At 60.3% G+C, this 67,406-nt stretch overlaps 3 protein-coding genes across 3 annotated transcripts; 1 reads left to right on the forward strand and 2 right to left on the reverse strand.

Annotated features, from left to right (window-relative positions):
- Positions 1–9,588: 9,588 nt before the first annotated feature.
- Trpm5 (transient receptor potential cation channel subfamily M member 5) lies at positions 9,589–25,597 on the forward strand. Its single transcript, XM_070009733.1, has 25 exons — positions 9,589–9,657; positions 11,049–11,160; positions 11,988–12,168; positions 13,439–13,605; positions 14,175–14,361; positions 15,303–15,367; positions 15,492–15,683; positions 15,967–16,069; positions 16,905–17,023; positions 17,374–17,712; positions 17,801–17,941; positions 18,021–18,144; positions 18,436–18,581; positions 19,130–19,242; positions 19,350–19,415; positions 19,539–19,791; positions 20,617–20,735; positions 20,819–20,951; positions 21,049–21,223; positions 23,149–23,302; positions 23,446–23,627; positions 23,806–23,938; positions 24,685–24,757; positions 25,042–25,108; positions 25,348–25,597. The coding sequence occupies exons 2-25, from the start codon at positions 11,059–11,061 to the stop codon at positions 25,440–25,442; spliced, it is 3,429 nt and encodes a 1,142-aa protein (XP_069865834.1). The 5' UTR covers positions 9,589–9,657; positions 11,049–11,058; the 3' UTR covers positions 25,443–25,597.
- Positions 25,598–26,334: 737 nt separating this feature from the next.
- Positions 26,335–27,823, reverse strand: Tssc4 (tumor suppressing subtransferable candidate 4). Its single transcript, XM_070009705.1, has 2 exons — positions 27,754–27,823; positions 26,335–27,596 (listed from the first exon to the last, which is right to left on the reverse strand). Exon 2 carries the CDS (start codon positions 27,496–27,498, stop codon positions 26,575–26,577), a length of 924 nt encoding a protein of 307 aa, XP_069865806.1. The 5' UTR covers positions 27,499–27,596; positions 27,754–27,823; the 3' UTR covers positions 26,335–26,574.
- A 964-nt stretch (positions 27,824–28,787) lies between these two features.
- On the reverse strand, positions 28,788–44,421 carry Cd81 (CD81 molecule). The gene is made up of 8 exons (XM_070009715.1): positions 44,231–44,421; positions 33,963–34,077; positions 31,349–31,446; positions 30,634–30,708; positions 30,351–30,455; positions 29,883–29,984; positions 29,450–29,536; positions 28,788–29,369 (listed from the first exon to the last, which is right to left on the reverse strand). Exons 1-8 carry the CDS (start codon positions 44,294–44,296, stop codon positions 29,307–29,309), a joined length of 711 nt encoding a protein of 236 aa, XP_069865816.1. The 5' UTR covers positions 44,297–44,421; the 3' UTR covers positions 28,788–29,306.
- Between the last annotated feature and the right edge of the window lie 22,985 nt (positions 44,422–67,406).

The following is a 67,406-nucleotide window of genomic DNA, read 5'->3' on the forward strand; positions in this document are numbered from 1 at the left end:
GCCACGCAGGTTCTGTGAGGAAGGGGGATCCCCAAGAAACAGTAGGAAAAGAAACCAGAGAAACACTGTGGGGAGAGTAAACAGTAAGTAACAAATGCAAGAGCAAAGGGCCCTGTCACCCATACACAAAGCCCCGTGAACCCAGGTGAAGAACAGGACAGAGGAACCCCCGGTGAACGTAGACAGAAGACATGAACAGTGCATGGGGAAAGAGGTCTGTGGCCTTCGGCAGTTAAGGGGGTGGGGAGAAGAGCCCAGGCTCCTCACAAGAAAAATGCAAATGAAAAGTACACGCTGATACCATTGCTCTCCTATCTGATTGGCAGCAGCCCAGCCGTCTGACGGCACAATCGGTGGGAGAGGCAGGGTGGCAGGTGCTTTTCTCGTCATCATGGGAAGGGAATTCTGGCAATATTAGTAAAAGCGCATGTGCCCTTTGACCTGGAAATCCCACTGCCAGGAACTAACCCCAAGATGCCAGAGGAAAGTAGAAAAATGACATGTAGGTTTGTGAATTGCAGTGGTTACATATTAGCAAGAACTGAGTGCCAGCCCCTCATGCCTGCGATCTTAGCTAGTCAGGAGGCTGAGATCTGAAGGTCACAGTTCAAAGTTAGCCTGGGCAGGAAATCCATGAGACTCTTACCTCCAATTAACCGAAAAGCAAACAAACAAACAGAAACAAATGGAGCTATGGCTCAAGTGATAGAGCACCAGCCTTAAGAAAAGAGAGAGGGAGAGAGAGAGAGAGAGAGCACACGCAAGACAGAGCAAGAGAGAATATAAAGGAAAGAGCCTAGGCTCTGAACTAAAGCCCCAGTACTGGCACCTAAAATAAATACATTAGCAAGTCACAGAACGGCCACCATGGACTTCAAGCGGCTGAATTATGCCACGGTTCAGCCATGAACCCTGGAGTCCCACAATAAATAGAGTTTAATCAGCTCTAGAAGGCCTAAGACACCCAACCCAATGTCAATGTCATGCGTACTGCTGCTGTACTCTGTGGCTTAAGGAGGGTTGACGTGAAGAAAGCCCTGTGCTCCGTACAAACGCAATTTGGTTTTCAAAAAGCCTTTCCATCTGGGGTTAGCTGAGTTTGCAGAGGCAGAACTACAACTGCAGGAGGCTGGCTGTGCCGTTCGTTTGAAATCATATCTGTCTGTATCAATCTCATGTCATGTGAACTTCCTTAGGAACCAAAAGGTTCGCTGGAAGAGATAAAAGACACAAAGGCCAACACAGAAGAATCACAAACCGACCCTTTGATTTGCCTTGGAACTGCTCATGTAAACGCCTCCATGTATTTGTCCTAAGACGATTTCATAACTGTCCACTGAAAGCCTTTCGAAGGGACGATTCAGTAGCAGCACAATGTCAGGAAGAATTGTGGTCACAACACGGCAGATGCCTTCAAAACCCACCTGGTGGGGCAGGCCCTCCCCGCCCTTGGTTGGCTCCTGGACTCTTTATTCTGGACTTTTGGAGGTGGGCAGAATCGAGGGTGACCCGCCTCCACCCCTGTGTGAACTCAGGGTGAGGGAGCCTGGCAGGGGTGCACGTGGTGCAAAGGACCGTGGGTAGTGTTCAGGCTGTAGGGAAGCGCTTGGAAATGCTAGGCAGGGGGGAGGAGGAGGGAGGCAGGGAGGAGGGGGAGGGAGCCAGGTGGAGCTGACACAAAACGGCTTTGAAACCGGGGATTGTTCGAGCTGGTGGTGAATGCGCTCATTATACTGAGCTCTTCACGTTTGTGTACATTTCCATCTTTAAAAAAAACTATACCAATCGCTGCCCGAGCAGTGGGCGGCTCTTGGAGGGGCTGGGCTGCCCGGGACAGCTGGGAGAACTCCGGGCGACCGTCCTGAGCCGTGCCGGCCTTGGCTCTGGGGGACACTGGAAAGGGGGCGCCGTGAGCTCCCTGCCATTCTGAGGGTTCAGAGAAAGGAATGGGGGCCCGGGAAGGGGTGAGCAGAGAGGAAGGAGAGAGGGCAGGTGGGCAGAAGAGGCTGCGGCTGGGCTGGACAGGGCTGGCCACGGGGGAGGGGGAGGTAGAAGGGGGGAGGAATGGGACAGGGAATCCCAGGAGACCTGCTGGTGGGTGGGCAGCAGGGTCTGACCCAGCCCTCAGCCATTGGCTCGTTCCCCCCAATCCCCGCTGAACCCCGCTGCCATGGGGGAGGCCGCTGGGGAGAGGAGAGACCGGTGCAGTCCAGCGCCCCATGAGACCTGTGCAGAGACCCCGGAGGCACGGGCTGTCAAGGGCTGCCTGGCCTCTGTCTCTGGATCCTCCCGGCCAGCAACTCTCCCAGACAGACCGCTGCCGCAGGCTCTCACTCCACAGGCAGCTCCTACGGAGCCCTTCACTCGGCCCCCCCCCAGCGGCAGGCCGAGGGGGGACCCAGGGCAGAACCCCCCGCACACCCCACAGCAGGAGGCAGAAGGGTCCAGAGCCAAACTCAGATGAGGCCTCTTCCTTCCTAAGGGGGCTCCGAGGGTCCCCAAGGGCGGCTACCCCAACAGAACAGAGGCAAAGCAGGGCCCGCCAGCCCTCAGCCCTGACACCCCTCCAGCCCCACTGTGAGCCACACTGAGCTCCACTATGTCCTGCTCAGCACGACACCCCATAAGTACATCCTTTCGTGCCCAGGAAGCCGGCCGCCAGCTGACCTCGGTGATCAGGATGCTCCTCCCCTGCCACAGGGCGGAGAGACAGAGCTAGACAGGAGGAGAGGACAGAACAGAGGACAGGACAGAAGACAGGACAGAGGACAGAACAGAGGACAGGACAGAGGACAGGACAGAGGACAGAACAGAAGACAGAGCAGGACAGAGGACAGAAGAGGACAGAACAGAGGACAGAACAGAGGACAGAGAACAGAAGAAGACAGAAGAGGACAGAACAGAGGACAGAACAGAGGACAGGAGAGAACAAGACAGAGGACAGGGCAGGGCGGGACAGGAAGGGACATGGCAGGGCGGGAGGGGGCAGGGCAGGAGACTGGACACTGGCTCCCACAAGCCCCCATGCACAGCTCTGTGCCCTACCTCTCCTCTTCCAAACTGGGAAACAGCCCAGAAGGATGAGAGCTGAGTGTGTGTGTGTGTGTGTGTGTGTGTGAGAGAGAGAGAGAGAGAGAGAGAGAGAGAGAGAGAGAGAGAGAGAGTGTGTGAGTATGTGTGGGGGGGGGGGGTCCCATGCATGTTTTGTGACCACAAAGAGCCTAGGGATTTCCCTCTCCCTGTTCCTAAAAAAACCCTGCAGTGAAGTTGGCAGTGTGGCTCAAGTGGCAGAGCACTCGCCCAGCAAGCACAGGGCTTTGAGGTCCAAGCCCAGTACAGGAAACCAAAGGAAGGGACCAGCGGAGAGCCTGGCAGCAGCAGGGCAGGCTGGGCCGGTGGTTCGGAGCAGCAGGCCGAGCGGGGGGCAGGGAGTGCCCGGGAGGTCACGGCTGCACCCCAGCGAGCCTCCCTCCCACGGGCTGCGCAGCCAGGCCCTCCCGGCAGATTCCCACGCCCACGCGCCCGCAGCAGCCGGCGGGAGCGGGCCTTCTGATATCACCGTATGGACTCATACCCCACGCCCCACCGTGACCAAGAACCTTCCAGACATTTCTCTGGGGTCAGTGTCAGTTCTAATTGCGGGGAAGGTTGGCCCCACGCGCGGGGGCTATGGACCTGGGCTGTGTGCCTTGTGGCCTCCGTCAGCTTCGGAAAGCTCTCCGTGGGCCCCTCCAGTGGCCGCTAAATCTGCCTTTCCAGTTCCCAGTGGGTGTGTTGGGGATCCGCCCCCCCGGCACCGGGCCTCCCCCGGCCCCCTCCCTGGGCAGTGGCCTCCCAGAGGGGAGGATGGGGGACCTGCCCCCCAATGTCACGGCTCCAGTACAGTTTCTGGCAGTGATCCCCAAGGCCGGGACCCGGGAGTAGACTTGAAGAGGTGGCTGAGCAAGTCTTCCCCAGGGCTGGCACAAGGGGCAGGGGACGGAGGAGGAGGGCATGACTGGACCGCCCGTGGCGTCCTGGGCCGTCTGAGTTGTTGCCTGGGTGGGCTGCCGCGTGGGGGAGGCCCGAGGCACCGAGGGGAGACCTGACCTCAGGAGACAGCGATGCTGCCAGTGGGACACGCTCACCGAGGGGAGCTGCAAGACAGGCACATGCCACGGTGCCCCTCCCACGCCTGCCCAGGGCCCGGGAAGGAGCTGCCACCACCACGGGGTGTGGCCGGGCCGGACCAGGTGCTGACTCACACGCCTGGGTGAAGCCAGGCGCCCCAGAGAAGTCAGTGAATGGTGAGTGAGTGACAGTGAGGGAAACGGATGGACAGGTGGGTGAGTGGATGGGAGGACGGATGGACGATGGTTGAGTTGGGTGGGCAGATTGGTGGGTAGATGGATGGATGGGTGGTGATACACGGATGGATGGATGGATGGATGGATGGATGGATGGATGGATGGATGGATGGTTGTGTGGGAAGATTGATGGGTGAGTGGGTAAGTAGATGGATGAGGGGATGGATGAATCACTGGGTAGATGGATGGATGGATGGATGGATGGATGGATTAGACAGTGATGGACAGAATGGTAGGTGAATGAAAGGTGAGTGGATCATGGGTGAGTTGGTGGGGGTATACGTGGCTGGTAGACAGATGAATGGGTAGATGGGGATACATGGGTGGATGGATGGATAATGGGATGGATACAGAATGGCATGGATGATGGCAGGTGAATAAAGGTAAATAGCACATGAAGGGTTGCCCACCCTTCCTTAGGCTGTCAGAAATCTTACTGTCTGTGGGAGATTTTTCTGGCAGCCGATTAAAATCCCCGGTCTCCGCTTCTCCCCAGCTTCGTGTTTCTCTACAGCCATTTAAACCATTGCCTTATTTCTCATCTATTTCCTTGTTGGCAGCGCAGCACGCTGGCAGAGAAACCCCTGCAGTTGTGGGGGTTTTTTCCTTTTCTTTTTGTTGCTGGGGATCAAACCCAGGGCCCCATGTGCTGCAGGTGAACTCCTTGCCGCTTACCAACACCGCCTTCTCCACCGGTGCTTCTGTTCTCTGCCTGGGCACTGGCTGTCATCTCTCCTGGCCTGGCCTGAGTCCTAGACATAGCCATTCGGCCTCTGTTGCCATCCGTGGGATGGGGGCAGGCTCGTCCCTGCCGTGGGTGGGCTGAGACGGCGTTCCCAGGACAGTGGTGGGTGTAGGGGTGGCCGTGGCGGGGGCTAGCCTGCGGGGGCTAACTGGGCCAGAGCCAGTGGGCGGGGCCTTAGGCCTGAAGCCCCGCCCCCCAGCTGACCCAGGCTGAGAGGAGTCAGGCCAAGCTTCAGGTAGAGCCTGTGCCCTAGAGGTCCAGAGAGTGAGGAGGGAGGGCTAGGAGGGAGGAGGGAGGACCCCACCCCACCCAGGGCAGCTACAGAGCTGTGGCTTTGCTGTGGGAAACGGGGGCTCGGGAGTGGGCAGCAGGGAGTCCTGGGGTGGGAGGAACAGCGTCTCGGCCACACAGCTCATCCACAGCCCCATTCCAGTCAGGGGCAGTCACAGCCCTGGGCTGTGGGTGGGAGAGGCAGGCCAGCCTCCTCCTCCTGGGGGGGAGGGGGGAAGGGTTGTGTGTCAGTCAGGGCCTTTTCCTGAAGACCGGGAGGGAGGGGTGCTGCTCCCAGTACAGCCCACGAGAGGGCGATGAGTCCGTGGGGGCTGGAGCGGCCCTGCCACCTCCTCTCAGGGCCAAGACCTCGACCCTTGTGGGTCTGGATGGCTTCTGAGCACGCGTGTTGTGCCTCGGTGGTGGTGCAGGGTGGGGGGCGGGTGGTAACAGGCGGGAGGCGTGGCCTGGAAGGGGAGCTGCTGTCGGGGGACAGGCCTGGTGCGGCCAGGACCCTGATGGCTGTCCGGGGCGTGGCCTAAGAAGCACCGTCATTCATGGCACCCTGCCGGGGCTGCTCATCCACGCCTCCCACCTCCCCCCCCCCCAGTCCCGTGGCTCGGGCAGGGCCCGAGGGCTCCCTTGCTCACTGAGGCCCCGCTGAGCATGCTGCATGGGCCTGGGTCCTAGGCCCAGGGACGGCAGTGGATACCCGGTTCCACAGGTCAGTGCGGGAAGCAGACGCGGACATGCACATGGGAAACAAAGGTCATTCAGAGAGCAAGGCTGCGTGTGCGCGTGGACAGGTGACCCGATCGTCTAGCCGAGAGCCTGGGGCAGGCATCCTGCACGGATGTGCTCCCGGTCCAGGGGTCTCTGAGGACGAACGAAGCTGGGCTGGCAGGGGGGCTGGGACCGTCACAGGTACTGAGACTGGGCGGTGGGGGTGGGGGGAGCACCCAGCCCTGCTGGGCGTCCAGAAGGCAGAGCTGGCCTTTCCCAGAGGGGGAGTCAGGGCCCGGATGGAGGAAGGGCCGGTGAGGCCGCATTTCACCACCGTGGGCATATCCGGCCTGGTCACATGCATCAGACCCTGGACAGGTCCCCAATTGGCACAGGCGTGAGTCCAGGCTGACCTCCGGGGACCCAATACTGCCTGACCTTGTTCAGGACCGGGGTCTGGCCCTTTTGCCATGGTTCCCCAAGGGAGGACTCCTCATATAACTGGACCCTTGGGGCCTACAGCCCCAAGGGCTTCTGGGTGCTCTGCCTGGATCTCTGTAAATACTAGGGGACCTCAGATGGCCCCTTTTCCTCTCAGGATGTGGGCTCGGCCATGCTAGGGACTAGGGCACCTGCCCAGCCTGGCCCAACCCAAAGGAGGCGACTGAGGAGGTGACCACAGGCCCCTGCCCAGGATGAAGCAGCCTCCTCCAAGGCTGCGCGTGCCTGGCGCCTCTGCCTGTGATCCTAGAGCGCCCTCTGGTGGCTGACAGAAGTTCCTCAACTCGGGGCCTTACCATTTCTGGGCTAGGGTATGTGGGGTGCCCGGAAAGGACCCTTGGAGAAAGGGTGCACAGAAGTACATCGGGCCGGGCGCTGGTGGCTCACACCTGTAATCCTAGCTACTCAGGAGGCTGAGATCTGAGGATCGTGGTTCAAAGCCAGCCCGGGCAGGAGAGACCGTGAGACTCCTATCTCCAATAAACCACCAGAAAACCGGAAGTGGAACTGTAGCTCAAGTGGTAGAGCGCTCGCCTTGAGCTGAAGAGCTGAGGGACAGCGCCCAGGCCCAGAGTTCAAGCCCCACGACTGACAAAAAAAAAAAAAAAAGAAGAAGTACATCGGGTTCCCCTCCTGTGCCATCCACAATACCCAGAATCCAGGCTCTGAAGACCTGTGGGACGTGTGTGTGTGTGTGTGTGTGTGTGTGTGTGTGTGTGTGTGTGTGTGTGTTACTGGGTCTTGAACTCAGAGCCTGGGCGCTGTTACTGAGCTTTTACACTCAAGATTAGTGCTCTACCATTTGAGCCACAACTCCACTTCTGGCTTTTTGGTGGTTAACTGGAGACTCATAGTCTCACAGGCTTTCCTGCCTGGGCTGGTTTCAAAGCTCGATCCTCAGATCTCAGCTCCACTGTGTAGCTAGGATTACACACCACCAGCACCCAGCTGATAGTATTTTACAGAGAATCTGAGGCCAGGCGTTGGAAAGGAGGCCGGGGAGAGGAGGAGGAGGCCAGCCTGGGATTACAGTCTTCCCTGGAACAACCATCCTGCGCCCAGATACCTCAACAGTCTCACAGGGGGGACTGACCAGCCAGGGGGCCAACCACCCAGATGGTGCTCTCTGGAGGATGACCACCTGGACGGTGAGGGGACGCCACAGGGGCGTGTCACCGGGTGGTCCTCCTGGGACTGAGCTGTGGCCCAGTGCTCTTGGCACCTCCCATTCTCACTCGCAGAGGAAACTGAGGCTCAGAAGTGAAACAGGAGCCTCACCTCGAATCTGGATCCAGCCTGGGCTCTGGGCCACCCCTGGGCGTGGACCCCAGTGGAGGTCAGCCACCTGGGAGGGCCTGGCAGCTGCAGGCACTGCCTCCCAGCTGGGCTGGATGGGCCCATCAAGCCAAGGAAGGCCAGTCCGCAGTGGTCCGCATTCGTTCACACCTGCCCAGGTGCCAGGAGAGGTGGAAGAAGGAAGGAGGCAGGGCAGGGAGCTGGCACCGGGCAGAGCCTGTGTCCGCATGCACCCCACTGCCAGAAAGCGGCAGGTCGGGGCACGGGCCCCCGGAAGCGTGCAGGGAGAAGTGGCAGACAGCGCCACCTCGGGGTGCGCTGAGCAGAGCCTGGCCCAGGCCTGCGTGATTCCAGCCACATCCCTGTCCCATGCCTCAGTCTCCTTGTCTGTGTCAAAAAGAGAGCCCCTCCCCCTCCTTCCTGGGGGGCCCGCGGGTGAGGGAAGGGACCTCCAGCGTGTGGCAGCGTCTGCCCAGGAGCCTGGAGAGGTGGGAGGGGCTCGGTGGGCTGGTGGGAAGGCTGGGGGGAGGCCGGGGCCGCTCTGTCCAGGCCCTGCCCACGTCCACACCCTGCCCAGAGATCTTGTTCCCCTGCGAACAAAGGCCCGAGGTCCATTTCATGACGGTCACCCTCGGGGAGCTTCTGCACCTTCTTGTTATACTCTACCCATCCCCAAATCTCAGAGTGCGCTGGCCCGGGGAGGTTGTGGAGTACACTGGGCTGGACCCCAGGGCCTAGGTCTGCCCTCCACTAGGCCTTTCCCACGTCGAGGGGGCCACGTGGGGCCTCTGTGATGGCCTCTGACTGGCGGTGGCCATTGGCCCCCAGCAGGACACCCAGGGGCCATGGCCGCCTGGCTCAGCTCCAGCTGGCACCCCCGGGACCCCTCGCTGCCCTGTCCCTCCAGGACATGCAGGGTGGGACCCAACACCTGCCCATGCAAATCCCCAGCTTGTTTGCATGCCCGCCCTTGTGGTGGCCTCATTTGCTTGGAGCTTGGCACCTGCCCACAATCCCCTCAGCCCTGGGCTGGGGAGGGGGGGGAAGGAGAGGATTAGGGGGAGCAGAGAGCAAGGCACACAGGGCCTGGGCACACAACGCATCCCCATCTCCCACCCAAGGAGACCCGGAGCCTGGGAGCAGGCGTGGCCCGGCTGGCACCTGGATCGCAGGTTTCTGTCCCCAGGATGGGACCCAGTCCTGGTCCTCTCGTGTGACGCCTCTGGGTCTGCGGCTCTGACACAAATACCACAACAGGGCCTCCAGCCAGGGCTTGTTCCATCCCAAACCACCAAACATATTCAAATGCTGCCCTCCACAGGCCCTGCTGGGCAGTGGGAAGGGGGAGGATTTGCATCCCCTTGGGCGGGGCACAGGGGACCAGGCAGCTCAGGGCAGGGGACCAGCCACCGCTCCACCAGGTGGACACCGAGCCAGGTCTGGGCAGGGGCTGAGCGCCTGACGAAGCTGCGGAGGGGTGGCTCACAGGCAGGAGCTTGCGTGGCAGCCTGGCCCAAGTCAGGGCCCTGGAGGCTCCCAAGGCTCCTTCCTGTCTCTTCCAACCTCTGGGCTCCAGGTGTTCCTGGCTTTTGGCCCGTCCCTCCATCCTGGGCCTCCATCTTCACAGGGCCGACTTCCTGCTACTCCTCACATTGTCTACCTTCCGAGCGGGTCTCCACATCGTCCACAGCGACCCTGGCACGGATGGGGAGCTAGCCCCACTCTGCGTGACCTCACTACATCGTACAGACCCTGTTTCCAAGGTCACGTCCAAAGGTACAGGGGTGTGGGGGGAGACAAGTTAAATGCATGGGGTGGGGGGAGGTGTTCAGCCATGGAGCACATTCCTCTTTTTGTTATTGTTGTTGTTGTTGGCTGTGAGTCGAACTCTGGGCCTGGGCGCTGTCTCTGAGCTCTTCAGCTCAAGGCAAGTGCTCTACCACTTGAGCCACAGCGCCACTTCCAGTTTTCAGGTAGTTCATTGGAGATAAGGGTCTTGTGGACTTTCCTGCCCAGACTGGCTTTGAACCACGATCCTCAGATCTCAGCCTCCTGAGTAGCTAGGATGACAGGCGTGAGGTAGTGAATTCTTTAAGAGGCCTCAGGAACCCAGGAGGGAGGCTGCGGCCTCAGCCTCTGCCCTCAGGCCTGCCCCAGGAGGCACCAGATGTCCCTCCTGTGGACAGTAGCTTCCTGTCCACCCCGCCATCCCTGCCCCCACATGCAAGGTTTCACAAGGGCCTCCCATGATCTGGGTGTGGGGATACATGCCTGGAGGAAGGAAGATATCTAGTTCAAAGCCAGCCTGAGCAACGTTAGTAAGACCCTGTTTCAAGAACAAAACACAAAGCTAGGTGCTTGTGGCTCACTCCTGTAATCCTAGTTTCTCAGGAGACTGAGATCCGGGGATCAGGGTTTGAAGCCAGCCAAGGCAGGAAATTCCACAGAGACTCTTATCTCCAACAAACTACTCAGCTAGAAGTAGCACTATGGCTCAGGTGGTAGAGGGCTAGGCTTGAGCAAAAGCAGCTCAGGGACAGCGCCCAGGCCCTGAGTTCAAGACCCAGGACTAGCACAAAAAATTTTAAAATAACAAAACACAAAGGGGCCTAGGAGTGTGAGTACCTGCCTGCAATCCAATCTCTAGTACCACCTACGAGGGCTCTAGCAGGCCCGATCGCCCCGCCCTCGCCTGGGCGGGGCCTGGTGTGTCTGATTGCCCCGCCCTTGCCTGGGAGGGGTCTGACATGCCCCGCCCCCAGCTGGGCGTGGTCAGGCGCACCGCGCCCCCGCCTGGGCGGGGCCTGGTGTGCCTGATTGTCCCCTCTTGCCTGGGAGGGGCCTGATCACCCCGCCCTCGCCTGGGCGGGGCCTGGTGTGCCTGATTGCCCCGCCCTCGCCTGGGCGGGGCCTGGTGTGCCTGATTGCCCCGCCCTCGCCTGGGTGGGGCCTAGTGTGCCTGATTGCCCCGCCCTTACCTGGGAGGGGCCTGACATGCCCCGCCCCAGCTGGGCGGGGCAGGGTGGGCCCCACCCCACCTGGGCGGGGCCTGACAGGGCTAGCTGAAGCGGGCGCGCGAGGAGCCAGCTGCAGGGAAGGCCAGAGAGGGCCTGGTGCTGCCCCGCACTTCTGCCGTGTGGGCTACCGCGCCCGTCTGCGTCCCACAGGGAGCGCACCATGCAGACGCCCCAGGGCTCCCGTCCTGCTGTGGGGCGGTGGGGGCCGGGCCTGAGCCGCGGCGAGGTGGACTTCGGCGGGTCCGGAAAGAAGCGGGGCAAGGTAGGACAGCCCGCCCCAGGCCCCCCTCCTGGACCTCCAGGGTGAGGGGCGGCCTGGAAGGTGCGGGGTCAGCCTCTGCCCAGCCCCCAAACTGCAGGCAGCACCCACTGTGCGCAGGCCAGGGCCCAGGGCCCCCTCCGTGTCCTCCCACGGCGCCCAGGGCCCCCTCCGTGTCCTCCCACGGCGCCCGGTCACCCCGTGTCCTCCCACGGCGCCCAGGGCCCCCTCCGTGTCCTCCCACGGCGCCCAGGGCCCCCTCCGTGTCCTCCCACGGCGCCCGGTCACCCCGTGTCCTCCCATGGCGCCCAGGGCCCCCTCCGTGTCCTCCCACGGCACCCAGGGCCCCCTCCGTGTCCTCCCACGGCGCCCGGTCACCCCGTGTCCTCCCACGGCGCCCAGGGCCCCCTCCGTGTTCTCCCACGGCGCCCGGTCACCCCGTGTCCTCCCACGGCGCCCAGGGCCCCCTCCGTGTCCTCCCATGGCGCCCAGGGCCCCCTCCGTGTCCTCCCACGGCGCCCGGTCACCCCGTGTCCTCCCACGGCGCCCAGGGCCCCCTCCGTGTTCTCCCACGGCGCCCAGGGCCCCCTCCGTGTCCTCCCACGGCGCCCAGGGCCCCCTCCGTGTCCTCCCACGGCGCCCAGGGCCCCCTCCGTGTCCTCCCACGGCGCCCAGGGCCCCCTCCGTGTCCTCCCACGGCGCCCGGTCACCCCGTGTCCTCCCACGGCGCCCAGGGCCCCCTCCATGTCCTCCCACGGCGCCCCACCCCACCCCGTGTCCCGGGCCCCAGGCGGTGTCCCTGCCCTGAGCCCGCTGGCCCCTGCCTGCAGTTTGTAAAGGTGCCGAGCAGCGTGGCCTCCTCTGTGCTCTTCGACCTGCTGCTCACCGAGTGGCACCTGCCAGCCCCCAACCTGGTGGTGTCCCTGGTGGGCGAGGAGCGGCCGTTCGCCCTGAAGTCCTGGCTGCGGGACATCCTGAGGAAGGGGCTGGTGAAGGCGGCTCAGAGCACAGGTGGGGCTCCTCCTCCCCACGCCCCGGGTGCCAGGGCTTCGGGCACCAGCTGGTGGGGGTGGGGTTCAGGTGAGGTGGATGGCTGCCCTCTGCATGTGAAGCCCACGGGCCCCAGGGAGAGGCAGCGCTACCACGCCCAGCACCAGGGCACGGGGTGTTCGGGACTGAGGGTCCCGTGGCCCCGCACCTTCTTTGGGAAGCCATCTGGCTAGCTGGTTGTCGGGTTCCAAGACCAAGTTACTGGGCTTCATTTTGAAGTTGGCTCTGCCTGTAGAAAACCCAGAGGGACGATTTAGGGGTTTCTGGATCCTTCACTGCAGAAAGGATGGTAGTAAAGTAGAAGCCAGATATGGTGGCACGGGCCTGTAATCCCAGCTACTCAGGAGATGGAGGCAGAAGGATTGGGAGTTTGACACCCCAGGTGGCCTGAGCTAGAAATTACAGAGACTCCATCTCAAAAACAGAAGTGAAGTTAAAAGGATGCATGGGTGGCCAAAGTGGTAGAGTGCTTGCCTAGCATGCTTGAGGCTCTGGGTTCAGTCCCCAACACTAAAAAACAAGGAGGGAAGGAAGGAAGGAAGGAAGCAAGGAAGGAGGGAGGGAGGGAGGGAGGAAGAAAGGTAGGAAGGAAGGAAGGAAGGAGGGAGGGAGGGAGGGAGGGAGGAAAGGAGGGAGGGAGGGAGGGAGGGAGGGAAGGAGGGGGAGGGTGGGAAGGAAGGAGGGAAGGGAAGGGAAGGAGGAAGGAAGTGAGGGAAGAAAGATCTGGCCAAAAATGGGTGGCTCACGCCTATATTCCTATCTACTCAGTGGGCTGAAATCTGAGAATCACAGTTAGAGGTCCACCAGGACAGGAAAGTCCATAAAACTCTAATCTCCAACTAATCAACCAAAAAGAAGAAGCTGAGCCATGGCTCAAGTGGTAGTGTATTAGCCATAAACAAGAAAGGTCAGGGACAGCACCCAGGTCCTGAGTTCAAGCCCCAGGACCAGCATATGTGCAAAGAAAAGGCGTGTTCTGGAGACAGGCTGTGGATTCTGTCCTTTGGATCCTAGGAGAGAGCAGCCAACAGGCGGAGCTGTGGCCTGCTTTGCTCCAGAGGGACCCGGTGGGCAGCCCACTCCCCGGCAGAAGTCCCTAGGGGCCTCGGGGCTCTCGCCAGTGCCTCAGAGCACTCCCCAGTGTCTGAAACCCCTATTCTCCGGCCCTGGTGGGCCAGCCGGGCCACCTGGGGCCAACAGGCACAGTGAGCCCCTTGCCCAACCCCTGCAGGTGCCTGGATCCTGACCAGTGCCCTCCGCATGGGCCTGGCGCGGCACGTGGGGCAGGCTGTGCGCGACCACTCTCTGGCCAGCACCTCTACCAAGGTCCGAGTGGTGGCCATTGGCATTGCCTCCCTGGACCGCATCCTGCACCGCCAGCTGCTGGATGCCGTCCAGGTGAGTGGCCAGCTTGCAGCGCCGGGGTTGCTGGGGGAGTTCCAGAACCTCAGGGCCTGGGACCTGGAGCAGGTGTAGCTACGGAAGATTGCGGGGAGGGAGGAAACTGAACAGCCCAGTGCCACCAGCAGGGGGCAGCGTTCCCCGGGAGCTCCTGTGGCTGCAGCTCTGGCTGTGGACTCTGGGCTTTGAAAAGAAGAAAGCGATCACTGCAGGAAAGCCCAGAGCTGGGCCACCCGAGCATTACCCGTCTCCCGCCGTGGGCAGGGCTCTTCTGTTCTCTGGTTCTCCTTCCTGTCCTCCAGCTGGGGAATGTGTAAGGCGTGGACGAGAGGACCAGGAAACCCCCAGGGAGGTTAGATCTGGACTCTAGCCCAGAAGAGTCTAGAAGGAGGGGCTTCCCTGGCCCTGCCACCCATAAGGTTTTGTCGGCGAAAGGAGGCCCTGGAGCCCGCCTGCCCCTGCCTGATGGGTGGGGAGACTGAGGCCACGCCGGAGCCTTGCTCAGAGACCCCCCTCTCCCCAAGTCCTGAGACCTCTGCCACGCTTCCCATCTTTTCCCTGTGCAGGAGGACACTCCTGTCCACTACCCCGCGGATGATGGCGTCAGCCACAGCCCCCTCTGCCCCCTGGACAGCAACCTTTCCCACTTCATCCTGGTGGAGCCGGCCGCCCCCGAGACGGGGGATGACGGGCTGGCGGGGCTGCGGCTGCGGCTGGAGAAGCACATCTCCCAGCAGAGGACGGGCTATGGGGGTGAGGCCCACCCCGGCCCTCGGGAGGCCACCCGGGGACTCGAGACTGGGCGTGCAGCATCAGGGAAGGAGGGAGGGAGGGAAGAGGGACGGGAGAGACAGGAAGGGAGGGCAGGGCCTTGGGGCAGGAGGCCCCAGCATGCCAGAGCCCTCAGGTCTGGGCTGTTAGCTAATGTGGCAGAGCCAGCCCAGGCAGCCACCCCGCCGAACGGCAGCAGCCGAGACACCATTTAGTTCTCTCAGGTGCTCTCCTGGAGAATTTCCCATGAAAATTCCAGAGGCCCATTTCCCGCCATGCCACGGGGCTCCAGACTGGCTGGGCATTACCGGCTGACCGGGGCTGGCAGGATGGGCGCGCTGGGAAACACTAGTGTGTGAGTCGTGCTTATAAACAAATACGTGAGGGCTTCAAATATGCACCAAGAACAAAAAACCAACAGGCAAAACACGCAGATGCCAGGTGAGGCCAACTGAACCCGCTTTAACAATGCTAACAGTCGCCCGGTGCCGGTGGCTCACGCCTGTCATCCTAGCTACTCAGGAGGCTGAGATCTGAGGATCACGGTTCAAAGCCTGCCTGGGCAGGAAAGTCTGTGAGACTCTTATCTCCAATTAAAACACCAGGGGTGACATTGTCCAAAAAAAAATGTACTTTCTACCCAACTTGTGTAACAGTATCCACTCTGTACATCACCTTTATAACAAGTTTTCAAGACAATTTAAACACACACACACACAGCCAGAAGTGGAGAGATGGTCCCCAGCCACAGAAGGGAGGCAAGAAAGAAAGGAGGAGGGAGGGAAGGGAAGGAAAGAAGGGAGGACGGAGGGAGGGAGGAGGAAAACTGACCAGCATATATGCAACATCCGGGCAGCCCAGGGGCCTCGCCCCTCTGCTCTTCCTGAGAGTCTGGCGGTGGCTCAGAGGCTGCGTTCCCATAGGCACCGGCAGCATTGAGATCCCAGTCCTTTGCCTCCTGGTCAATGGCGACCCCAGCACCCTGGAGGTAGGGGCAGGGGAGGTGGGTGGGCTCTGGCTGCCCAGGGCCTCCTGGGGGGCAGGAGGGTGCCTGGGGCTCCCCGGGGTGGGCAGGGGGAGCGGGTGGCGCCCACACGTGCCGTCCACCCCAGAGGCTGTCCAGGGCCGTGGAGCACGCTGCCCCATGGCTGATCCTGGCGGGCTCCGGGGGCATCGCTGACGTGCTGGCAGCCCTGGTGAACCGGCCTCACCTGCTGGTGCCCCAGCTGGTGGAGAAGCAGCTTCAGGAGAAGTTTCCCAGTGAGTGCTTCTCCTGGGAAGCCATCCTGCACTGGACCAAGCTGGTATGCACTGTGGCGGGGGGGGGGGGGGGGAAGGAAGTGGGCCTCCTCCCGGGAGGAGGGGGCTGGTCCTTGGGGATAATCCTGGCAGTGGGTGCTATCTCTGCCATCCCTGCCCTCCTACCCTGTGGGCCCCAGGCTCTGTCCCACTGGGGTGCAGGCCCCAGGAGGACAGCCGGCCCTCCATGGCCCGGGAGTTCTGTCAGGCCCCGGGGGGCGGGGCAGCCAGCAGGCCTGGCCTCTCTGGGGACCAGGTGCCCTCAGAGTCTCTTCCCGGTGCCCCCAGCTGCAAAGCATCGCCTCATACCCCCACCTGCTCACCGTGTACGACTTCGAGCAGGAGGGCTCCGAGAGCCTGGACACGGTCATCCTCAAGGCCCTGGTGAAAGGTGAGGTGGCGGACACCGGCCTCCCATCCCGGAGCGGTGGGGGAAGATGGTGTGCATCTTCTTTCTGCAGCAAATTTTACAGTATACACACACGTTTACCTTAGTTTGAAGTGTGTGTGTGTGTGTGTGTGTGTGTGTGTGTAAGGTGTTTGCTTGGGGTTTTTTTTTCTTTGAGGGGCTTGAACTCTGGGCCTCAGCTCTTCAGCTCAAGGCTAGCACTCTACCACTTGAGCCACAGCACCACTTCTGGCTTTTTCTGCTTATGTGGTGCCGAGGAATCGAACCCAGGGCTTCATGCATGCAAGGCAGGCACTCTACCGCTGAGCCACCTTTCCAGCCTGCTTGGGTTGAGTCTGGTCACAGTGGTATGACTGTCACCAATTCCACAATGTTTCTGCCCACAAGAGGGGTGAGCGTGCGCCCCTCAGTGGCGACCGTGGGTGGCTGTGCATCCCAGTGCCTAGCAGTGGCTGTAGGATTCACTCCACGTGTTTTCCATTGGAGATGAGTGCACTGTGGGGCTGGGGACACACCTGGACTGAGGCCCCTGCAGGCAGGGCATCTGGGAGGTGGGTGGCTCTCCCGGGACAAGGAGGCCCCCCTGAGGGGCCCTTCCCAGGGGTGCCCAGGCCCTGGGAATGTGGCACTGTTCAGTGCAGTGTCCCTTGGAGGTCAGGGACAAGGGCGTCTCAGGCGGCCCCCAGAGTGCCCAGGCCTCCCCCGGGCAGTGTTGCCTCCCCGGAAGCTGCCATGGCCCCGCAAGTCCCCTTGCGAATCCGGTCCTGAGCTCAGGGCTCTGCAGGGCCTCACCCCTCCCTCCCTGCTCTACCCACAGCCTGCAAAAGTCACAGCCAAGAGGCCCAGGACTACCTGGACGAGCTCAAGCTGGCCGTGGCCTGGGATCGCGTGGACATTGCCAAGAGTGAGATCTTCAGTGGGGATGTAGAGTGGAAGGTGAGGGCTCCCAGGCCGGGCTCTGCCAACACAGGGCACAGACCATACAGATGCCCCGGGAAGCCAAAGTCCAGTCCTGCTGGCCAGGCCCCCTGTGGCCCAGCCAGGTGGGAGTGGAGGCCGAGATGTGGCCAGGGCATCCTGAAGGACAGGCTGGTTATTCTGGAGTGCTGGCCAGTCCAAAGCCCAGGGTCAGGGCTCGGCGTTGGCCACCCTGTGGTATCTTCCTAGCCCAGGACCCAGCACGCTCTGCCAACCAGCTCGGGGGGACGCTGGGGTGTCCCAAGGAGAGGCTGCCCACCACCCAGTCCCGCTGCCCACCCACTCACCGTCCCCATCTCCGTCTCCAGTCCCGAGACCTGGAGGAGGTGATGATGGACGCCCTGGTCAGCAACAAGCCAGAGTTCGTGCGCCTCTTCGTGGACAGCGGTGCCAACATGGCCGACTTCCTGACCTATGGGCGGCTGCAGCAGCTCTACCGCTCCGTGTCCCCCAAAAGTCTGCTCTTCAGCCTGCTGCAGCACAAGCACGAGGAGGGGCGGCTGACGCTGGCGGGCCTGAGCGCCCAGCAGGCCCGGGAGCCGCCCTCGGGGCCGCCCGCCTTCTCCCTGCACGATGTGTCCCGGCTGCTCAAGGACTTCCTGCAGGACGCCTGCCGGGGCCTCTACCAGGACGGGCGGAGGCCGGCGGTGAGCGGGGCCGGGGGCGGGGGCCACGAGCAGGGCAGGAGCCGGGGCTGGGGCCAGGCTGGGGCTGATGGCCATGTCCACTCCTCAGGAGAGGGGGCCGGCCAGGCGTCCCACAGGCCACAAGTGGCCGCTGGACCTCACACAGAAGAGCGAGGACCCCTGGAGGGACCTGTTCCTGTGGGCGGTTCTGCAGAGCCGCCATGAGATGGCCACCTATTTCTGGGCCATGGTGAGTGTGTGCCCGTAGCCAGGGCCGGGCCTGCGGAGGCCGGGGATGGGGGAGCGTCTCCTGAGGCCCTCTCTTCCAGGGCCAGGAGGGCGTGGCCGCGGCTCTGGCCGCCTGCAAGATCATCAAGGAGATGTCCCACCTGGAGACAGAGGCCGAGGCAGCCCGCGCCATGCGTGAGGCCAAGTACGAGCAGCTGGCCCTGGGTGAGCAGCAGCAGGAGGGCGGTGTGGGGCTCCTCTGGGGAACAGGATGGGGGAGCCCCGCAGCCCCACGCGGGGATGGCGCTGGGAGGAGGGCGCTGCTCCGACAGCCACGCTCAGCCCCAGCACACAGAGGGAGGCAGAGGTTCAGGAGGGACCTGGTGGCCAGGCGGTCTGCGCCCGGGGCTGGATGGGCGCTGAGGGGCGGGGGTGGGTGCATCCCCCGGGGCGGGGCGTGGGCAGAAGCGGGGGCTGTGCGCAGGCATCAGCACCACGCGGGCCCCGGCCCTGCAGACCTCTTCTCAGAGTGTTACAGCAACAGCGAGGAGCGGGCCTTCGCCCTGCTGGTGCGCCGGAACCACAGCTGGAGCCGCACCACCTGCCTGCACCTGGCCACCGAGGCCGACACCAAGGCCTTCTTTGCCCACGACGGCGTACAGGTGAGCGGCCACGGGCCTCGCGGACCCAGCCCTGGCTGTCCCTGGCACACAGAAGGGTGGGCAGCGGGCAGAGCCCAGGCTATCTCTGGCACGGAGAAGCCTGTCAGCTGTAGCTCCCCACCCAGAAGGAGGGCACAGCCCTCCTACGCCCTCTGCTGAGCAAACTTTTCTAACCTGTCTCGGAGCTATCGCCTTCAATGCCCTTTACTGAAAGTTCACAAAGGCTGGGCACCGGTGCTCATGCCTGTAATCAATCCTAGCTACTCAGGAGGCTACCTGGGGATTAAGGTTCAAAGCCAGCCTGGGCAGAAAACCAGCCCGAGCACACACATGTACGTGTGTGGATATACATTACACGTACACACACATGGCTCCCAGAAGCAGTGTACTCCAAGTCCCAGGGCACACCCGTGCATGCATGTATGCACACATGGGCACAACTCCCAGCAGCAGTGAACCCATACCCCTGTCCTCCTCCGGCCGCCCCCCCGCCACCCTCCCCCCGTGCAGCGTGAACAGAGCTGCAGGCATGCATGCCTCTCTTCCAGGCTTTCCTGACCAAGATCTGGTGGGGACACATGGCCACGGGGACACCCATCCTGCGGCTGCTGGGCGCTTTCACCTGCCCCGCCCTCATCTACACCAACCTCATCGCCTTCAGGTGGGCCGGGGGGCGGCGGCGGGGCCCTCGCGGCTGCCTGACTCTCCTAGCCCAAGGTCCGGGGGCTGTTAGCGTTGTCCTCACGCCTGGGTGTCCCTGTGTCTCAGCGAGGATGTCCCACCCACGGAGGGCCTACAGGAGCTGGACAGCCTGGACGCGGAGAAGACCCTGCTGTACGGTGCAGGCGGCCAGGGCGGAGGGCGGTGGGTGGAGGCGGAAGTGGGGTCCGATGGGACCTCACGGCCAGGAGCCTGCCTCAGCTCCTCACGGCTATGGTGTCTTTTGCCCCGGCTCAGGGTGATGGAGGAGGTGCCCCGCCCTCCTGGCGACCAGGGCCCGCAAGCTGCGTTCCTGCTCACGCGCTGGCGGAAGTTCTGGGGCGCCCCGGTGACCGTGTTCCTGGGGAACGTGGTCATGTACTTCGCCTTCCTCTTCCTGTTCGCCTACGTCCTGCTGGTGGACTTCAGGCCCGCGCTGCGGGGGCCGGCGGGGGCCGAGGTCATCCTCTACTTCTGGGTCTTCACGCTGGTGCTGGAGGAGACCCGGCAGGTGAGGCCAGGGCGGCCAGGCCTGGGGCTCTGCGGCTTGGGGTCCTGCCTGGGGTGGCAAAGTGGGCCCCGGCGCCAGTGGCTCACGCCTGTCATCCCAGCTACTCAGGAGGCTGAGATCTGAGGATCACGGTTCAAAGCCAGCCCAGGAGACTCTTATCTCCAGTGAACCCCCAGAACACTGGAAGTGGCACTGTGGCTCAAGGGTAGAGTACTCGCTTTGAGCTGAAATGCTCAGGGAAAGGCCTCGTCAGAACTCCAACTGAGTCTCATGGGGAGGAATCACTATCTGAGCCTAGGCAGGTCCCAGGTCCAGATTGACCTTCACTGTTTCTGTCTGCTTTGTTTTGTATCTTCAGTAATGAGGCTTGAACTCAGGGCCTTGAACATGCTAGGTAAATGTTCTAGCTACCTGAGCCACACTTCTGCTCTTTAAAACACGCTCTTATTCACTTATATCCGTCATGGGGCTTGAACTCAGGGCCTGGGTGCTGTCCCCAAGCTTTCTTGCTCAAGGCTAGTTGTTCTACCACTTGAGCCACAGCTCCACTTCTAGCTGCTTGCTGGATAATTGGAGGTAAGTCTCTCAGGTTTGGGGTTTGTCTGCCCAGGCTGGCTCCACCCTGGGATCCTCAGATTTCAGCACCGAGTAGCTAGGATGACAGGCATGAGCACCTGCACCCAGCACACGCCAGCCTGCAACCTCAGATAGTTTCAGTCAGCCCCGGTGCTGGCCAAGGGGGAGCCTTGTTTGCAATGGTGAATTGATCTTCACAGACGCCACTGGTGGGCCCAGGCAGCGGTGACAGCCTGTCCCCCGGGTCAGGGTTTCTTCACAGACGAGGACACACACTTGGTGAAGAAGTTCACTCTGTACATGGAGGACAACTGGAACAAGTGTGACATGGTGGCCATCTTCCTGTTCATCGTTGGCGTCACCTGCAGGTCTGGTGCGGGAGACCCCACAGCTCCTGGGGCCACCGAGATCCAGGCGTGCCCCCGGCACGTGCCTTTGACCCCCCCTGCAGGATGCTGCCCTCGGTGTTCGAGGCCGGCCGCACGGTCCTTGCCATTGACTTCATGGTCTTCACGCTTCGGCTCATCCACATCTTCGCCATTCACAAGCAGCTGGGTCCCAAGATCATCATTGTGGAGCGCATGGTGAGCCCCGGGCTCCAGGCAGGTGTGACCCTCCGCCCTACCCCGCGCTGGGTGCTGGGCTCTCCCTGCCGAGGCACTGCTGACCCCTCCCCTGCAGATGAAGGACGTCTTCTTCTTCCTCTTCTTCCTGAGCGTGTGGCTCGTGGCCTACGGCGTCACCACCCAGGCGCTGCTGCACCCCCAGGACGGCCGTCCCGAGTGGATCTTCCGCCGCGTGCTCTACCGGCCCTACCTGCAGATCTTCGGGCAGATCCCGCTAGACGAAATTGACGGTGTGTGCCCTGTGCGGCCCGGCCGAGTCCCCATTTACCGCCCCGGGGTGTGTGCGTCCCCGGAGGGCCCTGCCACGCACACCTGCAGTCAGGCCCTTATCGGGAGAGGGGGTCGGAATCTGCTCCCCCCACTGAGCCCCGTCTCGCTCTGGCTGCGGATGGAGGGACCCTGCCTAGGAAGGCCATGGGGCCAGCTGAGCCTTGAGTGGTCTGTGAGGGGCAGTGGGATGGGCAGGAATGTGGAGGGGTGTTTGGTGATAAGACCAACCCTGCAGGTAAAGGCTACCTGTCACCTGCCAGAGGCCACACACACGCCGCACACAGACACAGACACAGACACAGACACAGACACACACACACACACACACACACACACACACGCTGGTACTGAGGTTTGAACTCAGGGCCTGGACACTGTCTCCTAGCTTTTTTATTCAAGTCTGGCACTTGAGCCACAGCTCCATGTCTGGCTTTCTTTTCTGATTAATTGGAGATGAATCAGTCTCATGGGCTTTCCTGCCCAGGTTGGCCTTGAACCTTGATCCTCAGATCTCAGCCCGCTGAGCGGTTAGGATTTCAGGCCTGGGCCACTGGTGTCGGGCTCCACGCCACTCTTGATCACACCTTGGCTTCTGTGGGTGGCCACTCCAGCGTGTGTGTCCGGGGGGGAGGGCTACAGCCCAAGTGACAGGGGTGTCCTTCAGCTGGATCCTGTACCTGGCAGGGGCTGGTAGACTCTGGGAGCTTCCTCATGGGGAACAGGGGTGCAGGGAGGGGCCCCTGCGGCCGGCCAGGGTCCTGTGCAGGTCCCTGGGTGGCTGGGGTTCCTTCCATGTCCAGAGTCCCAGCTCTTCAGGCAAGATGGTGCCATACAAATTCCCAGGGTGCCCTGAGGGGATGGGGTGCTGGGTGTATGCACAGGGGTCACTTTCTTGGTCTGGGGCTGGGGATTGGACCACGCTGGCTTATGGACCATTGGGGCCTGAGCCCGGCCATTACTGAGGCCAGGCCAGTCGGGGAGAGGTGATAAGTATTTGTCAGCAGAGCTGGGCACCGGTGCTCACACCTGTCATCCTTGCTACTCAGGAGGCTGAGATCTGAGGATCGCAGTTCAAAGCCAGCCTGGGCAGGAAAGTCCGTGAGACTCTTATCTCCAATAAACAACCAGAAAACTGGAAGTGGCACTCAAGTGGTAGAGTGCTAACATTGTGCTAAAGAGCAAAGGCCCAGAGTTCAAGCCCCACGACCGACAAAAAAAAACCAAAAAAAACAAAAAACCCAGTTGTTAGCAGATGACTGAGAGTGAGACCAGGCCTCCAGGCGGAGTGGGGACACGCTATGGGGGCTGGGCGCTTACCTGACTTCCATCCGCTCCTCTTTCCAGCTGACCTGAGATCTGGGGCTGGGTGACGCCCAGGGCTGAGCCGTGCAGAGAAGATAGGTGCAGGGCTGGCCCTGAGTGGTGGGCTGGCCCCTCGGGCACGCCGGAGCCTAGCCTGCCGGTGGCCACGCTGCATTGCCAAAGGATGTATCTTCAGGCCACTGTGGCTTCTCATGGGCTTTGGTGCCCACTGTGGGCCCTGGGAGACTGCAGACCCGCCCCAGCTTGGGCTGGGGGGACAGGCTGTACCCACGCCTGCGGGGAATGTAGAGAAATTCATTCCTGTAACGACAGCAGATCTTCCAATCCCTACCTTGCTCCTCCTCACGGCCTTGACCTGACCCCAGACCCCTGGTGAAGTCCAGAGATGGGACATGCCGGCCAGCGCCGGGCTGCCTCTGTTTGGGTTTCTGGGCTAGGGCTTCAAGGTGGCTGCGGCACTCAGAGGATGGCGTGCAAACTGGGGTGTAGGAGGGGTGCGTGCAGCACCTGTGCCCTGGAGGCCTCCGCCTGAGCCAGGCTTCCCCGCCTGACCACCTTTCAGAGGCCCGGGTGAACTGCTCCGTCCACCCCCTGCTGCAGGAAGACTCGCCCTCCTGCCCCAACCTCTACGCAAACTGGCTGGTCATCCTACTGCTCGTCACCTTCCTCCTGGTCACCAACGTGCTGCTCATGAACCTGCTGATCGCCATGTTCAGGTACCACGCCCTGCCCCCCTCCCCCGGCTCGTCCTGCATCCATACCTGGGAACCCCAGCTCCCACTGCCCAGGTCCGGCTGGCCCTGGCTCAGCTGCAGGGGTGCAGGCCCGCAGGATGTGAGCCCGGTTGCACACCCCGCAGCTACACGTTCCAGGTGGTGCAGGGCAACGCGGACATGTTCTGGAAATTCCAGCGCTACCATCTCATTGTGGAGTACCATGGGCGCCCGGCCCTGGCCCCGCCCTTCATCCTCCTCAGCCACTTGAGCCTGGTGCTCAAGCGAGTCTTCAGGAAGGCTGCCCAGCACAAGCGGGAACACCTAGGTGAGGCCGCCAGGCTGCCCGATACCCAGGCCCAGAACGGACGGGCACAGGTAGAGCGTGTGTCCTTGCTGAGGCCCCTGCACGCAGCCCTGCCAACGCCTACCTGCCATGCCCTGGCTTCCACACCCCAGGCCCAGTCAGCGCCAGTGAGGCTTGCCTCTGTCCCCCGCCCTCCCAGAGAGAGACTTGCCTGACCCCCTGGACCAGAAGATCGTTACCTGGGAGGCGGTTCAGAAGGAGAACTTCCTGAGCAAGGTGGAGACCAGGAGGAGGGACAGCGAGGGGGAGCTGCTCCGGAAGACGGCCCGCAGGTACCCCAGGGAGGCCTGTGCGTGGAGAACAGGTGTTTGGGGCTCACACCTGGATGTGTGGCAGCCTGGCCCCCCACAGGGGTCTGCCCAGAAATGCGGGATTAGCCATGCTGCGGAGGCGGTGGGCGCCCGGCGTAAACCTGGCTCCTCTGCAGCCGTGGGGCTGGCTGGTCTTGGGGTGCAGGGTGCTGGGAGGGACCACCAACGCTTTTTACAGGTTGGGGAGGGCAAGCTGCCAGGCAAGGGGTCCGAGCTGGGGAAACTGAAGCTGAAGCGAGGGGCGGGGCCGCACGGTGGCTGGGCTACGGGGCCCAGCAGCCCCGCCTCTTCTTGGGTGAGGCTCTGCCAAGGCCTCACGTGCCCCGAGGCTGGGGGACACACAGCACGCACTCTGCCCCGAGGCTGGGGGACACACAGCATGCACTCTGCCGGCTATGGGCTCCTCCTTTCTCCCACATGCCAAGACGCCCACTCCCAGACCTCCTTCCAGGGGCCCCTCTGCCTGTGCCCCCTCCCCTCGGGTGGCGTGCCCCAGGCAGGCATGAGCCCCCTCGAAGCTAGTCTATAGCCTCACACCAGCTGCGTCGAGTCCTGGGTGCCATCAGCCCTCAATCAGCCACACATGATAACGGGAAGCAGCTACCAGCAGCGCACGTGGAGACTAGAGTCCTGAGCCAGCGGGGGAGGGTGGCGCCCCGTGGGGAGACGGCTGCCCAGCCCCGTGGCTTCCCCCTGCTTCTCCACAGAGTGGACTTGGTTGCCAAGTACCTTGGAGGGCTGAGAGAGCAAGAAAAGCGCATCCAATCTCTGGAGTCACAGGCAAGTTGGTGATTCCCTGAGCTAGGCCATCCTACAGCGATACAGGGCCTGATGGTGCCATGCTCACCAGCCACACCAAAGGGCCGGCCGGCCACCGAGGGCCGTGGACAGGGCCAGGGGATGCAGGGGCCAGTGCCTGTGGGCAAGCCCTCCCAGCAAGGACGCTCATAGACTTTCACCAACCACATGGAAACCTGCCTAGAGGGAGGGGGGCCGAGGCAGGAGGGCAGGTGAGAATCCCACGGGAGGGGCTCATGGCCACAGCATTCCTCTGACCCCTGTAGGCCAATTACTGCACACTGCTCCTGTCTTCCATGGCCGACAAGCTGGCCCAGGGCGGCGCCCACTGGAGTAAGTATCTGTGTGGGGCAGGGGCCTCTATCCCTGGCTGCTGGTCTGCGGCAGAAAGCCAGATCCAAGTGCCCGCTGCTGGCCCCTGCCTCCTGCCAAGGTGCGTGCCGGTGCCCAGCTGGGACCAGGCCTTGGTGTCCTTCCACTCCCGAGGCTCTACCTGGCCCTGGCCCTGCTGGACTGCATCCTGGCCCCGGGGGGCTGGCACTGAGGAGCTGAGGAGCCCTTCCTTCCCACAGGCCCAGGTAGTGGGAGCCTGCAGACGCCTGCTAGCCAAGGACTGAGTCCTGGAGGCAGGGAGCACCCGGAGGGGGGCCAGACGCAGCGTGACTGATGCTGGCTGTTCTGGGGGCACACTGGCCTCCCCCTGGGCCCCCACCTCTCCCGGCCCTCTTGTGCCTGGGGAGCACGGTGCTGTTGGGGCAGCTCCCCAGGCAGGCGGACCCCATCTGGAGCTGAGCCTGACGTGGGACTGGACAGGAAGGTGAAGAGGGCGGCTCCTGTTCAGACCGAGGCTGCTTGGGAGCCTGCTCCACCCTCTGCCCCATAAGACACCATTGTTTCAAACTCTAGTGGTTCTGGTTTGTTCTTTGTGACGCTCACGAGCCAGCTGGCCAGCTCTGCTCCCACAGGGAGGGCCAGGGGTCCACCCTGCCTATTAGCTTCCATCCTTGCCTCAGTGTGCACTGGCGCTCCACTTCGTTTTCCACACCACACTGACCCTGACAGCTGCTGACCTAGCACAACATTAGGGGCCACACTTGCTGGGCTCACTACCCACCAAGCTCACGGTCCAGCCAGATGGGTCCTGCTTTTTCCAGGGCTGCAGACCTGGCCCAGTTGACTCACGCATCATGTACTGTCTTCTTTCCTGCACACCAGGATTACCAACCTGAATCCCCACATCCTAGCTTGTCAGCCCATGGCACCGGCAGCACCCCGTGCACAGGCCAAGTACTGTAATGTACCCCTCGGACTCCCCATGTGCCCAGCCTCCCTTTGAGGCCTGTGGTCTGCAGGAGCCAAGGCTGATGGGGTCAGGTAGGACGCCAGGGACACAGGGCAAAGCTGGGAACCGTGTAACTACAGGCCAGTCCCCACAGACCCATCAGTGAGGGGCTATATATGGAGACGGAGTCATGAGTGAGCCTGGATAAGGCAGGCACTGCCTGTGGAAGACGGCTGCAGACAGAGCTCCCAGGGTAAACAGACCCACACACAAAGCCTGAAGAAGACCCAAAGCTTTTATTGACCCCAGACAGGGGCACTAGGGAACAGCAGGGCTTCAGCGACTCCAGGCCCAGAGCCCTCACCAGGACTGCTGGTGCCTGATGCCCCCTGTCGGCAGCTTACCAGCTCCTTCCTGAGGAGGTGTTCTCCCTCCCACGATGGCGGTGCTGTGCACCCAGCCACGCCAGCACCTGGTAGCACAGGTGACGGCAGTGTGGCCAGGCTGGCTGCCGGGCTCACACCCCAGCCCCTGTGCCCTCAGGGCTTCCACACCTGTTCCGGAAGTGCTCCCGGCTCCGTTTCTTGCTGCCATGGAAGCCAACGGCTGCCACCCCGGGAGGGCCTGGTGAGGACCCCGCGTGGGCATCCCCCGGTGCCACCCCTACCTCTGGCAGCCCCTGGGTGCTGGTCCACTCTTCGGCCTCAGGCCCGGGCTCTGCCAGGTGGGCCAGTTCCACAGGACCCTCGCTGCCCGCACCCAGCACGCCCTCCTTCCTCAGGACCCTCTTCCTCTCGGCTCGAACCGGCTTGGTGAAGACCACCCTGCCCTCTCCACTGCTGGAGGGGTCCTGGTTGAAGGAGGGCAGGAAGTCTGCGGGGGCCGCCTGGGTCCGGGCGCCCAGGAAGGCCAGGGCGGCAGTGCGATTGCCCAGCTCACTCGTCTCAGCCACATCTTCCAGGCTGTACTTGGTCCAGCGCTCGGGGTGTGCCACATAGTCCGGGACGGGGGGCGCCCTCGGGGCGCCGGGGCTCCCGTGGCCTCTGCTGAGAGGCCTCGCCGGAGGCTGGCCGGGGGGCGCCAGGGGCTGCTTGAAGTCCACACTGGGGTCCGCGCGGGTCTGGGGGGCTGGGGGAGGCGCCCCGCGGGCGGCCCCCTCCAGGCCGTCGAAGATGCTGTGGCTGCGCTCGGAGAAGCCGGAGCTCATGCCGCGCAGGTGGAAGGGCCGCACGGGCGCGGGGGGCGACGGAGGCTCCGCGGGCTCTTCGGTGCCCGAGTCCTCCTGGGCCTCCCCGGGAGGTCCCTCCGGGGACAGCGCGGCCACCTCCGCGTCTCCCACAAGGCTGACGTCGGAGTCCGAGTCGCTGAGGGACACGGAGTCCGAAGGCAGGGCGTCGTCGTCCGGGCCCGGGGAGGCCGCGCCCGGGGAGGCGCCGGCCATGAGGCCGCGGGCGCGGCGGCCCGGGGTGCGCCGGGAGGAGCGGCGTGCGGGACGGGCGGCGTGCGGGACGGGCGCGGCCTCCCGGGCGCGCGGGCCCGCTGAGGAGAGAGAAGGCAGCGTGAGCGCGCGGCGGCGGCGCGCGGGGGTCCCGCCGCCTCCGCCCGGCGCCCCGGGCCGCCCCGCGTCCGCCGGGCCCGCAGCGCAGCGCAGTGCAACGCCGCGCGGGGCAGCTGCCCAGCTGAGTCCCCAGCTCACCGTGACGCCGGGCTCCTCACCGCCGGGGCCGCGCGGGCTCGCGGCGTCCGGAACTCACCGGACTCGGGCCGCGGCCCCCGCCCACCCGCGTTCGGCCCTCTGGGAAACCGAGTTCCCGGAGCGCCCCACGCGGAGGCCCCGGCGCCCGAGAAACTACACCTCCCATCAGGCGCCGAGAGGCCTCCCGAGGCATTCTGGGACACGCGACGCGCGCGCCCGCCTCGCGCGGCCTAACGTTGTGGCCCCGGGCGCCCGGAACTGACCTAGCACTGGAGGAAGGGGCGGGACCAGGACTGTGCTCTCCCACAAAGCTCCAGGGCGTCAGCGGCGCGGGCTTGTGGGGCTCTAGCGCCGCCTGCCGGAAGTCGCGTGATAGCGTCTCCACAGGCAGGAAGCTCGTCATCGCGCAGGCGGGACGCGAACGTCCCTGGCACTTCCGGTCCCGGCCGGAAGCCGGCACGCTGGCTCCGTTACGGGGCCCCGGCAGGTGGCCCGCAGCTCCCCGAAGCGGAGGCCAGGCCCTGCCCGCGGTCAGCCCGGTGAGCCACCCCCCCCCCGCCCTGGGGAGGCCGCCCCTGGCGCCGACCGCGCACTCCGCACGGAGCGCAAGTGGGGAGTCCGGGGGCCACGTCACCTCGGGGTGCACTGCGGCCTCCCCTCCGGCCTCCTGTCCTGGCGTCACCGCCTCTAACGGGGCAGGGCCGCCGTCCCTCGGCTCCGGAGGAGGCGGGGTCTCGCAGCGACCCCCGCCGGACTCCCTGGCCGCCCCGCCCCGCCCGTCTCTGAGCAGTGTATCCCAACAGCTGAAGTGAGAGTCAAGGCCGGGCTTTTACACCAGGGCAGGGACTTCGAACCGGACACCGGCACAGGACAGTCACCATCTGCTCCCCTGGGATCCAGCTGTCCACTCACTGCGGCCCACAGGCCCTCCGGGCCAGCTCTGCTTGGGCAAAATTCCAAGCTGAGCCATGCCCACACCGGGCTCTCAGGATCCTGGATGACACTGGTACAGGAAGAGGTCTTACATGGTCCCATTAGCATGCCTGATTTTTCCTTCTTTATTAAATGACTGTTTTAAGATGTAATTACAGTTGAAGGTGACACGTTAGAAAGGACAAGTACATTGAAGGCATATAAGAGTGCTCACAGACCCAGCTCCGAAATGGGGGAGGGAGGAAAGGGACAAGGATTAAAAAGATGGGAGCTGTGCAGCCCACAGGAAGGGCAGATTGGGTGCACACAGCCCCCAGCTCAGCCACAGGACCCTCTGGGCAAGCAGCCTTGATAGGCCTAGCTCAGCAGGCAGAGCCCCCGGGATCCCTGAAGCAGAGTCTCCAGGGCCCCGGTTAGCTCTACCCTCACAGCCACCTACATGTGACATCAGCCCCAAAGTTAACAGGAGAGTTCAGAACAAAACAAAACCTCAAAAGTGAGAAGGCTAAGTGTAGCAGAGTAATACCGGATACGTTATATACACAGGTGGTGATGGCCGAGGCAGCCTCCGGTCACTCTGGTGGCACTGCAAGGGTCCCTGTGACCGGACCAGCAGGGTCTCAGTACACAGAGCTATTCCGGATGCCACAGCACAGCACCATGCTCAAGATCATCTCGAAGATCTGTGGGGAGCAGGCAGCAGAGGTCAGCACCCCAGGTCTGAGGAGCAGCAGCCCCTGATGGCAGGGCCCCTCAAGCTTACCATGATGACAGCAACAACAATGGCGGCAATGCCGATGAGGTACAGCTTTCCCGAGAAGAGCTCGTCAATCTTGTGGTGGCAGTCGCCCTGGGGGTGGGTGGGGGGGTGGCAGGGGAGGGGGAACCCTTGGGTCAGCTTCAGGGCCCGCAGCAGCTGGGCCCTGCCCAGGGCTTATCTTTTACCCGTTTATAAATAAACCTGAGTCCCAGATATGCAGCCTGGGCCACCACTGGCATCAGTACATCCTAGAGTTGCTGGTGTGACAGACACAAAAAGCGACTGTCCCCAACATCACAGCAGTCAGGAACGAGTCCAAAGTCCACCTGAGATGCCACCCTACTCGCGGTGTGGGCCCTGCTTTGCTCACCCAGCCCCCCTGGGCACAGCAGCCCGTCACAGCCCAGTGCTGCCCGCCCCACTGGGCCCTAGGCACCTCCATGATGTTGGTGAAGAAGTTGTTGCCTGTGGGACACAGGTTGTTCCTCAGCACCGAAGTGGTCAGTGTGGTCAGCGTACTCGAGCCACAGCAGTTGAGCTGTGGAGATCAAAGGAAGCTGCAAGTGAGCTCTTGGCACATAGCAAGAATAGCCCGAGCTCCGCGGACAGGAGATAGAAGTGGAGGACACATACCACAGTGCCTCCCCAAATGGACTGGAGCCCCCTTCCTCCCCCTGCCTGGCAAAGCTGCTGGGACACCCGCTGAGCCCCTAGCCGGGGAGCTGAGTCACCCAGATCACCTGGCCAGGTCCCCTTCTATTCCTGAGGACTGCTCTGCAGAAGCCTTGTCGATAAAGGTGATGCCCCAACCCCGGCCCCTCAGGGACTGCAGCCTGACCACACCCCCAATCCCAGCCTGAGCCCGGGGCCGCACCCCCAACCGCAGCCCCCAGCCCTGCCGCACCGTCTCGTGGAAAGTCTTCACCACAGCCTTGGCGTTATTGGCATCGTCATCCACCACAGCCTGCTGCAGGGCTTGGTCGTAGAACTGCTTCACGTCCTTGGCAATCTGGGGAGAAGTGTGGTGGCGTGCAGCCGGGAACTATCCCCCCAGAAGGGCACAGAGCCTCCCCTGTGCTTGGCCCAGTGCTGCCTCCCCCACAGGGTCCCCAGTGCACCCTGAAAACCCTGGGCTGGGCTGACTCACTGCCCACAACCCATGCAGCTTCCTGGAGCTCCAGGCTTACCTGGTCTTTGTTAACAAAGCCCCAGATACCAGCGGCCACCTCACAGGCAAAGAGGATCACAAGGCAGGTGAAGAACTGGGGACACAGAGGGGAGGGCTGTGGACAGGGCCCCAGGACAGCAAGGGGCCCTCTACTCAGGAAAGGACTAGAGCCAGGACAGGGCCTGGGGCAGGGGGAGACAGCCTACAGGTGGCAAGTCCTGGGGCTGCAGCTCTTTGGAAGGCACCAGCAGCAGTGAACCCCAACAGTGACCCACCTTCCCTTTCCCCTGCTCCCTAGGAGGATGAGAACCTGAGCATACCTGCTTCCCCACCTGGGGACAATGGCAGGCTCCCCACCCCCACCCCCAAGCTGGCCAGCCCTGGATAACTCATCTGGGTGCCGCTGTTTCCACCAGAAGCTGGTGTGACCTTGGGGTGCCACTCAGTACTTATGTTGTCGGTGGCTATTTGTAAAGAAAGGGAAGAGTCTTCTTTGGAACTCAGCCTCGAGAGCCACACAAGATACCAACCACAGACCAAAGACTTAATTTACAAACCAAATAGGAAAACCAAAGAGAAGGTGCTGAGGTGGCCAGCTGGCCTCTGGTAGGCAGGGCCGCATCAGAGGTTCGTGAGCTGGACCACGGCCCCTGGGTCTGTGCTGGTTCCCGCTCTGGCCACCCCCTTCCTCCAGGGCCAGCTGGAGACCCCTCCCCAGGCCGGACACAGCTTACCGTCCCCAGCAGGCACTGGGACTCCTGGATGGCGCCATAGCAGCCCAGGAAGCCCACGAACATCATCACAGCCCCCACAGCAATGAGGATGTAGATGCCTGCGGAGGGAGACAGGCGTGAGCAGGAGGGTATGAGACAGGCTCTGCTCTGTGCCTCAGTGTCCCCCGTACCACAACAGCAGCGCTAGGATTGAGCAGTGCCTAAATGCACAGAGAGGGCAGCCATCCGAGCTCCAGAGACATCCAGCGTGCGGACACCGAACCCCTGGGCCATGGTGCCGAGGCTGGAAGGGCCACGCCACCTCCGTGTACCGCACGGTGTGGGGAGTGAGGGGGCAGGCCCGTCCCTGACCCACACAGCAGCCTGCCCCGTGTGCCCCTGCTTAGGGTGCCAGGTTCAGCTGTATGCGTTCCTGTGGCTCAGCTGGATATGAAGCTCCATCCTGAGGGTAGGGGGCTCCTACGGAAGAATGGGGCCACTGCAGGGTAGGGGCACCACAAGCCCAGGCAGCCTAGCCCGGCCCTGTCCCTGCATGGAGCGCCCCCCCCGCCCCCCAAACCTTGGGAAAGGCCACAGGGTCTCAGCAGGCCCAGCCCACCTCCCAGTCTCCAGGGCAACGCGGCAGGGCAGCCCAAGCCTCCCCGCTCAAAGCCAGGCCCATTGTCCTCTGCCTGGCCAGCCTAGGGGAGAGGGAGCCAGGGCTGGAATCCCTGCCAGGCTCTGAAATGGACTAGGCTGGGGCCTGGCCTTCTCTGGCAGGCACTGAGCATGCTGACCCAGGGAACTCTCTCACCAGGGACACCTGGCAGGTGACCCTCCAACCCGGCAAGCTCAGCCTCCAGAGGTGGCGGCCTCCTGGGGTCAGGCCGGACTCTCCCAGGTGATGCTGGGGCCCGAGGGTTCCACTCCTCCTGGACACAGGAGGCCTGCACCCAACCAGGGTCGCCTCAGCCCCTCCAAGGCCCAGATCTCTCCGCAGCTCCCCGGGGTGCTGGGCGAGTTGGCCAACTCAGCCTTCTTCCCAGCACTGGACAAAGAGCCTTTTGTCAGGACCACATCTGCTCCTCGCAGCCCAGCCCGGGAGCAACAGGGAGCTCAATCCAGAAGGACAACTCAGGACGGGCAGGGACTTGGTGCCAGGCCGGGGATGGCAGGCCCTGCCCAGTGGGGCAACACCTGGGGTCGTCCCAGTCCCCACGCTGAGAAGAGGCAGCTGGCTAGCTGGTGCCAGAACCGGGCGGCCCCCGTAAGAACATGGCGCCAGAGAGCTTCCCAATGCCACACTCCCTGGGGCCACAGAGCACGCCCCCCAGGGGTGTCCAGGGCACAGGAAGGAGCCCGAAGGAGCTGTGGCCCTCCATGAGGCCCGTCAGTCACCCCTGCCCTCACCTAGCCCGTCCCCTGCAGTCAGCCTCACCAAGAGTGGAGAACCTCCTGCTCCTGTCCCACCACAGGAGACTTAGAAGCTGCTCTTGCCATGGGGCTGTAGCCAAACTCCCTGCCCTGAAAATCCATCCAGTGCCGCCCAGCCTGGACAGGAGAGCGGTGCCCGAGGCTGCCTTTCCTGGACACCGGTCCACGGCACCGGCTCAGGTGTTGGCCGTTAAGAGAAAGGCCCTGGTTGCTAGATTCCTCGGAATCCCGAAAGCGGCTGACGTCTCAGGAGAGCTCAAGGCCAGCAAGGGGTCTCCAGGACAGACTCTGGCTCAGCGGTGCCCTACCTCCCCGCGCCTGCTCCTGGGGAGCCGAGGCAGAGCTAACAGGTCTGTTGATGGGGGTGTTGGTATGGAGTACTCCGCGAGTCCTAAAGGCGGGCGCGGCTTCCTCCTACAGTCCTGCCGTGGGTCTCCAGCTTTCTGTCCAGGACCACAGGCAGGGCCAGGGCCAGAGGAACAGCAGCCCAGGGGAACTCCTGAGCCGGACAGGGAGGACGGCACCGGGCATTCCTAGCCCACACGCAGCAGCCAGGCCTGCAGCCCAACCTGAGGGGAAAGGAAGGCCCCTTCCAGAGCCACAGGAGATGGAGGACCCACAGCAGGCCCAGCGGGGAGCCCTGGGCCAGGGGCCCCTCCTTTAAAGGGCAGAACATCTTCCAAACACTTGTAGAGCTTACAGGATGCCAGGCCCCGCCCTCCACCCCGCCTCCACCGAGGGGATGAGGGAGGCTTTGTCAGCCTCGGTCAGCAGCAGCCTCCTAATAAGGCTGAGGTGTGGCGGCCTGCGTGGGCGGGAGGGGACTGCCTCAGCCTCGGTCCAGGCATTCGGCCCCACCCACCCGGGAGCCTTCCCAGAAATACCCAGGTTAAAATAAGATCTCCAGAGGCTCTGGTCCGGCCGCCATTCTGCCTGGCCTATTGCTCCAGTGGGGTCTCCAGCAGCCACCTGCCTGCTCAGCACAGGTCAACCCCAGCCTAGCACTCCAAGCCAGTGGCCCAGTTTGGATGCTCCATCCACCGGCCTCAGACCCTGCCTCCTCCAGATGCAGGGCCTACCGCCCCCCCCCCCTAGAGACCACTCCCCACTCCTGCCCAGGCCTCAGTCCCTGCCTACTGGATGACCAGGTCAGCAGCCCCCAGCTCTGGGCTACGTCCACCCTCATACCCAAGTCACTCACCCACATAGAAGGTACTGGGTGCTGGCCGGTCTCCCAGTTCCAGGTAGAGCAGGCTGGTGGTCTGCGGGTCGTGGCGCAGCCATAAGGCCACGCCCAAAATCACGCCTCCGGCCAGCTAGAGAAAGAGCAGACTGGCGTCACCATTGAGAAGCCCATGCATCTGACTTTGTGGTTCCAAATTAGGTGCAAGACACCTCATTAAGTCTGCACTCCAGATGAACAAGGAAGAGCCTTCCCCAGTCCTAAGTGTGCCAAATACCACATGGACACATACAAAATAATTCATCTCCAGTTCTCAGCTGACTCGGCCTTTGTCTTCTAAGTGTGGCACCAGGGAAGGCCAGCCCCTCACCCCCACGCCAGGTGCCTCACACCAAGTCCAGAGCTTGTTTGGAGACTGGGGGTGGGTGCAGGACTCTCATGGTGTGGAGGTCAAGTCTGCCAGAGAAGTGATCTGACCCATGCCCAGGGCCTGGTGGCACCCCAGATGCTGAAGGACAGACAACAGCAGCTGCCATCCTCATGACAGAGGCTCCCAGATAGCCGGGTATCAGGGCTGGGAGGGGCTTGTGCTCAAGAAGGCAGACGCGAGACAGGCTCAAGGTGAAGGGGGCCCTCAATGGCTTGTCATCTGGCAGAGAAGTGACCGCTGAGAAGTGGGCTGAGAAGTGGGCTGGGAAGGTGGCTCAGTGGTAGAGTGATGGCCTAGCATACATGAAGCCCTGGGTTCCATTCCTCAGCACCACATACACAGAAAAGGCTGGAAGTGGTGCTGTGGCTCCAGTGATAGACTGCTAGCCTTAAGCAAAAGCAGTTTGGGGACAGTGCCCAGGCCCTGAGTTCAAGCCCCAGGACTGGCAAAAAAAAAAACAAATAAGTGACTATTGTTATCATTAGCCAAGAGGATGGGCCCTGGGGGGGGGGGCCTCTGGGGCACAGAAGGCAGAGGGGATGGGTCCCCTTGATTCTGCCTGCTTTCCCTCCAGGCCCCAGGAGTTAAACATGGCCCACAGTTCCTCTCTGGGGCAGCCCCGGGGGGTGGGGGGGGACACAGAACAATTGATCCTTTCTGGGCCCCAGGTCACAGTGGAGGGCCATGTCCTCAAGCAATGATGGAGGGGGGAGGGGCAGGCAGGAGGCACAGAGAGAGTGCTGCTGGCAGTGCCACTGGCACCTGGTCCCACAGACCTGCTGTTCCGCCCCCACACAGGGCAAAGGTCCTGCTAAGGAGCGGGGCCCACAGCCTGGCTCCCTCGGTCTTGAGCTCTGCCCTCCCCCACACCACCCCCAGGGAGGGCCAGGCTCGCAGGGCTCCTTCCTCCCTCCAGCCTCCGGTGCCAAGGAACACGTTGCTTCAGCTGGGTAGGAGGACTACCAGGAGCTACCAGGCTACCAGGAGCAAAGCCCACCCTGTTCTGTGCAGGGGGCAACGGCACACCCACACAGGGACCCACACAGGGCTGCTGGTCAGGGAAATGGAAGCAGCAGCCATCTAAGGCCAGAGAAAAGCACTCGGTATCTTAGCTACAGCTCCTGCAGCAGCAAGCTGGGAAGGTGGCTCAGTGGTAGAGCACTGGCCTAGCATAGAAGCCCTGGGTTCGATTCCTCAGTGCCACATACACAGAAAAAGCCAGAAGTCGTGCTGTGACTCAAGTGGTAAAGTGCTAGCCTTGAACAAAAACAAAAAAACACTCAGGGACAGCACAGCACCCAGGCCCTGAGTTCAAGCCCAGGACCGACGTGGGGGGCGGGGGGAGGGGGAAGAGCACTGGGGGTTTATACTTGACTGTCACCAATGGGTTGTCAACAAGGAAAACTCAGAGTAGCCCTGGGAACCCCAGGCAGGCTGACCAGGACACAGAAGAGCGATGGGTCTAAGCCAGCCTCCCCTCCCCTCCCCTCCCCTGCCCGGTCTGACCTCACCCCAGTTGTCTGGAGCTGGGGCTGCTCTTACGTAAGTGGCAGCCGGGTACTGGGTACCGCGGTGTGGGGAGGGATGAGGCCTACTGCTCCTGGACCCTGGGCAGCCCCTCAGTGTACAGGCTGGCCCTGCTTCATGCTGGAGCCCCACAGAAAGGACAGCTCCCTGTACTCATGCGCCTGTCCACCCTCAGAGGGCAGGGAGGGTCTGTGTTTAGCCCTGGGGAGGCTGGAAGGCAGCAGAAGGGCCCAGGGGGCTGGGCTAGGCCCCTCCTGAGCTGGCTGTCCTCTGGGGCTCCAGGAGGAGGCTGAGAATCACCCAGTAGCCCTGGCTTCCTCTGTGGCTTTGGTCCAGGGGGTATTCTGAAGTCACAGGACAGGAGGGGGTGGTAGAGGAAGCCCCAGCCCCTCCCTGTGGTCACAGAGGCCTGGTTGCAGACTGACTCAGCCACATAGGCTGTAGGGTCAACTGGCAGGTCAAGGTCTTCCTGTGCCTCCAAATGCCCACCTGGGAAGCAGCCCAGCAGGAGATGCTGTGATGTGCCTGGCTGGAGCTGCAGAAGGAGGTCCCAGGCCCTCCCCCTGGCTGGGCAGGGACCGTCCTGTGAGGAGTTGGGGACACATGAGAGAAGACAAGACTGCGCCCAACTCCCAAGCCTGCCATCATGGCTCTGGACAAGCCTCGGCTTCCAGCGTGGACCTGGGAGGGGAGCCAGCCTCCAGATAAGCCCTAGGCCCAGCCCTTCAAGCCCAGGCCTATGAACCTGGCCTATCTTGCCTTCTACCAGAATGACAGGGCAGCTGGGAAGAGGGGAGGGGGAGGCGTGTCTCACTGTTCCAGGGACAACCAGAACGATGGAGGGGATGCAGGAAGGCAGACACTGGACCAACCACTAGCTCTCCTGCCCCTGAACAGTCCCTCCAGGACAAGGCCAGGCCCCCAGCAAGGACCCACAGCAGTGAGGACACAGGAGTCCTCACATACTCATCTAAACATCTGAAGAGTGGAATGACACAAGCAGTACTGTAACCTCCTAAGAGGCTGGAAATAAACCTACTCCTCATAATACCCGTAGGTGTACATGCACGCATTCACACATGCACACGTGCTCAACACACACACATAGCCAGACGGGCAAGTTTCTAACGAAGGACAGGTGGTCAAAACATACATGGAAGCCGGAGACCTGTCGCTCACGCCTGTCATCCTAGCTACTCAGGAGGCTGAGATCTGAGGATCATGGTTCAAAGCCAGCTGGGGCAGATAACTCCATGAAACTCTTGTCTCCAATTAACAACACAACAAGAACATGTAATTTCCAAAACTCTACACTATTGAAAAGATGAGCAACAGATAGGACAGGCATTCAACCCAGATAGAGGGTGCTGAAGCACCGAAGGAAACTGCACCCCTGGGCATCCGGCCATGCAGCTGGGGGCCCTCACCTCCCCGGCCCCACCTCCCCCCGCCACCCACACCCAGAGCTGGGTACTGGGAACAGCCCCTATATCCTGTGCGGTGGCTGACCAGGCCCAGCCAGTCCTAGCAGCCCACCTGGGGGCCAGAATCCTCCCAGTGAAGAGGAGAGGAACCCCAGGGTGGCCTGGAAACCCCTGAAAATCACAGAGTAAAGAACAAAAGAGTGTGCAACTCAGACTCCATTGACGCGGGAGCAGTAGAAATGCAAATGTCCTTGAGACAGCTCAGTGACAAACAGCCCAGTGAGGAGGACAGCCCAGCAGCTGGTCTGGGAGGGAGGCGAGGTATCTCCAAGAGCTCCAGGCCCCTCCCACCAGGACACTTGGAGGGTACACTCACTCTCTGGGTGGTGATGGTTTCACAGGGTATAAATGTGTCAAAACTTACTCAGATGTGCGCTCTAAACATACATTTGTGCTGTGTCCATGTCATGCAAATAAATCTGTTTAATTAAAATTCCCCACATCAGAGGCGTGCACTGGAGGCAGGAGGAAGCTGTCCGCCTACTCCTAGCCCTTTCCCAGGTGGGAACCCAACATCCAGCCAGCACCTGGACAGGCTGGGCCTCGGAAGACAACAAAGAAGGGACTGCAGTAACTGTGAAGAGTTTTATCTGGGGAGGATGCAGTGCTGGCAGGGACCCAGGCACGAAGGTCAAGGGCGACCACAGCCCTGGCTGCTAGTCCTGTAGCTGGAAGATCTCAGGCCCTTCCCACTTCCATGCTACCCAGGATGCCCAGAGACCTCGCTCCTGACAGCAGCGTGGCCACTGCGGGCTCATAAAACAGAGCAAACCCCAGATGTCTTCATTCATCCACGCAGGTCATGAGACTGCCCAGAGCTCACCCGTGGGACACAACCCTCCACCCTCATGTCCTCAGAGACCCCTGTACCCCAGGATTCTCCTGCTGGGGGTGAGGAGGGAGGAGCGTCCAGGTACAAAGTCCTGGCTCCTGCCCATGTTCAGACAAAGGAACAGAAAGTTTTCAGAACTCTATGAAAGATGTTGTTTCTTCCTCCTTCTTGAGCATAGGTAACCTCAATTCTAACATGGGGGGGGGCCACTGAGCACCCCGGGTCCCTGCCCAGACAGCTTGTGTCCCAGAAGCAGCTAAAAGTCAGTGGGCCCAACACAGCTGCCCGCCCTGAATCAGCTGGGAGTGGGGCTCCCCAAAGTCTCTCCACTTCAGCAGACATCCCTCCCCCCACCCCACCAGGAGGGGCAGGGCTCACCCCAAGCCTGCAGCACATTTCAGTGGTAGCAAGGACAACTCCCCAGTCAGTGGTCCAGGCCCTTCTTTTCCAGAGGGGGTTGTGTGGGAGGGGAAGACCAAGGGCCTGAGGTGGGACTTGCAGTCGGTGCTCACTGGCTGCTGCCCTGGGTGGGTGGGCAGGGAGGTGAGCCCAGCTTGTAAAAGCACCAGAAAGGACTGAGGAGCAGAAGCAGGGAGGGAGTTTCCCAGAGTGCCTGCATTGGCTAGGGAGGAGGCCAAAGGGCTGAAGGGAACAGTGGGGGTGACAAAGCTAGAGGGTGCAGGGAGGGGCTTGGGGTCTAGCAGGCTGCTGGCCCATGTCCCACCCACCACAAGGACAGCTCCTGGCACTAGGGTGGAGGTTGGGAATGTCAGATCCTCCCCAGGGACACAGAGCCCTTCTCAGGCCCTCCCAGGAGGTGGGCTGCTGCCCCAGGACCCCATCCTGGCCTCACTCCAGAGCCCTAGACCGCTCAGGCGGGAAGGAAGTTGGAGGGAAGGGCAGGAATCTTCATCTCGCCAGGAAGCACAGCGCTGCTCACAAGGCCCTTTGCCTCAGGAAGCGCCGGCCCCGTGGTTATAAATAGGTGTCACAGTAAGGACCCAGGCCCCACAGGCAGGCCAGGGACATGGGGGCCAGGACACGTGCACAAGCTGCAGAAGACAGCTCCGCTGCTGGGGGCACTGGGAAGTGAGTCAGGGAGCCAGACTGCATATCCACCCTAGTTCCCAGGTGGAGAGGCAAGGAAGGGCCTGCCGGACCCCAGGCCTGCCCCTGTCCCATGCCCTAAGGGGTAGACGTGTGAACCCATGTGCAAACTGGCACCAAAAGCTGGCCTGGAGCCTGGCACTGAGGGTGGCCGACAGGAGACAGGGACAGCGGTAATGGGGGAAGCCCGGCAGGCCTGGTGTCACCCACTATAGCACCCATGTGGCAAAGTTGCTCCCACCTGGGACAGGTCACCTGTCCCAGGAGGGGGGAGCCCCAGGGGGATTGATGGGGGGGTCTGACAGCAGCTCAGAACCCCTGATGGGAGGGCAGAGGAAAACACTTCCCAACAGCCCAGGCAGGGCCACACCTCCGGTAGAGAGCCAGGGGCAGCGGTGATAGGTGGCAGCGCCCCCCCCCCCCCCCCGGCCACACACACACCAGGAGATCTGGCAGGCCGGAGGCTGACCAGCTCTACCTCTCGCACAGGGTACCTCCCACACCTAGGGTCCCACTGGGCGGCTCAGGCTCTGAGCTCCCAGCCGGGCGGCGGTGCAGGGCCCTCATTCTTGTGCCTAGCGGTGCCAGGCGCTCACCAGACCTCCCCGCCTCACACTTGGCTAGCAGGGCAGGGGCCCACTGACCACTCCACTCTTTGACCACCGGGGATGGCCACGCGCTGGCTGAGAATCAAGTACAGACCAGCTCCGGGCAGCCCCTTCAGCAAGCCACCGACTATAAGGATTCCCCGCAAAAAAAAAAAAAAAAAAAAAAAAAAGCCCTTTTTGCCCTCTCCTCCCCCACCCCCTTTCCCTTTTCAGCCATGTTTCTCCACCATGCATGGTGGGGGCAGTGGTTCAGTAAATAAACTTCTTTTCCTGCCTGAAAAAAAAAAAAAAAAAGCTAGACCTGAAATGAGCTCCAGGAAACGGGAAAGAGAAGTGTTTTTCTCTGTTGTAGTTTTTCTTTTGTTCATTTATCTGTCTTTGGGAAGGTGAGCAGGTACAGAAATGGAGGGACAGGGGCTGGGAGGGTGGCTCAGTGGTAGAGCGCGCTTGCCTTGCATGCATGAGGCCCTGGAAAGAAAAAAAGCCGGAAGTGGCACTGTGGCTCAAGTGGTAGAGCACTAGCCTTGAGCTGAAGAGCAGCTCCAAGGCCCAGAGTTCAGGCCCCACAGCCAGACCCAAAAAGAAATGGAGGAACAAAGGCGAACAATGCTGCACTGGCCCTCACTAGATGCTATGTTGAGGATGAACCATCCAACAGGTGGGTTGGGACAGAAGGGGACACTGGGAGAACTAGAGGAAAGGGTGACATGGTCTAGACAGTAATTTACTCTTCGCCTGACTTATGTAACTGTAACCCTTCTCTGTAAATCACTTTCTTAAGAACCACAAAAGCTGGGTGCCCGTGGCTCACACCTGTCATCAGGAGGCTGAGATCTGAGGATCACAGTTCAAAGCCAGCCTGGGCAGGAAAGTCGGTGAGACTCTTGTCTCTAACAAACCACTCGAAAACTGGAAGTGGTGCTGTGGCTCAAACAGTAGAGCGCTGAAGAGTGCAGGGTCAGTGCCCAAGCCCAGGCTTCAAGCCCCACGACCAACCAGAAAAAAAACAAAACCCACAAAATTAAAAATTAACAGCAATGCAGCCAGGTCCACCTGGAGGACCCAAGGGGTCCCAGGCGGCTCAGTCCCTCACCCACTGCCGGCCAGACAGAGTAGCTCAGGCTGGAACTTGGCATATGCCAGCACCTCCCGCAGGGCAGGAAAAGGCTCCTAGACTAAGCCTGGATGAGACCAGTTCTGGAGGAGTCCCCAGAACAAGGCCGGTCCCCGGGAGCTGCCCAGCACACTGCATGCGTGTCTGGTCTGGCCTTCCTGTCAGCAACAGGGTGACAGGCCCTTCTCCCAGACCCGTGGGTGCAGGGGTGACTGCAGCTTCCCCACAGGTGCCTGGACTCTATTATTTCGTGACAGAGGCTCCTCCCCTCAGTTGGATTCCAGATGCTGGGTGGTTGGCAGGGAGGAGCCTCCTCAGCTAGCTTGGAAGCAGATTAGGGGGAACCTCATTCTGGAGATGAGCTGGGATGGGGGGATGGGGCTTTGCAAGCCCTGGAACGCATTGGGGGCCCACTGGGAGCTGCTATGGATTCCTGGGGTCCAGGACCTCCTTGCCCCTCATTTCCCAGACACCCTGACTGAGGCTTTGCAAACCACAGACTTCCTCTTCCTAGGCTGTCCCAACTGTCCTTTACTCAAAGCTGGGCCAAAAGTCAGACAGCCTGGGGCACCAGAGGAAGTCCCCTCACCCCTGAAACCAGGTGCAGGAAGTCCCTGCCCCCAGCCCCTCTTAGGAAGGCGGGCAGACTGGGAGGTGACAAGACAGTCATGTGCTGTCTAGAGCGGGGAACCGACTGCCAGGGAGGAGGGCTGCCCCTCGGCTCCTGGCGCTGGATCCGCTGCCTTGCCACTAGAAGGCAGCCGCCAGCCACACCGAGCAGGGCCATGGGCCTCTTTGGGATGGAGACTGAGCAGCAACTCTCCCAGGACCCCGGGCCGGCCTCGTGGAGGAGCCCAGGGTCGCACTCATTCCGCATGTGAGGAACACGAGGTCCCTGCCCCAGGCTCGTCACCTGGCCCAGGACACAGGCTGGCGTGGCATGGGAGTGCGGCTTTCCTCGCTGTTCCCAGTGGTGTCAGGTATGAGGGTCTTTGGCCAATTCACAGACCCACCCTACTCTGTGGCCTGCTGCTCCTCTTCCTGCTCTGCCTCCTGTCCACCCAGCTGGGGAGCTCAGGACAATCTACTGGCCCCAAAGCAGCAGGCAGGCTCTGGGCAGAGCAGGCCCCGGGCACCATGTTGCCCAAGGCCTCAGGTCACAGCACAGAATGCAGGCAGCTTAAGGGAGTGTTCCTGCTACTGTCCGGGTAAGAACAGGTGCTCCCCCTCCTCCTCCTCCCTCTCCTCCTCTGAGAAGCAGGCTGGTGCCCACACCAATCAAAGCTATTTTTCTCTACAAACTTTCCAAAAGTGCCATCCAGACATTCACAGCACCCTGTGTTTACTCTCAGCCCGTGCCCCTTCCTCAAGTGCTTCCCACAACATGGCCCGGCTCTCCTTGGTGGAGATCCCTCTGGATATGGTGCCCAACATCCATTTCCTGGAGCTTCCTGCGCCAAGCTCCTCGTACCCACTCAGGCGCATTAGCTCATCTGCCCATGGCCCCAGGAGGCAGGGACCCTGAGGGCCTCCAAGAACCCGCACAGTAGGGTGGGGCTCCACTGAGGCTTAACTCTAGGGCACCATGGTGTTCTCAGCTAGGGACAGGCCCACGGGGAGGGGCGGCACCTCTGCCAGGGTGGTGCTCACCAGTTCCTGGCTCTGCGCCGTATCCTGACCACCCTGCAGAGCTGGAATGAGCACGAGAGTCCAGTCTTGCAGGGAGAGATCTATGTTTTTCACAGCTCTGCACGGGCGAGCTCTGGGAGAGGCCACCAGAGACCTCAATAAGAAGTGCCCCCAGGGCTGTGCCCCACCCCAGCTGCCAGGGAAACTGCCTCACCCAGGCCTGACTCCCAGGAGGCCTGGGGGCCCTCTCAGCTAGGGCAGGTGGATGGGCCTCCAGGGCTGACACAGCTCAGAGGGCAAAAGAAGGAGGCAGTCCTACCTGGCCTCAGCTCCCCGTGGTTGGGAGAGGGGCACCGGGACGAGCCTGGGCCAGGGCAGGCAAGCGCTGCTGGAAGCAGACTCCCGGTGCTCCTGTGCCCCTCTGGCCCCCTCTGGCCCCCTCTGGCAGGGTGGCAGGCCAGGAAGCACAGCCTGGCTTGGGAAGTTCCGTCCAGTCTCCCCACCCCAAATATGTCACTGCCCCTAGACCGGCCCTGGGATCCTCTGCCTCCAGATGGAAAACAGATGTCCCCAGTCCCACACACTCCAGGGCCCGCGTTGAAAGTTTACCCTCCCGGCCTCAACTTGGGAGTGGAAGGCTGCCAGGATGCAGCCCGGCGGCGGCTCCCCGTGGGAGGAGAGGCAGCCAGGGGAGCCCGGCCATGGGTAACAGCCCTGCCCCGGGGGTGAGGGGGGTGGGGGGGGAGGAGCAACACCACTCTCAATCCCAGGGGAGCTGGGCAGTCTCCGCCCCTCTCCAAATCTTTCACCCACAGGAAATGGAAACCAAAGGCAACGGACAGCACCCTAGGTGGGGGGGGGGGATTACTGCTCCACTCAGATACCCCCCGGGGAGATCCTCCTAAACACCAAGTTTGCACCCCAAGATTACCCGTGAGCGGAAACCCCGCTTCAAAGCCAGCGCTGGGCTCGGCTCGGGGGCTCTGTGGGGCCTCCTCCCCGGGCCTCCCGGGCCGCGGAGCCCCGGCAGCCAGCCCCGGGCTGGAATGTGTGTGGGTGCGGAGGGGAGCTCGGCCCCCGGCGGCCGGGGCGCGCGCGGCCCCCACCGAGGCCGGGCAGACCGGGGGGTGAGTGGGGTGGGATCGACGGGGCGGACGTCCCCGGGGCTCGGGCCGCCCCCCCCCAGCAGGGGCGGTGGCCGGATGAGCTCATGGGGCGGGGCTCCGGGGCGCCCCGCCCCGCCCGGCCCCCTCCCCGCGGGCGGCGCAGGGTGGTCCGGGCGGCCCAGGCTCGGCGCCGCGTGGGGGGTCGCGAGGCCCGCCCCATCGCCGCCGCCGCCGCCGCGGGGCGCGGGCTGCGAGGCCGCGGCCGGCTGTCGTCACCCGCGAGTAGCGGGGCCGGGCCGCGGGGCAGGGCCGCGCCGCGCCGAGGCCCGAAGCCCGGCCCTCCCCCCGACCCCGCCGCCGGGAAGGGGGGCGGCGGCCCCGGGCCCGCGCCCACAGGTGGCCCCGCAAGTTGTCGTCCGCGCGGCCCCCGCCCCGCGCCCGCCGCTCACCCAGAAGACGAAATTGAAGACGAAGAGCAGGTACTTGATGCACTTGGTACAGCCCTCCACCCCCATGGCGGCGCGGGCTGCGGCGGAGCGGGGCCGGGCGGCGAGCGGCGGAGCGGGGCCGGGCGGCGAGCGGGCTGCGGCTACGCAAGCGCGCGAGGCCTGGCGCTCGGGCGAGGGTCGCTCCGCGGCTGCTGCGCGCTCGCTCTGCGGCCGGGCGCGCGCCCCGCGCCGCGCCACTTATAGGCCGCCGAGGCCCCGCCCCGGAAGGCCCCGCCCGCGGCCGCGGCCGGCCCCGCCCCCTCCCCGCCTCCCGCCGGGGGCCGCCCGGGCCGGGGTCCCCGGGATGCGCCGCCCGGGGCGAGGGGGCGGGGGAGAGGACCCACGGCCCCGCGCTCGCGGCTACGGGGTGCGCGGGGCCCGCACGAGGGCCTCCCGAGCCTCCGTGGGGCTCGGGGCCCCCCCGGGCCCGTCTTGCGCCCGCGGCTGGGAACCGCTGGAGCCCTCCTGGAAGCCGAGCCTCTCCCGCCCTTCCCACGCGCGCCGCGGTCCTGGCGGCCGGCCCGGGCCCCAGTGCGGAGGGGTCCCCGCGCGTCTTCGGGGAGGTCACCCGGACCAGCGCCGGGGTGGCTTCTCCGGGCCCGAGCACCTGCCCGCCGCGCAGCCCGGCACACCGCGTCTGCCCGGCGTCCTGGGGCGCAGCACCCCCAGCCCCCGCCCCCCGTCATCCTCCCGCGGGTGTGGAGTCCGCCGCGCCTGCCCCGCATCCTGGGGCGCAGCCCCCCCCAGCCCCCCCCCCGTCATCCTCCCGCGGGTGTGGAGTCCGCCGCGCCCGCCCCGCGTCCTGGGGCGCAGACCCCCTTTCCCCCCATCCTCCCGCGGGCGTGGGGTCCGCCGGCCTCCCTGAGCGCAGGCACCAGCGGATGCGGGGCGCGCACTCCACCGCAACCAGCCAGCCACTGGAGGTGACAGGGAAAGTTCTGGGTGTCTCACCCACACACACTGGGGGCCGAGGGGGGGGGGCTCGTCATCAGCGGGGTGCAGCGCCGAGGGGCTCCAGACCCCTCTGCCTCTCCCCGTCCCCAGCTCACCGCAGACATGGCGTTCTGGATCCCTAGCCCTCGTGCTGCCCGTGGGCAGCTGGGGAGGGTACTTGCTGTGACACCTTGAAAAGGCCCGCCCAGCGAGGAAGTGAACTTTTCAGGAGTGTCCGTGTAATCTACAGGTAAATGGCCCCGGATGGCCAGTGTATTGGACAAAGCAGCTCCTTTTGGAATCTATTCTCTGCTAGATATGTGGTTTGTTTTGCTTTGCTCTTTTTTTTTGGGGGGGGGGGTGGATGGGGTGATGAGGTACCTGTTTTGGGGCTTGAACTCTGGGCCTGGGTACTGTCCCTAAGCTTTATTGCTCAAATCTAGCATTCTCATACTTGAGCCATAACTCCAGTTCAGCTTTTTGGGCAGCTAACTGGAGATGAGAATCTCATGGACTTTCCTGCCCAGGGTGGTTTCAAACTGTGATCCTCAGTTCTCAGCCTCCTAAGTAGCTAGGATTGGAGGAGAGACCCACCAGAGCCTGACCCATGTGGTTTTCTTGATAGTTACTTGTTTTGGCTTCGTGCATATGTATATATGTGTATGTGTGTGTATGCACAATTTAATCCATGTGGAAACCACCTCAGAATGAAAGTAAATTCAGTCTTCACATGAGGAATCTGTTAGGACTCTTCTTGCTTTTATTTAAAGGGAGCAAATGAGGAAATGTTTCGCTGATATCCTGGACACCTGTTCTGCCATCAGCCCCCTGCTGCCTGGTGGTGGGGACACTTCCTGCCCAAAGTGTGCAATGAATGCAGACTGTGTCCTTGGTCTAGGAGTTCCACAGCAGGTTGGGCTGGGCCAGCTTGTTCTGTCCTCCTCCTGGGTCATGCGGCAGACATTTAGTGACACCTGCTGTGTGCCAGGAGCCCTTCCCCCTCCCCTCGAGGGCCTTGAGCTCCGAAGGCTACCAGGGGTGTCATCCCACACTGGTCAGTCAATGCTGAGCAAGGAGAGGATTGCCTGGTCGCTTGACCGGGGTGGGGAGAGGCCTACTCCTGGGGTGTGGGGTGTGAACGGATGGATCCAGGTATGGGTTCACCAGGAGCAGCCTTTGGAGCTAGCAGGATCCAGAGAAAGCCCTCAGGCCAGCAGCAGATGGAGACAGGATGGGGGCTAGACCCTGGGGCAGGTGGCAGGTGGCAAGCTCTGGAGGTGGGTAGCAAGCATTTGGCCTCAAGTCTAGAGAGGAGGTCTTCTGCGTGGTGACTGACGTGGGTATGAGCAGGGGCTTCTCTGGCCGGCTTCATTGCTGAGTGAGCTGGAAGAGACAAGGAGGTGTGGTGGCCTGAATGGGAGGCTTTTCTGTCCAGTCGGCTGCCTTGAAAGATGGGGAAGCACAGATCTGCACGGCACCCTGCGTCTCAGTCCTCCTTTCTGGGTGACAGAGGGCTGGGTCCTCAGTTTCCCCATCTGCTCTAGAGCTGCGGCAGTGTTGCTAGCCAGTGACACAGGGTAATATGCTCACATACTTGGAGCAGGGCCTGGATGTGGGAGACTCAAGGCCCCCCTCTCCAGCGAACCCCATTTGAGCCAGAGAAGCATCTGCAGCTGGATCCAGCAGCTGGAGAGGAGCTGCCCCCCAAGGGCTCTGGCCAAGGGGAGGGCAGCACCGCACCAGAGGCCCAAGGGCAGGTCAGGGGACAGGACAGTTGCATATTAAAAAAGAGGAGCCGGCCGCTGCCTGTGGCTCGCGCCTGTACTCCTAGCTAATCAGGAGGCCGAGATCTGAGGATGGAGGTTCAAAGCCAGCCTGGACAGGCAAGTCCATAGACTCTCATCTCCAATAAACCACCAGAAAACTAAAAGTGGCGCCGTGGCTCAAGTGGTAGAGTGCTCGCCTTGAGCTGAAGAGCTGAGGGACAGCGCCCAGGCCCAGAGTTCAAGCCCCATAACTGACAAAAAAAAAAAAACCCAAAAAACAAAAAAAAGAGAAGCCAGAGCAGAGCGTGGTGGCTCAAGCCTGTGATCCTGGCTATTTTGGAGGCAGAGGCTCGAGGCCAGCCAGACATAGATGTCTCATATAGTGGCTGAGTGTACAGTGCGGCAGTGAGTGCTGCCACCCCCTGTGACACAAAGAAGCACACATGGGAGAACTACAGCCCAGCGAGGCCCGAGTGGAAAGAATGAAGAATAACCAGTGCCGAAAGGGGCTGGAGGCATGGCTCCAGTGGGAGAGTGCCTGCCTTGCGAGGTTGAAGCCCCAAAGTCAGTCCTCAGCACCGACAAGAGAGAGAAAGAGATTCATGTGTGTTGGTTCACGCGTGTGATCAAAGCTACTCTGTGGAGAATGAGATGAGGAAGATGGAGCTTGAGGCCAGTCCAAGCAAAAAGTTCACAAGATCCCATGTCAACCAATGGAAAGCTGGGTGTGGTGGTGCCTGCCTGCCATCTCAGCTATATAGGAAGAATAAATGGGAGGATTTCTGTCCAGGGTGGACCTGGGGAAAACGTGACACCCTATTGGAGAGGTTAGCATCCAAGAAATCAGAGTAATTTGGAACAAAGTCATGTGAGCATCTCAGAGAGAGCTAAGGACCAGAAGGCAATCTGCACCTTCCCACCCACTGCCCACCCCCACCCGTGACCCTCTATGAAGAGCCCACGGCCGGCCCCGTACTCAAGTTTCCCCCAGCCATGAGTGACAGGAGGGTGCGCAGTCTCTACATGTCTCCTGGGGAAACCTCTGCTGGAGATTGTGGTCAGGGTGTTCAGACAGGAAGACTGAAAGACACCCACACTGGACAGGAAGAATCCGGGCAATGCTGCCGTCTCCCATTCACTGTGGAAATCTTTCCCCTAAGATGGAGGAATTGGAGCTGGGTTGATTGAGGGGAGAGTGCTTCAAAAAGGGAGAACCACTGAGCTCAGTGGCTCTCATCTGTATTCCTAGTTACTCAAGAGGCTGACCTATGAAGATCTCATTTGAAACTAGCATGGACAGGAACGTCTCAGAGACTTTTTGTTGGTGGTGGTGGTGGTGGTGGGGCTTGAACTCGGCCTGGGCGGCTATCCCTGAACTCTTCAGCTCTAGGTGAGTGCTCTACCCCTAAAGCCACAGCACCATTTTCAGTTTTCCTCACAAACTCACAGACTTTCCTGCCCAGAAAGTCTGGCTTTGAACCTCCATCCTCAGATCTCAGCCTCCAGAGTAGCTAGGATTATAGGCGTGACCCACCCACCGGCGCCCAGCACGTCTCAGAAACTCTTATCTCCAATGAAACTGCAAAATGCTAGAAGGGCAGCTGTGGCTCAAATAGTACAATACCAACCAGGCCCTGAAGTCAAGCCCCTGTACCATTATATACTTACACAAATTAGACCTAAAGGTCAGAGCTAAAACTTAACCTTCTTAGAAAACAATAGGAATGATCTTGATACACTTGTATTAAACAGTAGTCTCCTATCTACACCATTATAGCAAAACAAAAGAAAAAGAACCAGAACTACTGGACTTGGCCAGAATTGAGAACTGTTGTGTGTCAAAGGACAACCCACAAAATGGGAGGAAATGTTTGCGAATTATATTTCTGACTCTGGGAGGAGGATCCAGAACATGCCAAGAACTGCTACACTTAACTGACAAAGGAAAAGATAGCCCAACTTTGAAACTGGGCAAGGGAATTGAGCATGATTATCAGGCTTGTAATCTCATCAATTTGCTAAACCAAGATAAGACTGAGGTTCCAGGTCAGCCCAGACAAAAAGTTAGAGAGAGGGTAGTCTACAATCTCAACTATTTAGCCCTGGGCAAAAAGGTGTGGCCTTATCTTTTTTTTAAAAAAAAAAAAAAAGAAGAAGAACTTAAGCCAAAAGTGACTGAGCCCAAGCTTCAGGTCTCAAGCTTCAGGTCTCAGAGTCCAAATCCCAGTACTGAAAAAAAAAAAAAAAAAAAAAGAAAAGAAAAGAAAGGACAAAGAATTTGGATGGACAAAGCTCTATGCAAATGGCCAGTCAGCTCACGGAAAAGATATTCCACAACTCTGGTCACTGGGGAAATCAAATCCTAGCCCTCGAGTGAGTCTAAGCTAGGATGGAGGGCCACTGTCAGGACAGACAGCCGCCTGGAGAGGCAGGATCATTCAATCTTCCGGGATTATAATGGGCTCCGGTGCCATCCTATAGGAAAAAACGTTTATTCCTCACCAAGCTAAAGACAGTGACTGTGGAAGCCCAGATTTCACTCCTGGGAGAGCGGAGTCTGTTGAACAGGATGGAGAGAATTTGTCCCTAGGTTTTTGAATAAAAACATACCCAAACCAAGAGAGTCAGAGCATGGGAATAGTTAACCATAAAGTGAAAGCAGAATTTCCACATGAGTCACACCACACGAATCCAGCCAAAGCAAGCCCAGTGCCATTCCAAGGAGCTCCTCTGTACCCTGTAAGGAGGAGGCTGGAGGGCCAGAGTTTGACAACCCCAAGTGACCAGAGCAGACAGGTGTGGAAGTTGGCCAGAATTCCATGGGGGCTTCTGTGAGTAAACGTTGGAAGCACAGGGCCTAGCCACAGTTGCTGAGGGGCTGTGGTGTTTGTGATCACCCCCAAATCATAAACCTCTGAAACCTAGGGGGAAAGCACCCCAACAACTTGAATTTGACTCCGGAGTTGATTATAACTGAGGAATTTAATCTGTATATTTACGTACTTATATGCCCACACCTGTGTGTGTGCGTGTGTGTATGCGAGAGCAATGGAGGCACACATCCATCCCCACATGCACACACATACATCAATGGTAACATTTGTTACCACAGCAAAAAAAGTGGGAACACTGAGATGTCCATCAACTGAAGAGAAACATAATATGTCCATTCATGCAGCGGTTACAGTATTCAGTATTCAGCGGTTAGAAAGGAAGGAAACTGACACCAGTGCGGCTTCAGTGAGCTTTGAAACTGTCATGACGAATGAAAAAAACCACAGGTGTCCTGTTTCCACGTGTGAGAGGGCTCAAAGTGGACTTGTTCATAGAGTCAGAGGTCAGCCGATAAGTAGTTACGGAGGCTTTGAGGGGTGGGGAACGGAGGTGTAGAGAGTGGATGCTAATGGTTATCTATCAGGGTGTGGGGAGGAGTCTGTCTGGGGTGGTGACAATGCTGTAATATTAGCTGCACAGCTCTACTGAAAGCACTGGACCGCATGTGTTAGGTGGGTAAATTCCACGGCATAGGAATCGTATCTCAGTGTAAATCTTGCCAGAGGCTGGGAAATGTGGCTTAGCGGTAGAATGTTTGCCTAGCATGCATGAAGCCCTGGGTTCAACTCCTCAGTACCAGTAAACACAGAAAAAGCTGTAAGTAGTGTGGTGGCTCAAGTGGTAAGGTGCTAGCCTTGAGCAAAAGAAGCTCAGGGACAGTGCCGGGCCCTGAGTTCAAGTCCCAGGACTGGTGGCTCACACCTGTAATCCTAGCTACTCAGGAAGCTGAGATTGGAGGATTGTGGTTCAGACCCAGCCAGGGCAGGAAAGTCTCAGCTTCAATTAACATGGAAACAATTTGGAAGTGGAAAGGTGTGCCAAGTGAGTAGAGCACCATCCTTGAGCAAAAAAGCTTAGGAACAGCACCTAGGCCCCCGAGTTCAAGCCCCAGGACTTGCATTTAAAGAAAAAAAAAGTAAATAAAAAAAAGAAATCCCCCAAACACCAGGGCACCTAGGATGCTGGGGGCGGGATGTCGGTGTCTTGGGGAGCTCCGATTGGCCGGCTCCGGTTGGCTCTGGTGGAGCTTCTGGGCTGGAGGGGCAGGCAGAAAGCAGGCAGGCAGGTCAGGAAATTAGGAGGTGGCACCTGCTGGGCTGTGGGGTCTGTGCATGCCCTGAGGCCTACGCTCAGCGCACGAGAGGTCCTTTCCAAGCCCAGGGCTTCAGGTGGGCAAGCAGGGGAAGGAGACTGGGAAGAAGCAGGGCTGGGTAGGGGTGGAGGCTTTGTGCCGGGGACCGGGCAGCAGCCATTGGGCATCCTGTCTTGGTTAGAGGCTGAGAATGGGCTGGGTGGGGAGGAAGGGAGGTCCATGTGGCTGCCACCCGGGACCAGGCCAGAGCACCCTGTGGCCAGGCCTGGGGGCAGGCAGGCCTGGGGGCAGGGGTGGGCCGCCCCGCTTCCAGGACTCAACCCATGGTGAGGTCTCCGTGGCCCCCACACCCTGAGGGCCAAGGTGCAGGGAAGCTTGAGGCCGTGGTATGGGCTCTGCTCAGCGGGGTTGAGGGGTCAGGGCTGGCGCTGCACGGCATCCCCAGGTGCTGGACTGTGGGTGAACTCAGTTTGTGGGGGCAGGAAGAGTCTGCAGGTTCTTGGGACTGCATCAGCCCCAGCCCAGGTGGGGGGGGGAGGGGAGGAGGCAGAAGAGGTCAGGAGCGTAGCGTGGGGGGGGGTGGGGAGGGTGAGAGGGCTCAGCAGCTGTGGAACAGAGCCTGGCTGTCCCAGGTCTGACCATGAGAGCAGAGGGCAGAACTTGCCCCTAGGGTGCAGCCCCGCAGACATCTGGGGAGGGAGGGTTGATTCTGTTTCTGCCTCAGGACCCCTGGCAGGCCGAGGAATCCGGAAATCCTGGCCTGCTGGAGGTGGTGACCCAGCAGGGAGGGTCAGATATGTCCGGTGGGGGTGGGGCCGAAGCTTGTGCGGGTGAGCTGCCCGGCAGACTGTCTTTCTGAGCCAGGACCTGGTGATGTCCTCACTGTGTCCACCCAGCAGCCCTGGGTCAGTGCTGGGGACAGTGGACTGTTTAGACCTGGTTCCCTGAGGAAAGTGGGGAGCTGTCCCGGACCAGGCCCCGGGCCTCCTCCTGGCCCATCACGCCTGGGCTCCTGGGAGGCTTTCCAGTGTAGATGCTTGAACTCAAGTCCTTGTGCCCTGCCTGCCCTTTGCTGCTCAAGGCGAGCGCTCTACCACACTAAGCCACAGCACCACTTCTGGTTTTCTGGTGGTTCATTGGAGAACAGAGTCTCATGGACTTTCTAGCCTGGGCTGGTTTAAACCTTGATCCTCAGATCTCAGCCTCCTAAGAAGCTGGGATGACAGGTGAGTGCCACCTGTGCCCAGCTTGTAACAATTCTTGACCACATTGTCTGACCACACCATGTGCCCAGGGCCACCCAGAGGCAGCTGGACCGGACAGCTGGCTGAGATGTGGAGTTGTGATTAGTCTCAGGGAAAGAAAGGTGGGTGGTGGTGTGCCGCCCGCCCCCTCCCGAGGCTGAACTCCCCACAGCTGGAGACATCACTCAGCCCACCAGGGAGGAGGCTGGCCCACAGGACAGAGCAGGGATTAGGGGGAGGCGGGTGGTCTTTAGAGAACCGGAAGCTAGCCAGGAAGCCTGCTTGAGACAAGGAATGATGGGGGAAGGGGCTGGCAGACAGAGCAGGAGAAGGTTCCAGAAAGTTGTTTCTTCCTGCTGAGAGATGGATGGCCTCCTGGGAGTTCCTAGGAACCAGTCAGAACCTGGTCAGGCTCGGGAACAGCACCCCCACGGGGAGGGGTGTCCCCACGGGGGTGGGTGTCCTCACAGGGTTAGTGTGCCCCAGGGGAGGGGTGTGTGCCCCAGGGGAGAAGGGGGGCGCTGACCATCCCCTGTGCCCAGCAGTGGGCGGGGAGGGGGGGCCTGCATCAGCTCTTAGGACTGAGGAAAATGAATAGCCGTCAATATTGCCGGCTATTATGTTACAGCCCAGCCCAGCTCTGGATTCCAGATCAATACTAAATAATTAAAAGAGAAGCACTTACAAATGAGACGGGAAGGCCGGGGACAGAGGATGATGGGCAGGCAGGTCAGGGGCAGCTCAGAAGACCTGCCATGGAGCCGGGTGGAGAAGTTGAGGCTGAGGAAGGCCACGCTGGGGGAGAGGAGGCAGAGGGAGCGAGCAGGACCAGAGAAAGGGGCTCTGCCACTGCCCGGAGCAGGGCACAGGGGGAGGGGGACAGCTGGGGAGGAGGGGTTCGCCCAGGTCAGGGCTTGCCTTCTGTCTGCCACTCACCCCCCTCCCCAGGCCTGGCAGAGTCTTCAGGGCTGAGGCCCACTGTCCCCTAACTCAGCCACGACCGGACCAGTCCTGCGGGCTCAGCCTCCTGGGGAAACCAGCACTTCTGAGACCCCAGGGCCTTGCCTGAGGGGGATTCAGGGCGCATTCTGCCTCAGTCTCTAACTCAAGGCTCTGGTGCTTCCTTCTGGCACCTTCTCTGTGAAAGCAAATGGAAGGACCAGGGATAGAGGAAGCTGCAGACCTGCTGGTCCCAACGTCTTTCTGGTAAGACCAGAGTCTCCAGCTTCCTGCTGCCCCTCGCTTCCTGCGGCTCTTTTGGGGGGTTGGGGCAGCAATGAGCCTGGAACTCAGGGTGCTGTCCTTTAGCTTTTTCCCTCAAGTCTGAAAAGACTTGGACCCATCTCCCCCAAATCCAGTTCCCGCTTCCTTGATAAAACCACTGGAGTTATTCACGGAGCATGCAGGGACACCTGGGGACCCGGAGGGAAGGAGGGAACCCCAGGCACTGCAGGAGGGTGTGAACCTCCAAGGGCAGAGGAGAGGGGAGCAGGGCCCCCCCCCAGGCTCCGGCCCTGAGCGTGGGGAGGGCGGGGGCTGCAGGGCTGCGGGACAGGCGCAGGCAGAGCCTGGGGTTGGGACTAGCTTTCTTGCAGAAGAGTCAGGACCAAGCTGGGCACCGTGGCTCACCTGTCATCCCAGCTACTCAGGAGGCTGAGATCTAAGGATTGTGGTATGAAGCCAGCCTTGATCAAAAAAAGCTCAAGTGAAAGCACAAGGTCCTGAATTCAAGCCCAGGTACTGGCACACACACAAAATAATAATAATAAAAAGGAAGGAGAGAGAGAAGACATAAGCCACTGTTCCTTTTACCAATGGCCATGTCACACTGCCTGGCGGTTGGACCCCGCACCCCTCCGCCGTGGCCCAGGCCGGGCTCCGAGGGCAGGAGCTGCTGGTTGAATTCCAGCTGCAGTCCTCACCGCTGGAGCCATGGATCATGACCCATGTGCCTCAGTGCGTTCCAGATCTAATCAACTGAGGGAGGCCGAGTGACAGCTGCCTGATAAAAAGGGGAAGGTGGACACAGCTGTGCGGAGAGGGCGTGGGTCAGCAGGCCCAGCACCCTGTGGAGCGTGCTCCTGCTCCCCCCCTCCCCCCCATAGGGCTGCAGGAGAGGGAGGAGCAGAGGACACCTGCGGAGCGCAGCTGCCCCCTCAAGGTGGCTTCCGCTCTCCTGGGTTATTTCTGGGGCTGAGGCAGCCCCTTAGAGATGCCAGGAATTGGAGTGAAGGACATGCCTCGGGCTTGAACTCAGGGCCTGGGCACTGTCCCTGAGCTTCTTTGGCTCAAGGCTAGCACCCTACCACCTGAGCCACAGCGCCACTTCTGGCTTTTTCTGTGTAGGTAGTGCTGAGGAATTGAACCCAGGGCTTCATGCATGCCAGGCAAGCACTCTGCCACGGAGCCACCTTCCCAGCCAGGGCAGACCTTTTACTCCCTCCGTGGCTGATTCTTGGGTGGCCCGGAAGGAGGGAGAGCTGGAGCGAGGTTCTTTTGGAATGAGGGTGTTCATTTCCTGGGCTTCCCCAGTATGGAGCCCAGGCCCCTTGCTGTCCAGAGCCCTGGTCCGGCCAGAGGGCCAGGGCTGTACAGAGAGTACCCTGCTGCCAAGATAAAGACAGAAACAGGAGATTTACCAAGGGCCTGGAACATGTGATTGTGGAGAAGTTCCAAGAAAGGCCGTGTGTGAGCTGGAAAATCAGGAGAGCTCCTAGCCAGATGCAAACCCAGTTCAAAGGCCTCCAGACCAGGGGAGCAGATGGAGTCACCGTCCAAGGCTAAAGGCCTGAGGGGGCGGTGGAGGCCGCCAGTGTACACTCCAGGGGCCAAAGGCCAGACAGCCTGGAGGACTCATGTCCCTCGACAGAAGTCTGTGTGTGTGTGTGAGAGAGAGAGAGACAGAGACAGAGACAGAGACAGAGAGAAAGACAGAGAGAGACAGAGAGAGGGACAGAGAGCCAGAGAAGCAAGACACCTTTCCTCTGCCCCTCTTTTCTATCAACACCCCCACAGACCCACATCCACTCAGGAGTAAGGGCTGAAGGCTCCTCTAGCTATCTGGGCATTCTTAGCCTAATCAGGTAGACACCAAAATCTAACCATCACAAGACAGCAGGATGGTGACATTGCCTGTGCCCTGCGCACACCAGACTTTCCAGAACGGAAAGGGTGGTGGCATTTGCTCCTCCCCTAGCACAAAGGCAGTGCTGTCAGTTCACGCCTACATGGTGAAAGAAACAATACCTCTTACTTCTGGGTAAAGGAAGAAAGCAGATACATCTTCCACAACATACCCATAGGCACAAACTTTCTTCTTCCTTTTTTTTTGTGTGTGCTGATCCTGGGGCTTGAACTCAGGGCCTGGGCTGTGTCCCCGAGCTTCTTTTGCTCAAGGCTGGTGCTCTACCACTTGAGCCACAGTTCCATTTATGGATTTTGGGGTAGTTTATAAGAAATAACTTTTCCACCCTGGCTGGCTTCAAACTGCAATCTTCAGATCTCAGACTCCTGAGTAGCTAGGGTGAGAGCCACCAGTGCCCAGTGGCTGCTTCCTCCTCCTCCTCCTCCTCCTCTTCCTCCTCCTCTTCCTCTTCCTCCTTCTTTCTCCTCTTCCTCCTCCTCTTCCTCCTCCTCCTCCTCGTCCTCCTCCTCTTCCTCCTCCTCCTCCTCCTCCTCCTCCTCCTCCTCCTCCTCCTCCTCCTCTTCCTCCTCCTCCTTCTTTCTCCTCCTTCCTTCTTTTCCTGCACCTTTTTTTTTGTGTGTGCCAACCCTAGGGATTGAACTCAGAGCCTAGGCGCTGTCCCTGAGCTTTTTCACTCAAGGTTAGAGCTCACTTGAGCCACAGATCCACTTTCTCCTTCTTGGTGGTTAATTGGAGATAAGAATCTCAGACTTTTCTGGCAGAGCTGGCTTTAAACTGTGATCCTTAGATCTCAGCCTCTTGAGTAGCTAGGATGACAGGCGTGAGTCACCTCCGCTCTTCTGGAAGCAAGAGCTCTGGGCAGCATCGCTTAGGGCTGTGGGATCAGGGGACAAAACTTCGCCCGTGAGTCAGTAGAGGTAAAGTTTAGGGGGCTGCTCCCTCCACCCCTGTTCCTGGACTCATTTGGAGCCTGTCAGCTTGAGGCCGGAGCCCAGCTGGCCCTGCTGAGCCTGTCTTCCAGAGGGGTCCTTCTGCTGTAGGTGGAGCCAGCTGCTTCAGCACCATGAGGACAGAAAGGTCCAGCACATTCCACCCACATGGCTCACCGCATGCTTCCTCTTCTGAGAAGTCGGTTCACGGCAGAAGCACAGCATGGCTGTGCTCTGAATACTTGTGTCTCTGTCTCCCCAGAGCGCCTGTGTTAAAGGCATGCCCCTCCTCCCCCTGCCGTGTGATGGTAGTGGAGGGGTGTCTGGGGGTGTCTGGCCGGCGGCCAGGCCAGGCCCAGCCGTGGGGGTGGGGTCACAGCCCTGCGGGGCTCCTGGGAGGATACAGGGAGGCACCACCTAGGAGGCTGACTTTGATCACGGGCTTCTTGCTTTCAGACCTCCTCTCCTCCAGAAATACGACAGCTTTTTCTCATGTGTAAGTTAGCAGCCCGAGCTGTTTTATTATAGCAGCTCGGGCAGATTAGGGCGCGTGTGAAGCACCTGATAGCTGTGGGGAAATCACTGTGTGCAGGGAAGGAGACTGGTCCAGCCTATGCCTCTGGGTGGACGTGGGGACGCTGGCCATGGGGAATGACGCCATGCTGGGGGTGGGGTCCTGCCTCTCCTCATCCCGGGCTCCACGGCCACTTTGATGATGGGCCCATTGGGCGCTGACTGGGAGACTGGGAAGCAGGCCGGCCTCCTCCACAGAAAGGGAAGTTCTGGCTGCCTGGGCTGAGGTTGACCTGCCGTGCATTCGCACGGGGCACAGACATAGCCATGTTCTTCACCCACACAGACAGATCAGTCGTATAGCTCTTCCCCACACTTCCTTATTCCCAGTGTCCCAGTTACGTTCCTGCCAAGTCTGGACCCTCTGGCAAAACCGCTGGCCACAGGGACCCTCATGGGGTCACAGTGCATGCTGGGAGGAAGGCCGTGCAGCCATCGGGCCGGGCCTCCATGGTGCTAGCCTGTCCCACGCAGGCCGGCATCCCGCCCCCCTCTGGTGGCGGCCTGCAGCTGTGCGCCTGGCGCCTGGCAGCAGCTCAGCTCAGCCCACCCGGTGACTCAGTTTCTGTGGAGGCCCAGAAGCGGCCAGGGATGATGCTCCATGGGGAGGAGGTTATCGGCAGCCGAGGCTCTTCCTCCACCATCCTCCAGGCCCCTCTGGATTCGTCTGTGGGGCCTGGTACCCTCGCAGCTCCCCTCCCCTTCTCTCTCCTCCCTGCTCAGCAGGTGGGGCTGTGGGGCGGCTGAGGGGCAGAGCCTCCCCCCCCACCTGTACTGAGCCTCCTTTGCTTCTAGGCCCCACCCAAAGCTAGAGGTTTTTTTGTTTCGTTGTTTTTTTTTTTTTTTTTTTTTTTTTGTCGGTGATGGGGCTTGAACTCTGGGCCTGGGTGCTGTCCCTCAGCTCTTCAGCTCAAGGCTAGTGCTCTACCGCTTGAGCCACCGCGCCACTTCTGTTTGCTGGTGGTCTCACGGACTTTCCTGCCCTGGGCTGGCTTTGAACCGTGATCCTCAGATCTCAGCCTCCTGAGTAACTAGGATGACAGGCGTGAGCCACCGGCGCCCGGCAGCTAAAGGCTTTTGAGGGGTACCAGCCTGGGGGGGGTGGGAACAGCCCTCGCTGCACCTGTCAGGTGATCCATTCCAGAATGGGGCTGTAACTACGGCACCAGTTGCTGGACCCACCGGCACTGCTGTGAGCCTGATCAGAGCCGAGGCCCCATGGGCCTCCAGCCCCACCACACTGGGACCAGGGTCTGCTGGAAGACCTGGGACTCCAGTAGTCCATGTCATTTCAGAGCCAGGGCTGGGATGCAGCTTTGTGGCAAAGCATTTGCAAGTGCAAGCTCCTGGCTTCAAGCCCCAGTACCAAAAAAAAATAAGAGAAAAGACAAAAAAAGAGAAATATATTAATAAACAAAATTAAACAAGGATCATTTGAGGGAAAAAATACAGTTACAAAAAGACACAAACAAGTGTGAGGGAAGGGGCGACATGAACTGATGTAGTAACCATAACCCCTCTGTACATCACCTCCAAAATAACTATATTAAAAAATAAAAAGAGGATGTAGACCAAGGCCTGCGGCCTTGTAACAATCCTAGACACTGCCCACAAGTAAAATGTGCTCCAGCGAATGTTCAAAACAAATAAGCAGGTCTGGAAAGGTGGCCCAGTGGTAGAGCACTCGCCTTGAGCTGAAGAGCTCAGGGACGGTGCCCAGGCCCATTCAAGTCCCACGACTGACAAAGAAAAGAAGAGAAAAGAAAGAAGATGAACGAGCAAACAGAGCCAGCGTCCAGAGGGCCTGGTCTGCTCATCTACTTCCCCTGTGCAGTGCAGTTGGCTTCCCTGGTCCAAGGCCCTGTGTCCCTGTGGGGAGAGGTGGGGCTTAACGGCATGAGTTTTAGGTGTTGCTCTGGGGTTCTTCCTGGGGTGGATTTGGCCTCCCCTTCATTCATGGTCTGGGAGTCAACTGACCTGTGATTTTTTTTTTTTTTGGTCTTGGATCTTGAACTCAAGGCCAGGCGCTATCCCTGAGCTTCTTCACTCAAGGCTAGCACCCTAGCACCTGAGCCACAGCTCCACTCTTGTCTTTTTGGTGATTAATTGAAGAGTCTCACTCACATGAGCTGGGAAGGTGGCTCAGTGGTAGAGCGCTTGCCTTGCATGCATGAGGCCCTGGGTTTGATTCCTCAGTACCACACAAGCAGAAAAAAAAAGCCGGAAGTGGTGCTGTGGTTCAAGTGGTAGAGTGCTAGCCTTGAGCTGAAGAGCTGAGGGACAGCGCCCAGGCCAGGAGTTCAAGCCCCACGACCGACAAAAAAAAAAAAAAAAAAGAGTCTCACTCACAGACTTTCCTGCTCAGGCTGGCTTCAAGCCACTGTCCTCAGATCTCAACTTCCTGAGTAACTAGGCTTACAGGCATGAGCCACAGAGTTCTGTTTTTAAGGATTAGGTTAGAGTTTTGTTCACCGGACCTGGATGCTGTGTGCTTACACAGAGCGTGTCAGACTTTAACGGGTGTCCAGTGCCTGGGGGGCCACAGGGGACACACAAGTTCTGATGGCGTCTTGTCTGCTGTCACCACAGCCACCTGGCCTGTGCTGTTTGAATGGCCCCACCCCCAGCCTAGTTTTTGCCATTACAGTGAGATTTTCCACTTGGGCCACTGAGGTCTCCTCAGTGTGGTGGGCCGAGAGGAATGGTCGGAGAGCCCTTGTTTAAGGCCCAGGGCTCCCCTCACACTCACCCTCACAGTCATGCGTTCCTCTAGCCTCACCCTGGGCAAGCAGGTCCTAATGCGTCAGCAGATCCTGGAATTCCAGTCCCTGAGCCTTCCAGCCCCCCCTCACACCTCCATTACACCAACCCAGCCTGGGATTCCTAATTCAGTTACAAGGGGTCACCACATGACCCTGTTCCAGCTAAACCAACCAACTAACCAGCCACCTCATTAACTCCCTTGTAGGATTCTCTGGGCTGCAACCCAAGATGCATGTCTGGGCCTCTTTGCAATAATTTTGGCCTGCTTCAATTTAGACACCCCCCTCACCCCTCCCCCCCGTCTCTGTATCCACTCTCATGCGTTTACTCAGTTTCTCTTCCTCTTCTTCTCCACTGGGCCTATGTATACATCAGAGAGTGGTTCTCAGTGCTCTGAGTCACGTCCTGTCACTCACTGTGGGAATGTGTGCTCGCTAACTGATCTAGAAGCACCCAGGGCCGGGGCAGAGGGGACCAGCAGTGACCCGCCTGGAATCTGCCTCAGGGGAGCCCTGGTCATTTTCCTTGCTATTTGCAGGGCAGAAGGCACGGATCACGCGGTGGGCCGGCTCTGCTCCCAGTAAGAAGCAGCATCAGTCCCCAGCCTCCGTCCGCGTCTCCCCAGGTCCTCACCTCAATTTCCACAACTCCGGTTTCTCTTCACCAGTGCCCCCACCCTTCATCTCCGTAGCTGGGAGCTCATCTTGCCCACCGCCTAATCCAGCCAGGCTGGGACGAGGTTCAGACTTTCAGCAGTCCCCTCGGGCACATCTAGGAGCTCTTAGGTCAGGTATGGGTGCTTGATGGGAAACTCGAACCCCGAGCCCATCCTCCAGCATTAGGAGCAACTAACTAACTAAGGCCGTGCATTCCTGAGTTTTACACGGACGTTGAGGTGAGTCATGTAGACTTACTGAGCTCCTCAGGTCTCACGGGGCTGACTGGCTACTTCTTGAGCTATGCCCCAGCCTGTCCTTAATACTGCTAATAATCATTAATGTCTTTAAGTCTAATTAGTGTTGACAGCAAATTCCAGAAGCCCACAAAGCCATGCTCACAGCAGGGGGCGGGCCCTCAGTGCTCAGCTTAGGGAAAGAGTGGAGGAAAATAGGCAGCACCTTCCTATACATTTCTTTGCAATTTCTTGGGAATGTAGTTGTCTCAACATGTTAAAACAAGCGTCAAGCCAGGCAGGCTCACACCTGTGATTGGAGCTACGCAGGAGACTGAGACTTGAGGATTGAGGTTCGGAGACAGGTGGGCAGGAAAGTCTGTGAGACTCTTGTTTGTTTGTTTGTCAGTCGTGGAGCTTGAACTCTGGGCCTGGGCACTCTCTGCACTCTTCAGCTAAAGGCCAGTGCTCTACCACTTGAGCTACAGCGCCACTTCCAGTTTTCTGGTGGTTTATTGGAGATAAGAGTTTCATGGAGTTTCCTGCCCGGGCTGGCTTTGAACCATGATCCTCAGATCTCAACCTCCTGAGTAGCTAGGATTACAGGCGTGAGCCACCCGCGCCCGGCTACTATGAGACTCTTATCTCCAATGAACCGCCAAAAACCTGGAGGTGGAGCTGTGGCTCGAGTGGGTAAGTGCTAGCCTTGATCACAAAAGCTCAAGGACAATGCCCAAGCTCTGAGTTCAAGCCCCAGGACAGACAGACAGACAGACAGACAGAGAGACAGACAGACAGACAGACAGACAGACAGACAGACACACACACACACACACACACACACACACACACACACACATAGAGCAGCCTCTGTGACCGTGACAGACAGACAGACAGACACACACACACACACACACACACACACACACAGCAGCCTCTGTGACCGTGCTGTTTTGGGGGCAGACGCCGGAGCAGGACCTCCTCTGTCTCGGAGTCTGTGCGGAGGCTGCCCTCAGTCTGGGCCTGTGGTCTCATGGGAAGGCATGACTGGGCAGGGCCTACCTCTGTGCTGGCTTGTGGCTGTGGCCAGATTCAGTTCTGGTGGGTGGTGGCGTCTGGCTGCTGTCAGCCTCCAGAGCTCTCCCAGGGCTGCTCTGAGGGTGGAGGCTGCCTTCCAGCCGGGCAAGCCAAGATGGGGAAGTGGAAGTCAGGTACAAGTGAGCCCCGTCCCCTTTGACTTGCTTCTCCGGTGCACACCGGGGCCAGCCTGTGCCCTGGGGTGGGGGGTGGGGAGGGCAGGGACCCATGGGTGTAACCGGGCCCTGAGGAGCACGCCACTCCTTGTGAGGCAGGGAGGGGGGCAGGCCGATGGCACCTGTGGCAGAACACCGCTGGAAAGCCAGATGCGTGGGGACACCACAGGCTGGTGGCAAAGAAAAGATCTACAGTGACACTGAGTCTGCAGGTACTGTCGCAGAGTGCGCCATCTGTAAAAGAGCAGGAATCGAATCCTCACAAATTCCAGGCTCACAGTCCCTGCAGGCTCCAAGTCTGGTGACGGCTCCAGGATGGGGCCTTGTTGCCTGGTGGGCCCTCTGTGGCCACACATGGGGGGGGGGGCAGAGGCTGCGTGAGGCCTCTGTTTTAAACAGATGATTATTATTAAGGCATCGTCCAGGGGCTATAATTCCCTAAGTCAGGTAATGAGTACAGTTCTTCTTGGCAATCATCACTTCTTCCTTTGCTTCCCCCTGGTTTTGGAAAACATTCTTTGTGAGACTGGAGCCCTCACACTTGTCATCCTCGCTATTCCGATGGCTGAGGTCTGAGGATCACAGTTTAAAGCCAGCCGGGGCAGAAAAGTCTGTGAGACTCTTATCTCCAATGAACCACCAAAAAGCTGGAAGTGGAGCTGTGGCTCAAATCTACGGTAGAGCCCTAGCCTTGAGCAAAAATAGCTCCAGGACAGCCCCTAAGCCCTGAATTCAAGCTCCAAGACCAGTATGGAAAGAAAAAAAAAATTAAGCTGGGAACCAGTGGCTCACACCTGTAATCCTAGCTATTCAGAAGGCTGAGATCTGAGGATTGCAGTTCCACACCAGCCTGGGAAAGAAAGTCCATTGGCTCTTATCTCTGATTAACCACTCAAAAATCAGAAGTGGAGCAGTGGTAGATTGCTACCCTTGAGCAAAAGAGCTCAGGGACAGGGCCCAGGCCCTGAGTTCAAGCCTCACAGCTGACGAAATAAAAATCCATAAAAAGTCCAAGACAGCCAGGCACTAGTGGTTCACGACTTTAATCCTAGCTACTCAGGAGACTGAGATATGAGGATTGAAGTTTGAAGCCAGCTGGAGCTGGAGAATCTGTGTTAGCAAAATGAGTCCCTTCCCATAGCTTAGTCCACTCCGTCCCTTCTCCACAATTCGGCACGCCACTCCCTTCCCAGGAAGCACTAGGCCCCGTAGTAAAGACAGTAAATAATCAGCCTCCAACCCCCGTTCCTTGGGATGGCACTTCTCTGGGGCAGCTACCACCACGGAAGGCAACAAGAGCCCCTTAGAGTGACCTCAGGTCTGGGCAGCTGCAGGGCCCTTATCTACCACTTGGACGGTAGCCATAAATCCTAGTCCACCATGATGAAGCCCCTGGCCCGCATGTCCACACTCGGGTCTCTGCCTCCTGGCCTCTTCTAGCCCCTCCTAAACCTCCTAGGTTATATAGGTCACCCCAGACAATAGCCGGTGCTTCTTCTCATTCCTCCCTTATGAGAAGGGGTCTTCCCGCCCCCTTTCCTGGTAATAAAACATTCTTTGTTCTCTGTACCTGGATATCTGCGTGGTTCTCTGGCAAGTCGAATAATCTTTCAGTTTGTGAGATTCTTGTCTCCAATTAACCACCCAAAAGCCAAAAATGAAGCTGCAGTTCAAGTAGCAGAGTGCCAGCCTTGAGCAAAAACCCAAGGGCCAGTGCCAGGCCTTGAGTTCAAGCCTCAGTACTGGCACATGAAAAACAAAGACTGGAATGGAATACCAGGGACACCTCCTGGGTTCGCAGAGGTCTTGCATGTGTGTGGCGCGACTCTTGGCAAGCAGACACCCAAGCCAGGCCTGGTCCATGCTCCCGTTTGGAAAGCAGACGCTCAAAACAATTGGTTGATGCCCAGGGAAGACTGCTGTGCCCCACCAGGGCTCTTGACCCTCTTTCCCTTGACCTTCCCGCTTTCCCATTGACCTGTAGTGGGCAGATTCTAGGCTGCTTCGTGTATGCACTTGGGTTTTTCCTCCCTTATTTTTGGCCAAACTGTAAAATTTCCCAATCTTTCCGCTCTGTTTCAGTTTGATTCCAAGTCTCACTGTTAAACTTCATAAAAGCCCAAGCTGGGCCTGAAGGCTTCACCACTGTGAAAGGTCTTTCACCCGATAAACTAGCCAGGGGTGGTGGCTGGAGCCTGTCTTATTAGCTATTGAGGAGGATCAGGGGGCAGCAGTTTGAGGCCAGCCCGGGTCTCTCCCTCGTGAGATTCCTGACCCCCTTCCCCCGCCCCCTGTCCCCTCCACCAAAAAGTGAGACTCCACCTCAAGCAGTGGCTGGGAGTGGTGGTGAGCACCTGGCATCCCAGCAACACAAGGAAGCACAAATGAAGGGTAGAAGTCCACACCGGCCTGGACAAGCAGGGAGACCCTATCCCTAAAATAACCAGGACAAAAGGCCTGGGGTGTCATTCTTGGGGCCTGGCCTAGTACCACAAAAACAACAGCGAGTCCCTCATTCCCCAGCCTGACGGGTGTCAGGAACGGCCCCACACGCCCACCATCTCAGCGGAGTCCCAGGGAGACTCGAGCCAGCTTCCGGCCGGTCCCTCTACCATCACAGCCCCCACCGCCTCGCCCTCAGCCCGCCCCGACGCCGCCTCGCTGGCCTTTAAGATGTCCTAGCTCTTCCCATCCCCTGTCCAACCTGCCCTCACCAGAATCACCGGGGACAGCTTCCCCGAAGGCTTTTCCCAGCCAATCCTCCGAACTCTCCAGTCCTCTGCTGGAGACCTGACCCCGCACTTATAGGCCAAGTTCTAGGAACGAGCCCATCCCAGCGTCAGTTTTCTGTTTCTCCGCATCTTGTTACTGCAACAGAGCACCTAGGCAGGTCGCTTCTGAAGAAAGAAGGCTTTTGTTGCATAGCTACAAGGTGGAGGTCAAAGGGCTGTCATCTGCAATGGCCTGGCTGGCGGACCCAGCGTGGCCCAGCCTCATATGACAGGAGAGCCAGTGTCTTGTGGGCTTGGCCTGGGCCTGGACGCTGTCCCTCAGCTCTTCAGCTCAAGACAAGTGCTTTTTTTTTTTTTTCTGCGTGTGTCTTCTGACACACTCTGTCCTCTGTACAGAGGACCAGAGTTCAAGGCTGGCTTGGGCTATGTGTGGAGATCCTGTCTCAAAAAGCAAGCAAGTAGGGAGGGAGAAGGGAGGGAGGGAAGGAAGGATAGAGGAAGGAAAGGAGGGAGAGGAGAAAGGAAGGGAACAAAGGGAGGGAGGGAGGATGGAAGGGAATGAAGGAAGGAGGGAAGGAAGGAGAGGAAGGATGGGAGAGAAGGAAGAAAGCAAGGAGGGAAGAAAGGAAGGAACTGAGAGAAGGAGGAAGGATGGAAGGGAAGGAGGGGAGGGAGGAAAGAAAGGGAGGGAAGAGGGATGGAGGGAAGAAAGGAGGGAGGGAAGGGAGAGAGGAAAAAGGGAGGGGAGAAATGAAGGAAGGAGGGAAGAAAGGAAGGGAGGGAGGGAGGGAGGGAGGGAGGGAGGGAAGGGGGAGATCAGTCACCAGGATTCCCTCACTTGGCTCCATCCTGACGGCTTTATCTCATCCTAATCACCCAGCAGAGGCCCCTCTCTGAGCACCTCAGTCTGATTACCTGTCTATCCTCTTATCCCCTGACCAAAGGCCACCACGCAGAGCCAGGGCGGCTGGCTGTGTTCCATGTCCTCCTACTGTGGAGCCTGGCCAGGACCGGAACAGCCAAGATGATGAGACCCCCCGGGGACCTGTGGGATGCACTGCGGGGGGGCGGGTACATGGAGAGCCAGAGATCTCCCCTAAGTCAGAACCCACTGGGACTGGAGGGGTGGGCGTGGGGCTAGTGCTCAGCAGCCCAGCCAGGGACTCATCCCACGTTCCCAAACCGGCCCTGCCAGGCCTCGGGTTCCTCTCCCCTGCGCTGAGATCTTACTTGCCAGGCAAGGGATTCTTCCATCCGAGCAACAAGTAACAGGGTCATTGAGTGAGGCTGGAGGAGACGTCCGGCCATCCGAGCGGGGGCTGGAGAGGGGCTGGGGTGAGAGACAACGCCACCTGACATGGTGGACGGAGGGCCAGCGTCTCCCATCCCATCCCTCTGGAATCAAAGCTGGCGGAGGACGGTGGTGACAAGGGCCAGCAGAAACTCAGCATGGCACGGATTGGGAAACAGCTGGACATGCGCCACAGCTCTGTGACAGGCATCCTCTCCAGTCAGGGCTGGTCCGGTGTCCTGGGCTTTATGTCACGGAGCGCATCTCCCCCCTTTCCTTTGTTTTTTTTTTTTTTTCTTGCCAGTCCTGGGGAACGCAGGCCTGGGTGTTGTCCCTGAGCTTCTTTTGCTCAAGGCTAGTGCTCTACCCTTTGAGCCACAAGGCCACTTCTGGCTTGTCCTGTGTATGTGGAACTGAGGAATTGAAGTCAGGGCTTTGTGCATGCTAGGCAAGCACTCTACCGCTAAGCCACCTTCCCAGCCCCTCCCTCTCCTTCCCTCTTCCCCGCTTCTGTCTCTGCAGGAGCGTGCAGCAGGGGCCTTCCCATCAGGACTGCACAGGTGAGTAAGAGCGAGGCTGTCAGGGTGCTGGGGGCGGGGCTTGACCCAGGCCATGGTGGGGTAGGCCCCCCGGCACACAAGTGTCTTCCCTTGGGTGTGAGCTGCGTGTGTTTTCAGGGTTGGGGGCTTTGGGTGAGGTGCACGCTCTTTGTTGTGCACTGGCTGCCCGGTCTTTCTTTTTTCAACGTGTGACTCCAAGGTCCCTTACACATGGTAAGATGTCTCCTTGGGAAATACCAGCACAGGTTCTAACGTGCAGCGACCCTGAGGACACACTGGGTGTGTCTTCATGGCCGCACACTGCACGAGTCCACTTCTAGGAGGCGTCTAGAGGCATCAGACAGGAAGCAGATGAGGAGCTGGGCTGGGGAGTCTGGGATTACCCGGCACAGAAGGTACAGTCTGGGATTACCAGGCACAGAAGGTGCAGTCTGGGAAGATGAGAAAGTTGTGGAAGTAGTTGGTGGTGAATGTGCTCAATGCCCCTGAGTTGTGGCTATGACCTGTGCACACACCTGTGTTGGGAGGCTGAGAACAGGGGGACTGAAGGCCAGCCTAGGAGAGACTCCTTCACCACCCACATTGGAGCTCAGTGGCGCATACCTGTCACCCTAACCTACATAGGAGGCTGAGATTGAGAGGATCGTGGTTCCAGGCCAGCCTAGGCAGGAAAGCCCAGGAGGCTGGACCCACAGAAAAGAAGCTGGGTGGGGTGGGGTGTGCTTGGGGCCCCCATGACTACAGGAAGCTACAGTAGTGGATGATGGCCTAGAGGTGTACCTGGGTGGCTGGGCATTCCAAACACAATCAAATTCCAAGCATCATCTGTGAATCACAGGGCCGGAAGTGTAACCCAGCTGGAAAGGGCACCGGTACAGCAAGCGTGAGGCCCCGAGATCAGCCGCCCCA

This window comes from Dipodomys merriami, unplaced genomic scaffold, assembly GCF_024711535.1.
Source record: "Dipodomys merriami isolate MVZ:Mamm:240054 unplaced genomic scaffold, mDipMer1.0.p SCAF_78, whole genome shotgun sequence".
NCBI lineage: Eukaryota > Metazoa > Chordata > Mammalia > Rodentia > Heteromyidae > Dipodomys > Dipodomys merriami.

Bases quoted from the DNA above. Each gene is read 5' to 3' on its own strand.
- Trpm5 (XM_070009733.1), top strand. From the start codon at position 11,059: ATGCAGACGCCCCAGGGCTCCCGTCCTGCTGTGGGGCGGTGGGGGCCG. The intron at 17,942-18,020 runs GTGAGTGTGTGC...CCTCTCTTCCAG, and splicing joins CCACCTATTTCTGGGCCATG to GGCCAGGAGGGCGTGGCCGC. The intron at 21,224-23,148 runs GTGTGTGCCCTG...ACCACCTTTCAG, and splicing joins CCCGCTAGACGAAATTGACG to AGGCCCGGGTGAACTGCTCC.
- Tssc4 (XM_070009705.1), bottom strand. From the start codon at position 27,498: ATGGCCGGCGCCTCCCCGGGCGCGGCCTCCCCGGGCCCGGACGACGAC.
- Cd81 (XM_070009715.1), bottom strand. From the start codon at position 44,296: ATGGGGGTGGAGGGCTGTACCAAGTGCATCAAGTACCTGCTCTTCGTC. The intron at 31,447-33,962 runs GTGAGTGACTTG...CTCCCTCCGCAG, and splicing joins ACCCAGTACCTTCTATGTGG to GCATCTACATCCTCATTGCT. The intron at 30,456-30,633 runs GTAAGCCTGGAG...ACTTCTCCCCAG, and splicing joins GCTTTGTTAACAAAGACCAG to ATTGCCAAGGACGTGAAGCA.